The sequence below is a fragment of the Hemiscyllium ocellatum genome, chromosome 13, assembly GCF_020745735.1.
Source record: "Hemiscyllium ocellatum isolate sHemOce1 chromosome 13, sHemOce1.pat.X.cur, whole genome shotgun sequence".
NCBI classification, from domain to species: domain Eukaryota; kingdom Metazoa; phylum Chordata; class Chondrichthyes; order Orectolobiformes; family Hemiscylliidae; genus Hemiscyllium; species Hemiscyllium ocellatum.
Genome location: NC_083413.1, coordinates 52,771,225 through 52,843,313, shown reverse-complemented (window position 1 = coordinate 52,843,313; position 72,089 = coordinate 52,771,225).

Below are 72,089 nucleotides of genomic sequence, written 5' to 3'. Positions count from 1 at the left end.
TGCCTGTATAATCAAATTGCCTTCAAATGAAGGTTCCATGCTCTGTCACTTTCCTTGCAGATTTTTATTGCCCCCTTTTCTTAGGGCAGTTCAATAAGACAATGAACTGTAGTGTTGTGAGTTTTCTTGTCATTGTTGACTGTTTCTAAGCCATCATGTATGATGTACAGTACATATTTGTTTTAACTTTTCATTAATATACCCTATGACACAAGAACAAGTGCATGATTGTGTTTCACTATCAATGTTCATTTTTGTGTCTTTTGAATTTATTTATTCTTCACATTCCTATTATAAATTTCAGCATGAGAAGTTACCTTGCATCAGCAAAACTAACAACACAACTTTTCCACAGTCACCTCTCAATTCAAATCAGTCAGCATGCCTTGCCTGCAGCTGTTGATCTCATTTTGAACTCATTTAAATCCTATTAACATATCATTATAATATGCTCCTCTCAATTAATGAGGGGCAGAAATGCATTTGGTTGGTTATAAAAACCCTTGTCAATTATAGAACTAGGGGCCAATTAAACATCTATACCACCTGCAGATAATTTACTTAAGCGCTTTGCAGACTGTTATAGCAAATGCATTATTCTGGTATAGAAGATATGCACTCTGTCCTATCTCTGAAAAGAATACAATATGGCTGCCACATTTCAGGGTCACCCATGAAAGTGAATTCATACATAATCATAACAAATGACAGCTGAAATTAAATGAGTTGTAGATTCTAATCTGTCAAGAAACAAATCAAACAACATTACAAATATATGTAGGGTCTGATTAGAAGATAAACTTAATGTCTTCTGTAAAACACCTAAAAATGTAACAGAAATAGCGCTGATAATGGAAACCCATGATATTCCCAGTGTTACTTGTATTCAAGATAGATTGCATAGCACGAGTATAGGTTAGACAAATAGCAATTATTAAATAGTGAATGTTGCTGATTTGTCATTTAGACTTTTCAATTTAGCCATACGTGATATTCCATTAAATAAGAGAAAATTAACTGAGATAACTGAACACATGGACTCATTTATTGTGCAATGCATATTGTACAATGAAGAATGATGGTCAGAACTGGCATTCCTCAATGCTAAACCTCTGTAAACCTCACCAGGACAAGTATTTGATCCTTGATGCTGCAAATGGAATATTGACTATGATTTCTTTTATCCATGTTGCTGTTTTCGTTTGAGGAAAGAAATAGTGACTGACATTGATTCTTTCCCACTTTTGTTCTCTTTGCTATCAAGTACTTTTGTTGCATTTCACTTAATCGTTCATATAAACATCTTTACAATATTGACAAATATATACTACCAAATTTGAGCTTTAATCATCCCATTGTTACACCTTTCATGGACTGTCCTTGTAGAAAATGAAAAGATGCTGAGCTAAAATAGCTGTCATGATCATTTGACCACAGAAGGGAAAAATCCAGGATATCAACTGGAATAAATGAAACCGCACTGAAATTCCCATTTCAATTAAAAGCATTGAAATCAGGCAATTGAGTCAGTGTAAAAAAAAATTGAACTTCCTATTTTAATTCACATTGTTTGACAAGTCGTGTTGTTAGGTGCCAAAATATATTAAGAAGATAGCCTAGACTCCAAGATTTCTTATTTTTAAAGGTAAGTGTACGGTGATTTGTTCTGGGTGTAATTTGATTGGTCAAACAGCTAGGCTTGAAACAAAACACACTTTATTCACACAATAGTTAAAATACAAACAAAAGAAAGAAGCATTGGAATAACTTAACTCTATTGGAAAACTTAACAGAATAATTGATTACTTAACAGCAATTGTTCCAATATATCCCATTGACACGCCCTTGGCAACGTCAAATTTAGTAAAATAGATTGACTCACATACAATTATCCAGTCTAGGAAGAAAGAGCATCAAGAGAAATTTCAGAGTGAGAAAACTCAAGTATATAGTAACTTCCAAACCCCAACTGCTACTGATAGCTAAATTAAAATCCTGGTTCTGTGGAAGCTTAGCCCCACCCCTTCCTGCTGCTTCTATTGTTCCAAGTTTAAAACAAAAACTGCTGGGCTCAGAGCAGACTGCTTGGCTCCAAGTTTGCAACACTTACTTTCAAAAGAAACGTAACAGAACAAAGGCACATCTTGTAAAAGTGCATGTTGGAAATAGTAGAGCCAAACTTGACAATACACAAACGAACCATACTTTACTAGCAGAGCAGAGAGAAGGAAAAAATAATTTGTAAAAAAAGCTGGAAGTCTCTCTCTCTCTCTCTCTCTCTCTCCCCTATTTCTCTTAGAGTCTCCAAAGGCATCATCCAGTGGAAAAGTAAACTGTGGGAAACAGCCATTCACTGAGAGCTCAGATACCTATGAATCTCAATACTGTTAAGTATACAAATCAACAAATAAATAACTGTATTCTGAGGTTAAAAATCTAACACCTCAAGGACACTAAAGACTTTTAAATTGCAAAATTGTTTTTATTTCTACCAGCATTAGATACTTCATTGAAAAGACCACATCATTTTATTTTTCTTTATTTTTAGTCCTGGACTAAAATGGAAAAAAATCCTATTTTAAAACCAAGGACCGTGGAACAAATTGGTGCACCTTTAAGGATATGTTACTGTTGCTTTACAAACAGTGGGGGAAGAGAGATGCATTAGATTGTTGACTGGTTGTTCAACTGTGACCAGTTATGGATAACTTAAGTCATCAGCCTGATGACAACTCACTAACTTGTTTCTTTGTCGATGTTCCGTTTGAATGTTTACAATAAATAGAAACCAGACAGAGCAGAATTCTAAACTGCTGAAAGAGCAGATGCTACGTCTCTATCTCTGAGGTGAAGTAACTAAAACACAAATAAAACTGATTATGTTCTCCTAACAGTTGCTGCAAGCTATTCCCTTGAACCAGAAATCTAAAAGACTTAATGATCAGGGCACCAATTGTACTGTACCTCCCGAGAAGCATTCAAAAAACTTGGAAAAAGGAGTTTATTTAAACAGACAGTCTTGAGAAGCAAAGGCACATCTCAACAAATCCTGTGCACCAGTGTCATCGAACAATAATCTTCTAGTTGTTTTACCTTCACCCATAATGCCAATGTTTTTTATTTGTCTGTGCGGGTATGTGTGGTTAGGGGGTTGGAGTTTCAACAAGTAGATTAAATGTTGATAATCCATAGTCTTGCTTTGCCTGTTGATAGTATTTATTGATTTAGAATAAATAGTTTGTGTTAAGTACGCATTGATTTCTGCGAATCTGATTGACCCAACAGGGAAGTTGGGGACTTTGCATACTTTGATTAAATCATTATCTTTAATGACTACCCCGAAAAGTGGGGCTGAAGAATCACTGATTTTTTCCAAGTGGGTCGTGCCACTATCTATTTTTACATTATTGCTTGTTTTTGTGTTTTATTATTGTTTGGGAATGACTAGTAAATTGAATTCCTCATTCTTTCACTCAACAAAGCCTTGTAATTGAGGTTTTAATTTTGATCTAGTTAACTACATCTTTAATAGAAGTGAAGACTAAGTCAACACAAATAACTGCAGTTGCAGAAGGTTTGAAATGAAAACAGAAATTTCTGGAGAAACTCAGCAGGTCTGGCAGCATCTGTGGAGAAGAAGAATTAATGTTTTGAGTCCAGTAACTCTTCTTCAGAAGTGTAAGTCCAAAATGTTAAGTCTGCTTTCTCTCCACAGATGCTGCTTGACCTGCTGACTTTCTCCAGCAATTTCTGTTTTTATTTAATTGAATGAGTATTAAAAATAAATAAAAAATATTTCTTGTGACTGACCAAGAGGGGGTTAAAAAGCCAGGAACTGATTTCTTTGCACAACTGGTCATAACGCAATTTTGGGGAGTTAAATGAGCAGCCCCTGAAAGTGATTACAATTTAAGATTGACTCATCATTCTTGAAGAGCTAAGTCTCAATACATTGACTCTCCTGCTCCTCAGATGCAGTCTGACTGGCTGCACTTTTCCAGCACCACACTTTTTGACTCTGGTCTCAAGCATCTGCAAGCAGCATAAAACTCTCACCACTTTACATTTGGCTGCAGTTTTCAGCAAAGGGTCTTATATTGGCAGTGATTAAATTTAACAAACACTGTTTACAAGGGACACATATAATGGCTGGTGTAGTAATAGGGCATCATTATAGAATTAGATCTTATCTGGGGAAAAAGTGAAAAATGGTTGACCAGAAGTGAGAAAGAGTGTCCAAGCTTCAGGATGCAGCACTGGAGCTCTCAGTTAAATAGATAGAAGCAAGGAGAAGTGTCCTGAAACCCAGGAAGGTGGCAGCAATCCAAGTAGCTACTAAGAAGTGTAGCAGTAGGAGATAATAGAGGAAGTCAATACCAGAAAGGAAGCTCTCAAAACACACATTCAAGGCAGGGAATGTTTACTTAAATCTTATGGACTGAGTTCATTGAATGAATCTTCAATTTCCATATTTTAGAAATGGCAAAACAAGCCTCAAATACTACCAATTATCAGAACCCCATAAATTTACCTTCTAGCAATATTAATCTGTCAGGACTGAGCCTTAACATTCAAATCATCTACCTTTGTACATTTAGCTCAGTTGAAAGCTTCACATCTCTTTGTATGCACAAACTTGCAGCTCTCAAATCATGAAGGCTACATCTCCAGATTGCATAAGGTTTACTGATACACAATTTCTAGCAGGAGAAGGTGGCCTACAATTGACATAGTGAAAAGGAACCAGAATGGTAGCAGTATGTCTGCATGCTTTAATCCCCATGGAAAAGGTGCTGGCCAATTTTGGAAGGACGTTTGTTGACTCCACTAAGGATGAAGGTATGTGCATTTCTGATTCTTCAATTTCCATTCCATTTCTCAACTCCTAATCCCTTTCAATTGAGGAGCTGCTGATTCTGTAGGCATGCACTTCTTACTTTCCTCTTCTCACCACAACCCACCTTTGAGCCTTTTCCCTTCCAGATATCCAAGATTTTCAACTTCCTCAAGTCATGGGAGAGAGCAAGCAGACACGTAAGGTGATGATATATTGTTGGATCCATCAGTTCAGATGCTAAAACTAAACATAATTAAAAGGATGACATAGAAGTGGAATCTGCAAGTGGTGAGGTACTGGGCATAACTACACCATTGCCAGAGTGAAGAAATGGAAAGTGCAGGTGCCAGATTGCCAGGGACTATGAGTGCAGATACTTCTTACTGCAGAGTGTCTGAAGAATTCTGAAGGAGACAGCTAAGGAGTTTGATAGACAAATTGTTGATGATCTTTCAGGAATCTCTGGAGTCAGGAAGGGTGCCAGAGGACTGGAAAATGGATAATGTAGCACTCCTGTTTAAGAAGAGAGGGGGTGCAGAAGACAGGAAACTATAGCCTAGTTAGCCTGACCTCCGTCATTGATAATATTTTAGAGTTAATTATTAAAAGTTGAGATTGCAGAGTACTTGTAGGTGCATGTTAAAATAGGGTTGAGTCTGCATGGCTTCATCAAGGAGAGATCATGTCTGAAAAATCTGTTAGAATTCTTTGAGGAGGTACACAAGTAAGTTAGAAAAAGGAGAGAATGTGGATGTGATCTATTTGTTTTCCAGACTGCCTTTGACAAGGTGCTGCACAAGAGCTGCTTAATAAGATATATGTCCATGAAATTAGGGGCAAGGCATTGCCATGGATAGAGGATTGGCTGACTGGCAGAAGTTAGATAGTGGGGATAAAGGCAGCCAGTGACTAGTGAAGTTCTGCAGGATTCAGTAATGGGACCACATTAATGATCTGCATGAAAGAACTGAGGGTTTTGTTGCCACATTTGCAGATGAGACAATGATAGATGGAGGGGTATTTAATGTTGAGGAAGCAGAGAGGCTGCAGCACAACTTGGACAGACTATGAAAGAGGGTAAACATTTTGGGAAAGCATGCAGTTATGCTCTCGGTAGGAAGAATAGAGGCATAGACAATTTTCAAAATGGAAAATGGCTGAGGAAATCTGAAGCACAAAGACACTTTGAAATTTTTGTACAGGGTACTTTTAAGGTTAACATGGGGGTCCAGTTGGTAGTTAGGAAGACAAATGCAATGATAGCATTCAATTCAAAGAAATTAGAATATAAGAGATACACTGCTAAGGCTGTGTAAGGCTCTGGTCAGACTGCAATTGGAATATTGAGAGCAGTTTTGGGCCCTTTATCTAAAAAAAGATGTGCTGGCCTTGGAGAAGGCCCATAGGATGTTTACATGAATGATCCTGGGATGAAGAGCTTGTCATATGAGGAGCAGTTGTGAACTCTGAATCTGTACTCGATGGAGTTTAGGAGGGGAATTGCAACGAAACTTACAGAATACTTAGGCGCCTGGATAGAATAGATGTGGAGAAGATATTTCAATGAGTAGGAGACACTAGGGTTCAAGGTCAAAGTGTCAGAGTGAAGTAACGACTCATCAGAACTGAAATAAGGAGCAATTTCTTCAGTGTGAGGTAGGTTAGCCTGTGGAACTTATTGCTACTGAGGCTGTAGAGGCATGTCATTGAGTGTATTTAAGATAGTGATGGTTGGTAAGAGGCTCAAGGGTTATGGGGAGAAAATAGGAGAATGGGGTTGAGAGACATATCAGCCATGGTCCAATTGTAGAGCACACTCAGTGGGCTGAATGGCCTAAGTCTGCTCCTACATCTTATGGTTTTACACATTAATGTCTAGACACCAAATGAGCTGCTTCCACCAAATACTTGGTGCACTGAAAAACCTGCCCAATAGGTGAATTTTCCCCCTGGCTCCAACCTGGGGGAAAAAAAATTGCACAGAACTTGTAGTCCATTCTTTATAACAGGAATGGATAGCTACTCCAATAGCCTGCAGAATCAGCCATTGTGTCCGATGAAAGATGTCTGCTGTCATTGTAACAAAAGTAGCATTCACCCAATGTCAGTGTGTGCCAGTGATAGTTGGGACTGGTGTCATGTAAACTCACTGTACTGTCTTTTATGTTCACATTGCTGTCATCATAGCTGTGTAAGTGGTTGACCAAATAGCTCCTAGGGCAGGTTTACAGTGCAGGTATCTGTGTCCAACAGCATGGCAGGTTGCCTAGCTGACATCCTAGATGAGTGACAGTGGTTCAATGATGTTCAAACATGCTTTTCACCCCAAGGCATAACATTCATGATCCCATCACTACCAACAGCCAGTGCTCCTTTTGTTGTCTGTCAGTCAGTTGATATGGACAATTACAGCCCAGGCCAAGATATTGCCAGTTGCAACTAGGCTTTTGGAGACTACGATAGAGCTCAAATTTTAAATCATCATTGGTGGTTGGTTATGTGCACCTGACATCTGGTTTCTGTTTATGTCGCTAGTTAAGCCTGGGTGTGGTTATTTAGAAAGAAAGACTGAACTGAGGTAATGTGCCCAGAAGCCTTTTAGACAGCAAAAGTTGAAATAACTCTATAGTGGCTGGAATCCCATCACCAAGTCACCCTTTATTTACACATGAATAGTCCTTGACTATCGTACTGCCTTATACAGAGTCAAGCACCGGAGTGTCAGTATGTCTGACACTGAATCATTTTATCTGTCAGCCAGGACTTCCTAATTAACAGCCCCAATTAGAGAACTCATATTCTATGAGGGCCAGCAGGCTAACTTATTTACAATCAGACAAAAGTACTTCAGCACATGCCATATCAATCTGTATACATTGTTTAAATTTTAACTACAGAAAGCAACTCTTACACATTTTTAATCAGCCTTTCAGGCAGTGTGTGACATAGCTTTGGAGCAGGTGTGACTTGAACCCAGACTTTCTAGTTCAGAGATACAGACACTACCACTGCACCACAAAAGCCCTCTTTTTCCAAGATTCCTAGAATTGTTCCAACAGCAGGAGGAAATGACTCAGCAACTAATCTGTAAATTGTTGATGATCCCTTTAAATAGTGTTAATCAGGACTCCTTAATACTGTTTACCATCATGCACAGCTGTGCAAGGTTAAAAAACTACTTAACTGGAGATTGGAACTTCAAAGTAACAGTGGTGTTGGTATGAAATCACTTGCATGCTAATTAATGGTATCCTCTGCAAGCTGGTATGTATATGCTCACACCTTCACAAATATGGAATTTTGTGTGATTTCCTTTGGAAATGTGCAATGCACTGCACATGCCATTTTGAACTCTTAAGAGATTGCATTGCATTCAAAACCAGGTGCTCAATTTTGCCCCCACAATGTTGAACATAAAGAATAGAGGTTTAATGCTTTTGGTTTTGTCGTTGCCAACATTATATTAGAACTATCTGTATTAAGCCCAATCCTCTACTCTTCTACTGCTCTTCAGAATCCTGTTATACGAGGCTGTAATTCCCTCATAACTGTAGCCTTCAATAACCATTCCTATGAACAAAAATCAAATGACTCATATGTATCCTAGGTTTATCCTAACTGATTACTGGTATGCTCCTAGCAGGTGTGATCTTTCATTAGCTGGTCTAAATCCTTCTTTCCCTCACACTATAGGTTGTAGGTGCTTGTTCAGTAATATTTTTTCAAGACTGAGAGTGGTATAATTTTTATACGTAAAACAATCAATGCATATAGGGAAAAGAGCAGGGAAGTGGCATGGAAATGGGGGGCCAGCCATGATCATATTGAATGGACAGTATGCACTTTCTCAGGCATTTGTAACTTTAGTTTTCATCTCAAACCTGATACCATTTTAATAAATACTCACTTCATGATTTACTTCATGATTCTCAGATATTTCTTGTGAAAATTTGCCCAAAAGTATACAATATGTCTTCGAAAAGATCCATGTTTAATACTAACTCAATAAGAACTCATTTTGCAATTGTATTCCATATTTGTATAAATAACCTCGAGTATTACTTGATCTATTTCTTTAATTTGAAACCTTTTTTGAAACTTCACATACCTACATTTCCACATTTCTTTTATCCTCTCAATCTATTTTAGAACTTAGCCTTACAGACCCTCCTGCCTGTAAGTCCTGCAGTCCACATAATTTTTGAAATATTGCCCACCCTTTGCAACCATTTTGCAGCTATAGGTGAAGGTTCAATTACAACTCTAGCTGAGTTAAGACATGAAGTCTTGCTCTTGAAAGTGGATGGCAATAGCAAACCAAGGCTGACAAAAGCTTCCAAGGACAGTAGCTCAGGACAAAGCATCAGCAGACAGTGAGTCAAGAGACCCTTCCTTTATACAGAGTGCTTACACCTTTTCAATCATAGGGCAAAAGAATGAATTTCTGGAGTTGAAAATCAATGTTCTCTCTCTTTTAACAATAGTTGCAGGAGCAGCAGACAAAATATATGGTATTCTGTGAGTTCCAGTTCAAGGACAAATCCTCCTGCATAATACCTCAGGATTCAAAGAATGCACACAGATTTGTCAATAGTTAAGGAATTTTTTAAAATGTACTATTAATAAAATTGATATTACACTAAATGAAATACTGGTAATATGTTTGCTATAAAAAATGTCACATTCTTTCCGAAGGAACTCTTATTTACCTTGTGGAACAAAATATCTGCAAATGCATTTCTGCAAATGCAAATTTCCCATAAACCTATATGAGCATGGTGCCTCAGAGGGCAGCACAGTGGCTCACTGCTGCCTCACAGCACCAGGGACTCAGGTTCAATTCCAGCCTTCAGTGGCTGTCTGTTTGGAGTTTGCACATAATCCCTGTGTCTCCGGGTGCTCCAGTTTAGTCCCACAGTCCAAAGATGCGCAAGTTAGATGAACTGGCCATGCAAAATTGTTCTATAGTGTTCAGGGCTGTGTAGGTCAGGTACATCATTCAGGGGGAATGAGTCTGGGTGGGTTACTCTTTGGACGGTCAGTGTGGACTTATTGGGCTGAAGGGTCTGTTTTCACACTGTAGAAAATCTCATTCTAAAACCTTATTATCACATCATCTTCACATCTGGCAGCCAGTCAAATTGCCAGAAGGGTGGAAAACCAATGGCAGACTTTTGCAGGTGGCAACACTTAGGGACAGTCCCTGGTAACAGGGAAGATTGGTAATCAGAGGTGGAATGGTTGGAGCATGTGAGGTAATCAGAGGATGGTGGAGGACTAGGTGATGGAGACTGGGAGAGTGAAAAGAGAGGCTGGTGGTTGTATCATTAAGGAGCAAGAATCACTCAAGAGTATGAGGCAGTTCAACTGTGGCCTTGAGGTGGGAGTAGAGAGCAACAACTGAGAGCAACTATGTGGTTGGAGGATTCCTTGAAGAGTCGGAGTACTACTCTTGTTCCTCCTATCCCACAGGATGTGTAAACATGTCTCAGAGACTCATAGAAGCTAGGAGCAGAAATAGGCCAATTGACCCATTGAGCCTGTTTTGCCATTCAATATGGTTATGGGTGATATTAAGCTCAATACCATAATCTCACTTACCACCCATTTTCTATTTTTCCCTGAACTGCACAAGCTAAATGTACCTCTTTCCTGAAAACATAACAATTTGCCTTCAGCCACTTTCCATGGTTGTGAATCCCACAGATTCACCACTCTCTGGATGACGAGATTTCTCCTCAACTTACTCTGAAAAGTTCTACCCCTTATCCTTAAACTATGCCCCCTGGATCTGGGCTCCCCAACCATTAGAAACCTGTCTGATCCTGTTAGAGTTTCATAGGTTTCTATGAGATTACTAGCTCCTTCTTCTAAACTACAGTGAATACAATCATAACTAGCCCACTGTCTCCACATACCTCAATCCTGTCATCCCAGCAAACAATTTAGTAAACTTTCATTCCACTCTCTCAATAGAAAGGACATCCTTCCTCAGATAAGGAGACCAAAACTGTGCACAATATTTCATATTACAGGAATTGCCTCACCAATATCCTTATAATTATAGCAAGACTTCTTTGTTCCTATCCTTAAATCCTCTTTTTATGATGGCCAATATACAGTATGCCTTCTTTACTACCTGCTGCACTCACATACATATTCAGTGACTGATATGTGAGGACACTCAGGTGTTGTTGAACAACTCCTCTCTACAGCCATTCAGATCGTAATCTGCCTTCCTGTTTTCACTGGCGAAGTGGATAACCTTACATTACGCTATATCTGCCATGCATTTGTCCACTCACTCAGCCTGTCCAAATCATACAGAACAACTCTGCATTCTCCTCACAGCATACCTCTTCCATCCAGCAAATTTCCCTAAAGAACCTGCAAAAGTATAAAAGTTAATTTTGCACCTCAATGGTGAGTCAATTGTCACCTCGATATGAATTGTCTTTTTGTAGCAGCATGTATGTGTGTGGGATATTTGATACATTCTGTATTTTCAAATCTGTACTTTTCTAAACTGTTCAGAGCAAGTGTGGGGATTTGATATTGAGGCAGTTTCATTGTTGAATTCAAGAATGTTTTGTTTGTTTTATCATGTAGTTTACTCCTTAAAATGTAAATTAGGTGTCATGAGAATTTAAGTGATGTCTGTCAAAAAAAAGTTATAACTCACATTAAATATCACCTGTACAAAGTAACAATACAAACATATATTTATTATAACTCCTGTGTTAGTTTTCAATTCCTATAAAAACATAGAATGTAAAAAATATCAACATTTGCTTGATCTGAATGAGTTGAATCTTTCTCTCCATCATACTTACACTAAGAATGTTACGGAAAACAGACAGTAACAATTTAAAGCTTATGCAAATGTTGTGGAAGACTCAAACTCTCAAAATACCCACCAGAAAGTTGCCAGCCACTTGTGACTCGCTCCAGCTGTGTTTTTGAACTGATAGTTAGCTCATGCTAGTGAGCCATACATAGCTCGAAAACATTGTTCCTCTCCTGTCCCTAGTGGTGAATTCGGAGATGGGAGGTGCATTTATATAAATGAGATAATAGCATATCTGAACCACTCAGCCTCCTCACTTCTGCCAAATTAACTAATGGAAGACGCATGGTTGACCTGCTCACCCCATCACCAATTTAGGGCAATTAATGACCTCCTAAGGGCCTCACCTGCCATTGCTGGTAATAGTCTAGCTGCAGGTGGATCTGTCACCATACACTTGCAGAGCAGCTAAAACCTTGATTATCAGGAGGAAGGGAGTGTGTAGGGAGGTGTGGCATCAGTCACCTTGCTGCTGACCCAGCAATGTAGCTTTTCTTATAAGTCCTATCCATACATTGCTTACCTGTGGCCTGGGTCACCATGATCCAGGAATTAATGTCCTTCTGACAGTTACCTATGGCTCCAAAGAGCACAATTACTTCTGCTTTTTAGAAGTTTTTGCTTGCATGGTCTAGATTCCAGGAGAAGGTCCACTATAGGCTGTACTGCTGCCTGCTTGGCTCAGCACGCCTTTTAGAAGTGAGTCAATCCAGGTCCCTCACCATTCTCCAACTGACAGGCAAGTCCCTCAAAACATCAATAAGAATGGGCAGAGTATGGCATCAGTAGACTCTAAAAGCTGCTCGGGGGTAGGTATATCTTCACTGCTATTAGGAAGTGACATCCATGATTTTGATCCTTTGCCAATGAAGAAACAGTGATAGAATTCCAACTCAGGACAATGAGTAAATGGGAGGGGAACCAGTGCTAATGCTTTCATGCATCTGTTGTCATTGTGCCGGCTCATAGAGCTCATTGGTCTGGAAAGTGAGTTGTTGCGATGTAGTTTATCAGTGGTACACAATGTTGCCTGTTGTGTATTGGTGCTGCAGGGAGTGAACGTTTAAGGTGGAAAATTAAGAGCCAATTAAATAATCTGCTTTTTCCTGGACCATGTTATGCTTTTTGAGTATTGTTGGAGCTGTTTTTATCTAGGCAAGTTGCGAGTACTTCATCACACTTCTGCCTTGCACTGTGTAGGTGGTGGGCAGACTTTGAGGAGTCAGGTGGTGAACTATTCACCATTTGTAGTAACAGTATTAATATGGTTGAGATAAATCCTGATCAACGGTAATCCCACAGGGTATTGAGAGTGGAGGATTCAGCAATAGTCATAACATTGAATGTCAAGGGGAGATGCTTGGATTTCTTTTGCTGGAAATGATCATTGCCTGGCGCTTGTGTGATGCAAAGGCTTCTTGCAACATATCAGTCAAAGCCGGAATGCTGTCCAGCTCTTGCAGCTTATGACCATGGACTACTTCAGTGTCTATAGAGTCATAAATGGTGCTGAATATTGTGAAATCATCAGCAAACATCCCCACTTCTACCTTGTAATGGAGAGGTGGTCATTAATGTAGCAATTGAAGATGGATGGCAATGATCCAGTTAATGCCCACTCTTAAGCAGTCCCAGTATGAGAGGTACCCCTTTTTCTCATTGAGTGGTGGAACAGGACAAATTGGGTTGAATGGCCTATGTTCCTGTGTAAAGTGCCAACCCTTCAGCTTCCAGATGAGATGATACTGATTTTTTTTTTCAAATTACATTCGTACAAGTTTAGTTACAGTGCAGTATTTATTATTGGAGGTTATTTGCAAATATTTTGGATTTTCAATAAAACGGAGCCGATTATTGGCAAGGAAGTCAGAGGGGTTGGAACTCCTGCCATGTCTGCTTCAGTAACATGCTGATAATTGCACTGCTTCTTCATCTGCAGTGAGATTTGGACAAAGAGCAAAAGAAGAAGAAATGGGAAACATTGCTTAGAAAGATGAGCAAGAGAAACTGGTTTGGAAAAAGGGAAGCAAGAGACAGGAGACATTGACAACACTGCTTCTCCAGGCAAGCAGAAAATCTGACTGTTTCCTTTAAGATATCATCCCCCAAAGCATAGGTGCCCTTCATTCTCCACTTTACAATCCATCTACTTTGGACAATCATAATGGTCATCTTGGCAGGTTCTGAATAGCAAGTGAATAGACAACATGATGTTTGTGTGCTGCCTCTGTCAAGAGAACCTTGCATGCATGGTCTGACTGTTCCTTGCCAGGCCCTACTTATAAAGGGACCTGATGGAACTTTACCAAATTTGGAAAGTAAACATAATTTCATGATTCACAAAGACATTAAAATCATTTTTGTAATATTTAATGGTTTTATAACAATTTCTGTGAAATTTTGGTTTCATTATATTAAATAAGACTCTTCAATAGATTCAGCAACAGGTTTTGATGCAGTTTTGGTTTCATCCTTGCCTTTTTGAGTGAACAATGTTGTAATAATATTCTCTGCTTATATCAGACACTTCTTTGATATCCACTACCTCTTTTGATCAGTAGTTTTCAAAGTCTGTAGGGAAATTCAAATTGTCCAATTCCTTTAAGATCTTATCTTCGTTTGGAACAGACCTCTGAAGTTCTGTACACTTTTGCATCTAAATTGACTTATTATGCCTTTGAAGGTCCATGTTATTGGTAGATTTTGCCAATCTCCACCAGGTTTACGATTTTCGAGTTGAATTGTGAGTGTGAATAGCTCCAATGGTGAAAAGTATCAACAATGTGTTTATTCTTGCTGTTCTTTTCACTCTTCAACATTCTTAAAGGTAATGCGTTTCAATTCTCTAACCAAACTAAATAGAATTAAATATTTCAGCTTTCTATTTTAGATGGCATAAATCACAAACAGCAATCATGTTTTTGTCAATGCATTCAATTGCCACTAAAAGCAACTCAAAAATCAATGAGGCTTAAAGTGCACCCTAACATGACTGTTGTAATTGTACATGGTTACTGTTGCAAACTTGATTAATGTCAGATTGACTATTGATATGAAAGTAGTGCTGTGGGAGTGTAATCATAAATGATTGATTGTTATTACAGCTTTATTTTGAATATTTATTCATTTGAAGTTTTTACATTGGGTTTTTATGAATTTATATCCTTATCAAATCAAAGAACATAACATTAAGGCATAAAACATTTTCTCATATCAGGCACTCAAAGACCTTTGTGTCAGTCATAATATAGACAGCTACTAAATAATGTGAACTCTAGTTCTGCCAACAATGCCAACAGCCTCTGTGTTGGAAGAATTTCTCTTGATCCATTTGTATGTTTGCTAATTTCCCATAACATAAATCTCTATGAGTGCCGACCACTGTTCTCAGTTGACTACATAGCTCTGTGTGATTCAGGTTGACATCAACAGTGCAGGCGGGATTTCCCATCTAGCTGAGGGAGACTTGGGATCTGTTATCTCGTGCTGCCGCGAGAGTGGAAGGCAATGACAAACCACCAATGGCAAACGTAATCAAGAAAACAGCTGAGGATGAAGCAGAAAATGAAGGAAAGACAATGTACATAACAATTGGTACATTGGCAATGTACATGTTAGCAAATATCACAGTGGGCTAAAATTTCCCAATTCCGAATGAGAGAACTAACTAGGGAACTCAGTTGCAATCTTTTTCACCATTACGCAGACACAAGAAATATTCCTTTTTTTCTTGGTTTAGTTGAAACCCACTCAAGTTCATTTTCTCATCATGTGCTGATCCCTACTTTATACCAACAGTTAAATTTACATTCTGCCACTATCTGAGATGATGGCTGTGAGATTCTGGTCAAGTGATGGTGCTCCTTGATCTGAAGTCAATTATGGCTCACATCCTTCATTATAAGAGTGAATTGGTTAGCAGAGAGTGAATTTCTGGAATCTAAAGACATAAATGTGGAAGAAGGATGAGAAGAGATTGGAGAGTGGTGGTACACTCATATTGTCATCCTGAAGTTCTCAATGAGACTCGCCCCATGATGAGGGACACTGGCTCTTCCTCTGAGTCTTGGTAATTGCACATGTCTTGTGAGTGCAATACTGGAAGCATTCATACGTATGTGAAAGTGAGGTGGGCACTCTAAATGTCAGGCATGAATCCTTGTAGCTAATGTTTTAATGATGGGGACGTGGTGTATTGAGCAGTTGGTGTTTGATAGAAGATGGCACATGAAGATCCATTCACTGACCCTTTTACCCAAGTGAATTCTTCTTCAAGCACTGTCATCAGTTCCTCATGGCCAGACTTCCTGGCAACCTACTTCAATTCAACCTTCAAGATGTGCCTTCTGAGTCTCTCTGTGAAAACAGAGTGTCTTCCTTCTTTTCTATATCTCTTTCTAAGGTGTCCAGAAACATATCTGGAAATCTGATACCAATGTCTGCGCCTACGTTTCAATCATTTTCTGCCACTCCTGATGCATGAGTGCACCTCCCTTTTTAAGAGGACATGCTTTTATGAAGTGGTGCAGACAAGCTGTCCATAGTACACATATTGCTGTGGCCTGTCATGAACGGTCTCTGAAAGCTAAACAGCAGCATCTCATTTTGGATTGCATGTGACTAATTACTGAACTGGTCAGAAAATTCAAAGCTTGCCTCCATCAGGATGATCCCCACACACAAAAAATGGACCTTATCAAATATGGATATCAAAATGGAGGTAAAAATATTGTGACCATGCATTCATTGTAGTAGTTTCAATGTTGCTCACTGTTTCCATTATACAAAGGGCAACTAAATTAATATCTTCATATTTAATATTTAAACATTTTTTGAGCTTTTCCATTTCATAGCAGCTTGAAGCTGACAAAGCAATAGAATGCACTAAGATTTTTCTGTCATTCTGCATCAATTGATCAGTTGTGTATGAATACAAAAGAAGATGCTTCCTTTTGGAAAAGTGTTACATTCTTTGTTGTAACTGATATAATCTGAAGTGTTTATTATTTGTTTACTGGCACCTCTTTTATTAACCATGGAACGGCCAAATGAAAATAAATTAACATAATGAAAATAAATTATTTTGTATATTAGAATTAGAGAACACATTCAACGGTTCAGTATGTTGCACTGTTAGATTACACATTGTTAAGTCAGTTGTGTTAGAATTTTTTAAAAATTCTTTCCTGAGAGATGAGTAGGTCACTGATAAAATCAGCATTTGTTTTCCATCATTAGTTGTCCTTGAGAAGATGTAGGTGAGCTGCTTTCTTGAAGTCTGTATGATGCCGGTACACTCACAATGTTGTTAGTAAAGGTGATCCAGGTTTTTGACACAGCCACGGTGAAGGAAGGGTGATATAGCTCCAAATCAGGATAATGTGGCCTGAAGACAAGCTTCCAGGTGACAATTGTGCAATTGTCAAAGGTGTTGACACTTGTGCAATCATCAATCAACATTTGCTCTTCTGAACTAATAATGGCAGAAGCTCACTAATGCAGCAACTGAAAATATTTTATCTGATGACACCTCCCTGAAGAAGTCCTGCAGTGTTGTCCTACAGCTGAGATGATTGGCTTTCAACAACCACACCATCTTCCTTTGTGCTTGGGATGATGACAAATAATTGAGAGAGTTCCATCTAATACCTGTTAGCAATTTTGCAAGGGTTTTTAGACACCACACCCAGTCAAATGCTACCGTACTGTCACTCTCATGTCACCTTTGGAATTCAATTATCTTATCATGTTTGGAGTAATGCTTTAAATGAGGTTGTAAATTTGACTGCCCCCAGCAGAACTGATCATCTGTCGGGAGACTATTGGTAGGTAAATGCCAATTTACAGCAGGTCAATGATATCCTCTGTCAACTTGCTGTTGATCGAGAGTCAATTGATGGATAGTAATTAGCCAAGTAAGATTTGTCCAGCTTTTTATGAACAAGACATGCCGAGACAATTTTCCATATTGTTAGATAGATGTCAGTATTGCAGCTGTACTGTAATAGCTTGATGAGGAGTACAGCTGATTCTGGGATACAGGTGGGGGCGGCACGGTGGATCAGTGGTTAGCACTGCTGCCTCACAGCACCAGGGACCTGGGTTCAATTCCAGCCTTGGACAACTGTCTGTGTGGAATTTGCACATTCTCCTCGTGTCTGTGTGGGTTTCGTCTGGGTGCTCCAGTTTCTTCCCACAGTCCAAAGTTGTGCAGGTAAGGTGAATTGACCATGCTAAATTGTCCATATTACTAGGTGCAGGGGGAACTGTAGGAGAATAGATCTGGGTGGGTTGCTCTTCGCAGGGTCGGTGTGGACGTGTTGGGCCAAAGGGCCTGTTTCCACACTGTAGGGAATCGAATCTAATCTAATGATGTCGTTTGTACTACTGCCAGGGTGTTGTTAGGGCTTATCGTCTTTTCTGTTTTCATTACATTGTCTTCCTTCTCCATATGCAAATATCCATTTTTAAAAAAATTGCTTATTACTATCAATCAGATAGTTGTGAACATTTACAACACTTCAGATTTCAAGGTTAGTGTTTTCCTAATTACTGAAGTGTCAGATTGCTCCTGGAAAATGATGTCTTGATTGTAAAACTACTTAACAGCTAATGAGCCAACCTTTAATAAATGCATACCGTAGTGTGTTATTACATAAACCAATTCTTCATTCTACAATCACCAAGGTTCATCATGAGCTAATTTGTTTCTAAACACGTTTAAACATCAAACACAACTATCATTGATTTGGTTAGTTCTCAGTTCTATTCATAAATAAGATATCACACATCCCCTGTTATGAGCCATTACTATTAATAATGCCAGTTTAATATTCCAGCCATCTTTCAGACATTGGTGCAGCATGACAAATCATTTTAATTAATTTTATATATTGGTCCAGCTTTTCCAGTCTATGTGACTCCTCAAGGATCAGATATATGACAGAGGATGTGTGTCAGGATCCAATGGAAGTCCCATGTCTGGAATCACATATGAGGGTTCAATGATTTTTCTGTTTTGATATGGTAGGGTTCCATTCGATTGTCTGATGACTTTGAATTCTACACCTCCTTGCATTTTTCTGTGAAATCAAAGAGAGCAGTTTTCAAATCACAGTTCAGTTTTGGAAAGCACCAAGACTGTTGTACCTGTGTCTAACTTAAAGCATCTTTTGTTTATCTTCATCAGCAATCCACATAAATGATATCCTCTACTTCATGCAAGTTTCTTACCACAATGCATAGCTTGGATGTAAGTCTTTCCTTATAAGTATAGCATTCAATCTCTTTGGAGGGACAATTTGTGCATCTGTGTTTTTTCCTACCATACCATAACAGCAATGGTTAATGCACATTGTTCCTACCTTTGATGTTTCTGTGGGGTCACCTCTCTGCTTTTACAATTACCAAGCTCCACTGAATCAATAATTATAGGGGTATAATTTCCCCTTATCACTCTGAATCATAAATCAAATGTATTTCCTGAACTCAGTCTGTTTCCTCAGTTGAATTGCTTTTGAATGTGTCCTGTCATCCCTGACTGCAAGCGCTGAGGCAATGCTCACCTAAGACTTCAACAACAATTTTCTTCCTGATTAAATCTTTTAAGCTGCTGTATTCACTGCTCTCTACAAATCTGTACTGAAAATCAATAAAAGCATCAATATTTCCCCTTTTAACAGTGAATGTTCAATAAATTTAGCTCACCTGGTAGAAATACACAGTAGCAGCAGGTCGTGAGAATCTTTGCCTGCAGTGTCTCAGCATCCAGCATTGCTGCTGCACACGCATTCAGGCCATCATGTCTATCAATTGATTACTAATAATTTAGTTCTTCAGTTAATCCTGTTATAAAAATGTTTATAAACAGTTATTTTCACAATGCCATTTGGGGCAAGAAATTACACCAAGTAACTGAAAATATTGATTTTGCAGAAGTACAAGTATCAGTCATTCACTTATACCCTGTGTAAAAGATTGTACAGAGCAACCTTGATTATCCGAATATCAATTATCCGAATATCGGATTATCCAAAGGGGATCTCAAGGTCCTGATAGAATCATTACGTCAAAGAGTGTTTCAACCCTGATTGTGTGTTTTGTTTACAGGTATAATGATTAGAAACAAATTTGGCTCACTGAAATGCTGCTGAGAACAATCCTGGACAGTCCAGGCACGGTCTGTAAATGACTGACCTCCCACCCTTTCTCTCCCCACACACTTTCCCTGGAGTTCTACACAGGGTTGTACCCTAAACCTCCTGGGGGTGGACAGAGGGTGGGGGGGAGGGTGGGGTGGGAGTGGGCGGGGGCGCAGGGTAGAAACAGGTGGGGTTGGGGTGTGCAGGCAGGGGACGGGTTGGGTGAGGACAAGGTTGGGGGGGCGGGCAGGGGTGTAGGGTGCGGTTGAATGAGATTGGGGGCAGGTGGGGGGGGAGTGGGAGTGGATGGAGTTGGGAAGGCAGGGTCTCATGTGCAATGTGCTTTTGCTTTGTCTCTTGAGCAGGGAGCAGACATCACAGAAAACTCTGAGCCCCAGAGGAAATCAATTAACCGAATAATCAATTATCTGAACGAAATAGTGCCTGCCCATCTCGTTCGGATAATCGAGGTTCCTCTGTATTCAAATGCTACATTCTCTCAATTACTTGAAATGGAATTAGTTTGAATGATGGTGATCCTGCTCAGCGATTGGAAAACTTGGGGAAGCCTATGTTGTTTCTCTGTGGAGGCCTAATGTTATTTCATTTCAACAACTTGCCTAAACAGCATTGGGCCTACACTGCAATCACAGTCCCTGTCAGAAGGAAATCCTTCAGATGGTGACAGAAACAGTCTGGCCACTTTTCTTCACCTTCAACTGTCCATCACTTTTATGTGGCAGAGATTGAATTAGAATCATAGAATCAGTTACCCAATGAATCAAACCTGGGATCTTGGTACTGTGAGGCAGCAGTGCTAATCTCAATTAGATCCCTTTATGGATCAGAATTGAGCACCTCAACAAACATACCTTCAACCACTGACACCGACACAACTCAACACAGTGCAACCTGATTTTTTTTCACTGTCATCACCCTAACACAACTAATCTTTGACCTGAATAACCTGTGATCTCTCCACCACTTCAACATTAGCCAACTAGTCTCTGGTCAGGTCACTCTATTAACCAAATAACTGCCTCAACTCAACCTAAGTTTTTGTCCTGACCCAACTATCCACATCCACGAGCTAATAAAATTTCCACCAATCTATTTCCACATCACTTAATGTGCCATGCTCCCATCATCCACTCATCCATCCAATCACTCACCCACTCACCCATTCACCCATTCAGTGAAAGAGTTGGTTTTGAAATCTTTAAAACCAGCTTGAATGTTGCAACTAATGTCGTAAAAGGGGTATGTATCCTCTCTTCACTTGTCTTCTCCAGCTCTCACCAATCTTGCCTTGGAGAGACTATCCTCACCAATTACTGCTGCAGGCAGTAGCAGAGATCCCAATTGAAATAATACACCATGGTGAGGGTGCAGAAATCTTTGGGGGAAAGGTCTGTACGATCTGGGCAAAGGTCATTTGACAGATGGCTTAAGAGGATAGATCAGCATTGGGACATCTGCATTTATTAATTCCGGACTTGAGACAAATTCCCATCACATTTATTGTATCTTTAAAATTAAATTTATAATTTAAAATTAAACTCTTTCTCTCCTAATTTATTTCTGACAATAACATCAACTATCCTTAGGACTACAATCTATGAGCCTGATCAGATTAAGTGGTTAAATTAAACCCTTTTCATAAGTAATTATCTACTATACACGCACCATATATCAGTGCATCCAGAGAGAGGGCCCATACATGATCTGCAATTGTAGAAAAACCTTCGTCATTACTGTTTGTATTAGGTGTTATGATCTATTCTATTTTCTGTTGATTGCTTTTAATCTATATTCAATATCAACAAAAATACACATAACATGATAATTTGTGATTTACCATCATTCATTTACATTTGTAATTACATAACAGACACTAATGATTCCAATGTACTATAGATACTACTGTGCAACTGACATCTGGGCAGTGTACACCCACTAATCTCCTTCAGGAAAGGAAATTGCCATCCTTATTTGGTCTGGCCTACATGTGACTCTAGATTCACAACAATGTGGTTGACCCTTAACTGTCCTCTGAGCAATTAAGGATGGGCAATGAATGCCGGTTGAGCCAGCAGCACCCTCATCCAATGAATGAATAAAAAAGGGTAACTGAGAAATTTAAGTTAGGTGACCCAGCTTTTTCTGCTTCACAAAGCATTCTACTAATAAAGCATGCACATGCTGTGCTCACCAACTGATTAAATTTTTATAGTACAAATGAGCTGGTAGAGGAGTGTGAATGTTCCTCACATTAAAAGCATTCAGAAATAATGTAATACACATTACCCCCCACCAACCATCAGCACAACCTCACATGGAGTAGTCTTCTCACCTTTGTAAGAAGTCTTTGCATGAGGTTGAAATGATGGTATATCTAACATGAAACTCAAACTTACTGATACAACCTTCTCAACATGGTATGACACCTATTGGTTTTGGTACATTCATGTTGTTGACCTGACTTCTGTTAGTCACTGTTGCTTTTGTATTGAAGTGTATCAGGAAGTGCTTTGCATCAATACCAGAACAAAATTTAGAAAAGAGTACAGGTAGAAGAAATATTTAATTCAGATCTTGCACTTGGTGTTGGAGGAATATACACATCATTGTTGAACTGAATGGAGGGTAGTTGAAAATTAGTGTATCATAACAGTTTTATAAAACTGAAAACAAATATTACACTTTAAACTGTGCAAGTGAAACTTCCACTGCTAAAGGCAAAATGTAAGGAATTTATTGATTACTTTTTATTGCAGTTTTCTATAAATAACCGCTGGCAAGATTGTGTCCAGTAGCTTCCTACACAAATTTCCTATAATATTATCTTAACTTAATCACTGCTCTTCTGGCATAGTGGATTCCTGAACAACGTTTCAGTGAATTTCATTTTCACATATTCCCTTCTGGAAAGATATTGGGTAAATGGCTTAAATCTGTTTCATAAAATAACATGTAAAAAGGGATGCAGTGATGAGAAGATTTAAGGAGAAATCTTGTAGGGGTCTGAACAATGTGAGATGTGGTGTGATTCGTGACAGAATCAAATGAGAAATCCAGCGAGGCCTATCGCGATGTCAAGAATATCTTGCTCAAACTTTTATGAGCAGTGTGGTGCGTTGCCCATTAAGGGGGATTATAGCTTGTTGAACAACTTATGCATAACTCACCTCATTAATAATATGAAACAAGGAATTTTGGATCTGAAACAAAAACATAAATTGCGAGAGAAACTTAGGTCTGGCTGCGTCTATGGGCAGCATGGTGGTTCAGTGGTTAGCACTGCTGCCTCTCAGTGCCAGGGACCTGTGTTTGATTCCACTCTCAGGCTGTGTGGGTTTCCTCTGGGTGCTCGGGTTTCCTCCCACTGTCCAATTATGTGCAGGTTAGGTGAATTGGCTATCCAAAATTGCCCGTAGTGAGGTGCGTTAGTCAGGGGAAATGTAGCGTGATAAGGTAATGGTTCTGGGTGGGATACTCATCAGAGGATAGGTGTGGACTTGTTGTGGTAAATGACCTGTCTCCACACTGCAAGGCTTCCTAAACAGAGTAAATGTTTCAAGCCCTTCTCCAGAAGATTCTGTTTTTCATTTTACATCATTAATATTCAGCTTTCCAATGTACCAAACATGCCAACCATGTTGAATTTTGAGAAATCTCAACCACTATATTGAATTCATGCTGGGCACCAGGCACCACCATCATGGGACATGATCCATGTGCATTGACAACATGCATTCCTTATCCACAGGCATTGGCATCCAACATATGCAATACTCTAAACCCTGAGGCAGGTATGAAGGTAATTCCTGAGGATGAAGACACACTGTAAACAAATACTGGTGAGTTTTAATTTTAAAGACATGAATAAGTGAGGAGAGAGTTGCGACCAGTGGAGCCAAATCCCAAATGAAAAGTAACTGCCTTTCAAAGGATGAGTATGGTTGAAAGCCTATCAGAATGAAAATTACAGTTGAAAAAAGATTAAGTTGGGTTTAGTCCGTTGGATTCAGTATCAGATAGAAGCATTTTTTTTAAGCTTTAATTCTACTGTTCAGTTTACTTACGTTGTCATTATTGCTTGTGATCATTTGGTTCAAGTCAATATGGTAGAGATTGTTTTTGTGTTATAATTTTAAAAATTGGAGCCCTGTCATTTATTTTCATACCCTTGGCTCTTCCTTGTAATATATTCTTTAAATTATTATGTTCTATAGGCCTGGTAGTAATAAGTATCGGACCAGTATTTTCATAGCTGGAATAATGCAAAGCATACTCCACTGCACTTCCAGTCTGCCTCATAATTCATGGGAAAGTTTGTACCTTAACTGTTCAATGTGCCCTTTTTTCCCTTTTGTGTCTCTTTTCTTTTGCTCTTTCTCTCTCTCTCTCTCTCTCTCTCTCTCTCACTCTCTTTCTCTCTCAGTCCCCAAATATATTACCAAACTAGAAAGGATCTGCTTCCAGGCTCTATTGGATGATGATTTTCATCTACTCATAAGAAACAAAGCATAATGTCATAATGATGCTGAACCATGTTTCTTCAATCATAGCTTTCCATACATTCAACATAAAAGAATCCTAACATCATATTCATGGTCGGCTGTGATTATGATCTTAGCAATTGGTTCTTTTCTGATTGCATGTGTAATAACAGAGAAAACATCCACAGGAGGATGACCACTGAACTGTTGAACTCCTTGTGAGGAAGAAGATCTCAATCAAAATCAGGATTGAGGAATACTAGTCATAACTCATCATTTGCTGCTCTTTTTCCTCATTCTGTTGTCTTAATTACTTACAGGCAACAAAGCATATATTGAGACATTTCACTTGCATTTTACTGAAAATTATATCTACTTCTACTCAAAATATTCCTCTAGAATCTATCTTTTCCTTCTCCTCAAGGGAGACACGACTCCTGGAACGTTAAGTCACTCTCGCATTTCATAGAAAACTTTATTTTATATCTGCTTAGATGTTTCCACCATAAGGAATCTTAGAATGTGAGCCAGAGAGATTGGAATAAATGGCATTCATAGAAAGAAGGAGTAGTATCAATTGATGATAGGAGAAGAGGAGGAGGGTATGGTTCTTAGAAGCTACTTTTGAATAAAATGTGTCTTCTGAATGTTACACAGTGTGCAGATATTGGGGTCTCTCTGAAACATTAGGTAACAAATGATGGTTCAGTTGAACAAATATAGCAACTACATACTTACAGTGTTCCATGATGGTTTTAAGCAGAATTGAGAAATATCGTAGAGCATGTGACAACTCCAGATGCATCAACATTGCAACCTGAATGCAACTGATGTTATGAGCTCCCAGACTCCTCTGCTGTATGAGCCTGCAGTTTCAGAACACCATATAACATCATCTAACTCAGCAGATACGAAACATGCATTTCGGTGTCAGGTTTTCTGCAACACATAATTAAAAACTTGTGCCTGTTTTTGTTTGCACCCAGTAACAGGCTTGAAATGATAGTTCCATAGTACTCCTGATACTGAGCCTTTCCTCATTATGATTGAACTGGTGAACTGCAAACATCTAAAGGGTGTCTGCAGGTAGTTTGCCAGAGATGAAGGGTTGAACATTGTGTGACAGCAATGCCGGCCCTGAGGTTCATTTTTAAACTGGGTGTAGAGGGATAATTTAAGGCTAAGAGAGGGATTTTAAGGAAGGAACGTAATGATAGTGTGTAGAGTACAGCCAATATTATCGTTATGAAGGGGAACAATATTGTTGGGAAGAATGGAATATGGGCATTGGCCGATGTAAGATTATTATTTTAATTTTATCTGTGTATAAGTAAGTATCTTGGTGATGACCTGTAGGTGTCCACATAGTAGCCTGCATGTAAATATGATTTTCTTGAATGTAATTGGTGGAGGTGCACTGCCTCTGTAATGAAATCATTAAACAGTCACAATTTCCCCTTAATTGGATATGAAGAGGTCCTAATATTTGTGTCAGTTATAATCACTGAGGAATATCCCTCTCCCTAGAAGTGGCAGTAAAGGTGCAGCAAGAGCAAATAATTGAGTGAGTCAGCACCCAGAAGATGACTTCCTTTTGCCATCCCAACAATTAGGTTCTGAGTGAAAATGCCATGGTTGGTTTTCAAAACCCAGTACCAAGTCCTGAACTCATCTATTAACTACCACTTCAAGGCCTCAACACACCACTGGCCCATATAACAGTGTTTCCAGCAGAAAAACATGGTAGCCTTTCTGATTGGTAAAATGGGCTTGCCTGCCCACGACATTCGTAATGACCCTCTTCTGCTTCTCCCAGACCTGTGCATCCTCTCTCTAGAGGGTTTCTCATCCAGATCATTGCATATCACATCTGTCTGACTCATCCTTGTTCTTCTTGTCCTCTTTCTTGTATGACCTGCTCCAATATCCTGCTTACTATGTGACCTTCAGCTTTCATTGGACTTGTCTGTAAAGTGGTTTTCATGGATACAAGAATGATGTCACCACTCCTCTTCCCTTGAAGAGATCTTAGGGCCTATTTCATTTACAATGATAGAGGAATAGCCATTAGTGAGACTTAACACAATGTATTTTATGGCATGATAGCTGTTATGTACCAGTGACATCAGTTATTTAGATTTTGTTAGTACAACTGTTGGTAGACAGATGACAAATCATCCTCTTCATAATACAGAGGTTTTTTCCTGATTTCCCCACTGTTGGACATCATCAGATTGGATGGAGATTGATGCAATCTCTAACATTAACCCTTTCATAATCATTAGCTTATACAATAAATGCCACCCCAAATCTCCTCTCAAATCTTCTTGAATATTTCAGTTACCAGGACTTTCTGCTGGTTGGTATCATCCTGGGTCTGGTTCTTTCTCAAGACTCGACAGAAAAATCCACTTCAACATCCTCATCTCTGTTACATATACTTTCTTCCTCTTTCTTTAAAGGCCAGGTATCATACCTGAGTGATCATAGATTTCTGTACCTGAATTCTTGAATGACAATGTAAAGTTCTTTACTTCTAAAATTAAAATGCTGTTTGCACTTCATCATTCTGCTTGGATTGACAACAGTTTTAACAATTTAGAACTAATATACATTGGGTTTACTATTTGTTTATCTTCTGACTTATTTTGAACACCCGAATAGCTCTTTCCCAATTTCTTTCCCCCAGAACAAATAATCTCAAAACTTTAAACTTCTTATACCTCAGTTGCTTCAAACTTGTTATCAATTTAGTTCACTATATTCTGTACTGTCTCTAATGCTTGGTTATTCTTACTGAAGTACAGACTTATTACTACCTCCTGGGATTTATGTTCCATCCTTCTGGCTATACTTCATAGATTCTTCTTCTTCCTGCTGTGCACTGCACAGTGAGCTATTCATGAATACCTTCACATTCCTTTTCTCTGCTGTGTCCTGTAGCTTAGAGTCATTTAATTTATATTCCTACTGTTTGTTTTCTTTTTCTCATTATCTTACATTTGTCCATATTAATTTTTTTTCTTCAGAATCTGTTCAACATCACAGTAAATAATATCTGCCTGGAGATTGTTAGAAGTCAAAAACAACACAAGAAATAACATTTTAATATGGTAATATTGAATGTCAAACCTTCAGTAGAAACTGTTCCTAACGGTATGACATTAAATAAAGAATTTAAAGAAATCATGATTAAAGTCAGTACGACACATGGACTCAATTCCATATTGAACAGTCCAATGCTTAGAATTTGTTTTGTGGTCTTGTAGTTAAGCATTTAATGTCTGCATAAGTTTTCGTTGCCTTAATTAGAAAAATAATCAAGAAGTTCATTCCTGGCCTTTAGCAATGCAATCTCTCTCTCTCTTTCTCTCGCTCTCTCGCTCTCTCTCTTGCACTCTTTGTCTCTCTCTCTCTCTCTCTCTTCCACATCCCATCCCACCTCACCTATATTTGTTTGTATATTTATAGGAGGTTGTTTGATAGTGTGACTGGAATATATTTGAAATATGGGAACAATATGGCATTCACAGTGCCATTGCTCACAAATGGAGATAATTCATACTGTTTGATCAGAATAAACTAATTTTCGATGTTGATAAAATATATTAAATTTTACAGTGGTGTTGCTGATGAAAAAGCTGATGAGCTGAGCTAAATAAAGATAATGCTTACTTTGTACTCATGTCTCATAATGAACAGAAAAATTCAACGGTGAGCCCATTTATGAATTGCTACTGCTAAGATTAGAGACCATGCTTAAAGGTTAAAAAGAATGTTAATCAAGTTTAAATCAATTTAAAACCCTACAATATTGCTGAACTAGTTAGATGACTAAAACACTAAAGAAGCCCAAAGTGCACAAATTGGAACATATGATTATAAATTGCCAAAAGGAAACAAAACCTGTGTCTTACATTATTAACTGAAAACTTAAGGCAAAGATAGTATGGAACAAGATGACATGTAATAGATGGCCCTAATAAAGTAGTCAAGTAGAATTCCAAGGTACCATGATAAATTACTCTTTTAGCCAAATTGGTTAGTAAGTATTAAAAAATGCAGCATAAGAACAAAATGATACTGCATTTCAGCTGACAAAAGATGCTCAACAAGTTAACACAATTACCTAATCATAATGTATTTCAATTATCCTTTGTTATCGTATTTACCAAATTACCCTGCCTCAGAGAAGGAACACTAACTCATTATTATCATTCAATACACCTGCAACCCTTCATGCTATTCTTAGAAGCATGCATTCTATATTTCCCAGTTAGGAACACGATAATGAATTTTTTTATCCTAATACACATTTTTCATAATTAGAACCTTTGGAAAAAGAAGTGTCAGTATGTACAACAAACTTTGGTGTTTAATGATGCAATGTACCAATACTTATTCGTAGTTCAGCATTTGCAACATTGGTTAAAACTTACATTTTACTTTCAATGGGGTTTTGACTTGAAATCTGTCCCAATAACAGCAAGATCATATGGGCTTCTCTCTAGGCAGATTTCACAGGAGGTTAAACCCCCCTGTACAAATTACATTTTAGTTTGAATTAAAAGTGACAGTTTAAAGCATATCCATCCTATAAAGTCCAATGTTGATAATAAAAGCCTATTTGTAAGATTACTAGCACATGCATAGAAAAGTGTGCTTTGAAGGGCACACATCTTTAACAATTAGAACAAATTTCTCTCTCTGATTCAGTGGCACTCAGACATATTTGAGGTACTCAGGCAGACTCAACATGGTTTTGTGAAAGGGTCGTCATATTTGACTAAACTAGTTGAGTTCTTTGAGGAGATAATACGTACTCTGGATAAAGCAGAATAAGTGGATATAATGTACATAGATTTCTAGAAAGCATTGAACAAGGCACCATATCAAAATTTATTGCTGAAAATAAAAGCTCATTGTATAATGGGCTAACATACTGAAATGGATAGAAGACTAGCCAACTAAGAGGAAGTGGAGAGTGGCTGTAAATGGGTCTTTTTCACATTACTCCACTATTTATAATTTATGTAAGTGACCTAGGTAAAGTGCCTGAAAGAATCGTCAACTTTGTGGATGACGCAAAGGTAGCTCTGAAAGTAAGTTTTGAAGAGGACAATGGTAGTTACTGAAAGATATAGACAGGTTAAGTCAGTGGGCAAAGGTTTGGCAATTCAAGCATAATGGGAGAAAATGTGCAGGTGTTTTTTTTGGCACAAAGAAGGAAAAAGGAAACGTATTATTTCAGTGGTGAGAGATTTCAGAACTCGAGATATAGAAGGATCTGGGTGTTGTTGTGCATGAACCTCCAAATTTATTATGTAAGTACAGCAAGTAATTAGTAAAGCAAATAGAATGTTATCATTTATTGTGAAATAAATTGAAAGGAGGCTTTAGTTCAAATATGCAGAGTTCTGGAGGAACGACATCTTGAGTACCATGTACAACATTGATCACCTTATTTAAGGCAGAATGTGAATGCATTGGAAGCAGTTCAGCGAAGGTTTGCTGGACTAATATCTGCAATGAATGGACTATCTTATGAGGAAAGGTGGGCTTGTATACATTGGATTAAGAATAGTATACTTCCAGAAGTATAAGAAGCAATTTGATTGAAAAATAAAGTCATGAAGTATTTTGATCGGATAGAAGGGGAGAGAATGTCACCTATTATGAATGAATATAGAACTAAGAAATACTATTTAAAAATCAGGGGTCACTCAATTAAAGCAGAGATGAGGCTTTTTTGTTCTCTCAGAGGACCTTTGGGACTTCCTTCCTGAAAATGTTTTGGAAGCAGTGTCCTTGAATATTGTTAAAGCAAAGCTAGATGGATTTTTGTTGACTAAGGGATCAAATAGTTACCTGGGATAATTAAGGTCATGAGTTTGATGATGCAGTCAGATCAGCCCACCCCTTATTGAAAGGAAGAACAGGCTCAAGGGGCTGAATGGTCTGATCCTGATTTCAATTTGTTCATGAATGTACAAACAAGGAACAAGAGTAAAACATTCGGCTCTTGCAGACTGCTCCACCATTCAATAAAATCATGCTGATTTGATTGTAACCACATCTCTACATTGCTGCATACCCCAATAATCTTTTATCCTCTTGGCAATCAAAATTCTATTTATCCCTGCCTTAAACATGCTTAAAGGTTCTGCAACCACTGTCTTTTGAGGAAGGGAATTCCAATGTCTCTCAACTGTCTGAGAGGAAAAAGAACTTCCTTCGTGTTCATGAATGAATATGCTGATCAGGGCTTTCTACTTGTATGATCTCAAACTTGTTTCTTTCTGTCAATTACCTTTAAGGGGTGGTAATTACAGCAGGTATGCCTAAAGTAAGTTTTAATCATTTTCAATGTGTTGCACTTCAATATCATAACTTATTATTTTTACCTTTCTTATGTAAAAAATTTCTTGTAGATTGATTGAAATTAATTTTATATTTTCAAAATTGTAACCACGTAGATATGTATTTTCAGTAACTGGATGGCTACTTCCAGTGAGGCTCTGCAACAACCAATGCTCTTTATTTTTCATGATGTATTTGAATGGATTAGATTTAAACTAAGGTAGCGTAATTAAGAAGTTTGTTGATGATAAAAAAAACTGATTTGGTGGATAGTGTGGGTAAAAGATATAGATATTCAACATTACGCCTGAGGAACAATTGCACTACAGCCACTGTTTCTGTGCATAGTTCTGGTTTCTTCCCATCACCCACACATGCCACCTGGTTTGCTATTCCACATGGTGCTCCGGTTACTGCTTCACTCACTGTCCCAGTGTTTTTCCAGTCGCCTCTCTGTTACCTTCCCCCCTCCGCCATTTAGTATGAACATGGGTGATCTCTGCACATCCTCAACTCCACTCTCTTGCCCGCTCTCCATAGCCCTTTAACTCATTACTAATTAACAATCTGTCAATCTCCTCCTTAAATTTATTCAGTGGCCTGGTGTCCACCACACTCTCATGTAGTGAATGCCATAGGTTTACAACCCTTTGATAAAAGTACTTTCTCCCCATCTCTGATTTACAACTTCTACTCCTTATCCTAAAACTGACTTCTCATTCTAGATTGTCCCACAAGGTGAAATGTCCACTCTACACCTATCTTGTCAATCCCATTTAGCATCTTATAAACCTTAAGTATCTACTCACATCCTTCTGAACTATAGTAAGTATAGATCTAAAATATTCAATCTTTCCTCATAAGACAAGGCTGTTATGTCCGTAATTATTCTTGTGAACTTTCTCTGAACTGCTTCCAACATAATTACACCTTTCCTCAAGTAAGGGGGCCAAACTATTCACTGTACTCAAGACCAGATTTGGTCTCACCAAAGCCTTATACAATTGCAACAACACCTCTCTGTTTTTATACTCCATTCCTTCAGCAAAAGATGCCAAAATTCCATTTGCCCTCCTTATTACCTTCTGTACCTGCGTACTCATTTTCTGCGACTCATGCACAAGGATACTCAGATCCGTCTGGAATGAAACATTTTGAAGTTTCTCTCCATTTTGATAAATTCCCTTCTTATTCTTCCGAGCAAAATTGAGAATCTCACACTTATTCACGTTGAATTGTATTTAGCAAATTTTGTCCCATTCACCTAACATATCCACATCCATCTGTCAATTTCTTCTTTGCAACTAATTTCCCACTTTCTTTTACTGTAACTTGCTAAGTTGGCTCTAGTACATTCTCGGAGAAAGTGAGGACTGCAAATGCTGGAGATCAGAGCTGAAAATGTGTTGCTGGAAAAGCGTAGCAGGTCAGGTAACATCCAAGAAGCAGGAGAATTGTCATTTTGGGGATGAGCCCGAAGAAGGGCTCATGCCCGAAACGTCGATTCTCCTGCTCCTTGGATGCTACCTGACCTGCTGCGCTTTTCCAGCAACACATTTTCAGCTCTAGCACATTCTATCCCTGCATCCAAATCATTAATATAGCTTGTAAATAGTTGGGGGATAAGGACAAAACTCTGTGGCATTCAACTAGTTAAAACTTGCCAATTCTCTGCTCAGAGCCTTGGTTAGCCAATCCCTACTCCAAGCAAATATATTATCCCTAAACCCATGTGATATTACCTTGAATATTAACCTTTCGTGCAATGCCTTATCAAATGTTTTCAGGAAGTCCAGATATATTTCATCAATAGGACCCTTGTTATCTACTTTGTTCATTACAAAATAAATCATCGTATTGGTCCTATTCTTTAATGCAAGTAGCTACCTCGTTTGTACTATGAGATATTTCACAGGCACTGTAATGTCATTGGTGGTGAGTTCATCTCTGTAAAAAGATTTCTGTTTGTCCCTTGGAAGTGTAATAACAGGCTGTGATGCCAAATTGAGAATGCTGAAACTGAGATGCTTCAGTTTCTGACCCACAGTTGTTAACAAGTGTCATTATGAGTGCATCTCAGGTTCTTAATGGCTCCACCAAGGCTTTTCAACTATGTAAGTTGCATAAGCCACTCTGGAAATCCGCGAAATTGTCTTAAAGAGCATTTCTGAAAATTGAATCCTTTGCTTCAGAGGGAAATCTCTCACTTTGCAGTTGTTGGTTCTGTCTTATTAATTCTGCAATTTCGGGCAGTAGAACACTCTGTCAGAAACAGTTGTGATGCAGCTGCTGGGACAACGATCTACAGAATTTCAATGCTCTTATTTATTTTGTCCATGAGTAATGACCCAGAAGACAACTACATTGTAAAAGCTGTACGTTATATAGCAATGGTGATATCACTATAAAGTGCTTAATCTTTCAAGTCACTTTCCAGCATTGCCCTGGCAATTGATCAATATGAACTTGTTAGGTTGGATAGAATAAATTCCTTTCCATATTAAACTTCCAGAGTGGCCCCTAATGCAATATGAATTTACAATGTTGCTCACAGAAACAAAACAAACACTTTGTGGAGAAAAAAGAAATGACACACTTGTCTAACATCAGCTTCTCTTCTGATGGTTATGTCAAGGTACATTATTGTGCTGTGCAACAAACATTTTGCATTCAGTCGAACCAGTACTATACCTAGTCAAGAGAATATTTTGCACGGAGATTGAGAAAAAATATTCCATTTCTTTCCTTGACATGCTACATGAGCAATGATGTAATTTTCTTTTGATACACATACACAGCAGGAAGTCTTGTGGTGCTGTGACAGCATTTCACATTTGAGTCCCAACTTGATGGACTTCATGGACAAGTAATGTGCGTTTACAATGTGCATCTGCAAATCTTTCCAACATATGCTGCAATCAGTAGGACTAGGAGTGGGATAAAAAGAAAGTTGGAATCTCTACTAGCATTATTCAAAGCTCTGGGGTGCAACATATATGTAAAAGCATAGTTTGCCACAACAACTTAGGCTCTCTGAGTGACCTAAAACAACCTATTGTACTACCTAATGAACATGTATACACTAACAAGAATGTTACTCCAATTATTGTTTAGTTCAACTTTGAATGGTGCCAATTTAACATACTAATCCTCATTGCTATTTCCAATATTAAGGAATATCAAAAATGCCTTGTAATAATGGAAACATTTTTATTATGATTTTGGATTAGCATTTTTCATATTAACTCACAGTCTCTTGCATGCACTTTGCTAATGGGGTGAGATAAAAAGATAGAACAATGAACAATGCTTCCAAATGACAAACAGAACTACTGTCTTTTTATACAACATTTCATTCCTTGCTCAGCACTTCTTTCATTGCAACCCACTATCTCCATCACCTCCAGACTAACTTACTACATTGTTTTCCTTACCAATCTCCTGCTGTGCTTTTTCAGTGTCACACTCTTTGCCTAAGATAGAGCATCTCAAAGTTCCCTTTTCTTTTCTTATCTTCTTCCTCTATCCACAATATTGATGGCCATATCTTTACATTTTGCACTCTCTAGAATTATTTCTATAAAATTCTCCTTGCCATTTCCTTTTATTATATAAGACCATATTTAAAGTCAAACTTCTTGTAAATTATTAGCATAATTTTGTAGTGTAATGACATATATAAATTACAATGATGTAATTATGACATCAATGAAAGAGTTTGTGCGGACACATTAAACTTTTGCTTGCCATTCATATAAATGTTTTGGATGAGAGTATAGGAGGCATGGTTAGTAAGTTTACGGATGACACCAAAATTGGTAGTATAATAGGTAATGAAGAAGATTATCTAAGATTACAGAGATCTTGATCAATTGGATCAATGGATTGAGGAGTGACAGATCATGTTTAAATTGGTTAAATGTGAAGGATTGCACTTTGGGAATACAAGGGCAAGACTTATACAGTTAATGGTAGGGCCCTGGGTAGAGTTGTAGAACAGAGAGACCTAGGGGCTCAGGTACATAATTCTTTGAAACTTGCTTCGCAGGTAGAAAGAGTGGTTATGAAGCTGTTAGCATGCTTCTCTTCAGTGGTTGAGAGTATAGGAGGCATGGTTAGTAAGTTTACGGATGACACCAAAATTGGTAGTATAATGTTGGGGTTGTACAGGACATTGGTGAGTCCTTTTCTGAAATACTGTGGGTGGTTCTGGTCAGGATATTGCTAAACTGGAGAAGGTTCGGAGCAGATTTAACAGGATGTTGCCAGGAATGGACAGTTTGATATATAAAAATAGACTGGAAAGACTGGGACTTCTTTCACTGGAGTGTAAGAGGTTGAGAGGTGATCCTATTGAGGTTTATAAAATCATGAAGGGCATAGATAAAGTGAATGACATAGGTTTTTTTCCCTAGGATGTAGGAGTTCAAAAGTTGTGGGCGTATTTTTAATGTGAGAGGAGAAAGATTTAAAAAAAGACACAAAGGGCTACCTTTTTACACAAAGAGTGATTCGTGTGTGGTATGAACTGCAGAGAAAGTGGGGGGTGCAGGTGCAGTTATGACATTTAAAAGACATTTGGATACATTCATGAATACAAAAGTTTTGGAGGGATATGGGCCAAGTGTAGGCAAGTGGGGCTAAATTAGTTTGGGAACATGGTTGGCATGGACTGGTTGGACCGAATGTCTGTTTCCATGCTGTGTGAATGTACTACTCCAGATAAAGCATGTAATGAGCAAAGTCTTACACACTTGAGGGCAGTATTAGTAATCTACAATTTACAGATTTAAGTGAAGTGAAAAAAAGAGTGTTTCAGTACTTCTGGAGTTGAAGAGACTAATATTAGGATAAGGAGCTAACAGCTTCTAAGAACTTGTGTGTAGCTATCCTCAGCCCAAGGATATTCAGAAGAAGTATCTAACTATGCATGCAGCAGTGTTGACATAATGTATAGAATAAAGAGCTTTTTTGCAATGCAATGGTGTCTGCCTGTGATTTATCTTGTTCATTTAGCTAACCCTACCACCTGCATGTTGACTAGTGTAGAGTTTTTCAGGTTCTGAGTGTCTGCAAATACACTATCCTTGAGGCTGTGTGCTTTTTATCACTAAGTGAGGCTCTTCAACTTCTGCAACGTTAACAATCCTTCATTTACAGGTTACCAAATACAGCTCTCTACTATCATGTATATGAGCCCTGTCTTCACATTCACACTCTCATTCTAGATTGTTGTTTATAATCTCACTGATTTCAGTGTCATGTGATCAGTTATTTCACCATTGTACACATGAATCTCGTTATTCCACACTTGCCCCGGTTTATTTTTACTTGGAGTATATTATTCCAGTAACTTAATTTAGTTACTTAGATAGCCTCTATAATTATTGATATGACTATTAGTATCAGTTATCTCAATTAGCTGGATGGCTGGAATTGCAGTGCAGAATAATGATAACAGCGTGACTCAATTGCTGTACCAGCTGAGGTACCATGAAACATTCTGCTTCTCATTCTCTCCCCTCACCTGAGATATGGTGATCCTCAGATTTAACCACACTAGTCATAGAGTCATAGAGATGTACAGCATGGAAACAGACCCTTCGGTCCAACACATCCATGCTGACCAGATATCCCAACCCAATTTCGTCCCACCTGCCAGCACCCGGCCATAATCCCTCCAAACCCTTCCTATTCATATACCCATCCAAATGCCTCTTAAATCTTGCAATTGTACCAGCCTCCATCACTTTCTCTGGCAGCTCATTCCACACTTGTACCACCCTCTGTGTGAAAAAGTTGTCCCGTAGGTCTCTTTTATATCTTTCCCCTCTCACCCTAAACCTATGCCCTCTAGTTCTGGACCCCCCACCCCAGGGTAAAGACTTTGACTATTTACCCTCTCCATGTCCCTCATAATTTTGTAAGCCTCTATAAAGTCACCCCTCAGCTTCCGATGCTGCAGGGAAAACAGCCCTAGCCTGTTCAGCCTCTCCCTATAGCTCAAATCCTCTAACCCTGGCAACATTCTTGTAAATCTTTTCTGAACCCTTTCAAGTTTCACAGCATCTTTCCAATAGGAAGGAGACCAGAATTGCACACAATATTCCAACAGTGGCCTAACCAATGTCCTGTACAGCCGCAACATGACCTCCCAACTCCTGTACTCAATACTCTGATCAATAATATAAAGCATACCAAACGCCTTCTTCACTATCCTATCTACCTGCAACTCCACTTTCAAGGAGCTATGAAACTACACTCCAAGGTTCAGCAACATTCCCTAAGACCTTACCATTAAGTGTATAAGTCCTGCTAAGATTTGCTTTGCCAAAATGCAGCACCTCACATTTATCATGTCTCAGAAATTTGATTGAGTTTTTTGAAGAAGTAACAAAGAGGATGGATGAGGGCAGAGCAGTAGATGTGATCTATATGGACTTCAGTAAAGCTTTCGACAAAGTTCCCCATGGGAGACTGATTAGCAATATTAGATCTCATGGAATACAGAGAGAACTAGCCATTTGGATACAGAACTGGCTCAAAGGTAGAAGGCAGAGGGTGGTGGTGGAGGGTTGTTTTTCAGACTGGAGGCCTGTGACCAGTGGAGTGCCACAAGGATCGGTGCTGGGTCCTCTACTTTTTGTCATTTACATAAATGATTTGGATGCGAGCCCAAGAGATACAGTTAGTAAATTTGCAGATGACACCAAAATTAAGTCTTCTCTGTCTAATGAGAGATGGTTATATGGTAACTTTATTTTGCCCAGTTTTACCAACATCATTGACACAATTATTGTTGTTACTGTTATCACAATCTCTGCTTCGCTAAACTCTAAATCAGTTGGAGTATATCTGAAATTCTCACAGGACATTCCAATCTGGTTCCCTTGAGTTTAATGACAGGATAATAGTCTTATACTGTCTGGAGTTGTATCATTCTATACACAATCAAATGTTGTCTTGGTAATGCTATCCCTAATGTTTTCTCTCATAAAAGCAAACTTTTCATATTCCCATATAAATGCTAATTCTTCCTTCTCCATAGTTGCGTACCTCTGATCAATCTCCCTCAAAGTTCCCAAAGTAAAATAGATTGCTTTTCATGTGCTGTCAATTTGCACTTGAATGAGGACTGCTCCAAGTCCTGTGGATGGCAGCTAGAATAGTTATGTTGAAGGTTCCACAGCATCAGTTGGAAATAACGTCTCTTTAATCATTTGAAAAGTTGCATGTGTTCTTTACACAAAAAAATTGCTGGCCTTCTTTTTAAGTGCTCTCTTATGAATTGAATAAGTTGGGAATACACTTTCTAATTTGATTCAATATGTCTAAGAAGCATTTCATACCATTTATGAAAATTGGTGCTGGAAATTTATTGATAACTGTTGTCTGCCTTGATCCTCAGCTTAATTTGTGAAAGGAAAATCATATTAAACCAATGTATTGTTGTTCCTTGAAGGGGTAATCTAAGCTGTAGACAAATGGCAGCCATTAACCATACTTGGGTTTTCACCAGATACATAAACAGTTGGTTCAGGAAGTAAAACAATGTGGTGTAAGGGGTAACTTACTGGTATATTAGAGAGAAAAATGCCATGCTTGCAGGAAATAGAGAGTATTTATAAATTAGGTGTTTGCTGGGGTCTCAACATTTTACAATTCAAATACATTACTCAGATGAGGGAAGTGAAGATATTGTAGCTACATTAGCAGATCATACAAAGAAACTATGTTGTGAAGATGATATGAGGATGCAGACCAACATAGATAGATTGAATGAATGGGGAAACATTCGGTGGTGTATAATGTTGGGAAATGTGAAGTTATTTAGTTTGGTAGGAAGAATAATAAAAAGAATATAATGTTAATAGAAAACAACTCTAGAGAGACCTCAGTATTGTTGAAAAAGACACATTTTGTCTGAGTTTTCGATCTTGCACTTTTTGAGACAATTCACATGAACACCAGCAAATGAGAGAACCAACATTTATAATGACTAGGAGAGTGATGATTGGTCGAGAAGTGAACTCTGTTTTGTGGAGCTGTTGCCATGGTGATTGCATTAGTTAATGATGATTGACAGTTTAGATTTGAATCCAGTCAGGTTGACTCTAATTGTTCGGGACATTGTGCTGAGAAAGGTACCAATGAATAGCTGTCACCTGTTTGGTTGAGTTTAACTAAGTGCAGTGCATAACAATTTTAACTCTGTCCACAAAGAGGAGGGTGCTGTGTATTAATATATATCTATATATATAGCTTCCAAGTACATGTGAGTGCAACACACTGCAAGCCTGGCTGTCAATTTTAAATTGGTTATCAGCATACTTTGAATCTTCATTCAGTGTATCATACAGCAGATAAAAAGATACTAAATTGATAGGTATGTTTCATGACTGTGAAAGCCTAATTCTGTTCTGTAGCAATAAAACTGCCACTACCAGACCACTCAATTCCAACCTCACTGAAAACCTTGTATGTTGTCAAATGATGTGGAGGTCCACTGGGATGGACAAAGTTAGAAGTCACACAACACTAGGTTATAGTCCAACAGGTTTATTTGAAATCACAAGCTTTCAGTGCATCTGATGAAGAAGCAGCACTTCGAAAGCTTGTGATTTCAAATAAATCTGTTGGAGTATGAAGCGGTGTCATGTGACTTCTGGCATTGTCATATAGTTTGGGCAATGGCAAGGTCTGTACCTGGATTGCTATCCTAATGAATTATTCTGGCTGAGTGAGAGTATTCTTACTCAATATATTTTGATCCTGTGATTTGATACTCCAGATATTGCTGATTCATGACTTCTAGGTTATTTTTCATGCTTTTTTGAGCCTAACAGCTTTCTAGATGAATAATTGATGTGTTTTGAGGTATTTTCCTTGCCTTTAGAATCTTCTTATTTCAACTATGTTCTTTGTATCCTGCCTTAGCTTCACACTTTGGCTCGGGAGCTTTTTTTCCCCAATAGATTCAACTATAATTTAATGTATGCTGTTAGCTAATTTTCTACATCGGGACAATGATCTGGGATATCTCAGACTGTGATTGCCTGCACATAAAGTGTCCTTCAGGCTGCTTGCTCCTTATCACAAAATGATGCTTTTCAACTTCTTATATACTTTGACACTGCTTTATTCACATGTACACAAATTATCAAATACAGCTTTCTAGTATAGTGTCTAAGCCCTCTCTTTTCAAATCTTCATTCTTTACTGGTATCTTCTCTGGAGTTGCATAATCATTTAATTTTTCATGTTTTGCATGAACCTCATTATCTGACATCTGGGAATATTTATTTTAGTATGTTGCTGTGTTCTTTGTCAATAAATTGAAACTGTTCTTCTGTGACCTTCTCTTGTGCTTGGGAAAGCTGTCCTGATTGACACAAATGGTTTTGTTTCCCCTCTGTAATTGATTGAAACCTACGTTGTGCATTATTATGAAGTATTTTCATAATTCATAAATTGTTTTACTGGAATTATCCATCACTGTGTCTTGTCAGTTTAGTTTTCACCAGTCCATGGTGCATGTTGTAACGTTTATTATAATATAGCAGAAGGCATAACATGCCTCATTCTCCCTTGCTGAGATAGTAGATGTTCATAATTCCAACAAATGCCTGGCTGAGTATTTCACAGACTCTAGAGCTTCAGAATTGATTGCTGTCCTTGCACTGGCAGTCATAAAATGCTCTTCTCACTATTTAACTGCATAAAGTGCGTCACTGCATCAGTAATAGGTACTAATGAAATTCATTGTTCTTTTTATATAAATAATTTTTTCTGCACTACATCTTTTATAGATTTGGCAAGCCTAGAGAAATAGAATTGCTATTTTCTGAGCAGAAATATCTGAGAGTTTGTGAAGGCCCTTGGGCCAGACTGTGCTAATTACAAGATATTTTAGTAGAACATTTGCAGTTGATTGTTTTGTTTTGAGATTATGCTAAAAATCACCTGTATGTCACCAAATGCAAAATCTTCCATGTGGCAATGCAATTGGTCAATGTATTATGAAGTAATATTAAACAAAATAAATATATCATTTGTTATATGTTAAGAATATTTGGTTAATACAACTGAAAATAGATTAAGCATTAAAATAAACATTTTAATCATAGTGTTAATCTGTCACAAGCAACCTGATTTGTTACTGAAAACTGCTTGAAAGCATTTGCTCGTGACATTGAAGCACAGTGGATCAGTTTTTTAGTATGTTTTTTTTAAAAGTTGCATTCAAAAGTTTTTATTAGATTTGTATTAGTGTCCTTCCACACAAAAGGACAAGAGTATCTTTTTGAAGACTTATCAAAAATATGCAAATGAGCACAAATAATGATTAATTCAATCTAAGGCCTAAGTCAGATTTGGGGTAGAGTTGACTTCTCGTGCAGTGAATCTTTTGTACTTATACCTATGATGTAGCTGTTGCTAGCTAGTCAAATGTCAATTGAGAAGGTGACATTGAGCTGCAGTTTATGGACTGTAGAGATACTCACAGAAATGCTAAGAGAACAAAATCGAGGATTTTAGTAGCAATGAAGAGATAATGATATAGTTCTTGGTTAGGATATTGTGCAGCATGGAGGGGAATTTGTAGTTTGTGGTGTTTTCATGCACTTGCTCTTGTCCTTCTAGCTTGTAGAGATTGCAAGTTTGAAATAGGCTGTTGAGGGAGAGTTACTGTAGCGCATATTGTCAATGGTGCACACTGCTGTCTCTGTACATCAGTGATTAAGTGAGTAAATGATGAATGTGAATGATATAGCACATTCAAGTAGATTGTTTTGTCCTTAGTAGTTATGAACTTTGTGGAGGTTGTTGAAGCTGCTTTTATCCAGACAATTGTGGAGTATTTCCTTCTGTGAATCTTGGTACTGTTTCAATCGTACTGAAACCTGAAAATATTTAGCAAAGACAAAAATGGACAAAACTTTCTCCTTCCACCTTCAATGTCTATTATTGCTCAAATCCAGATGAATCAAGTATCTCTGTCAGATCTTGATGGGACACTTAGTTTAAGTTCTCCATGTACTAAAGAAATAATTATTTTGCTACTGACCCCATTGGCTTACCAAGATGGAAAATAAATTGAATCTGTCATGAAGAGAAATGAATTTGGATGATTGCCTCTTAAATGCAAAGATGAACTGCCAACCAAATACTATTCATTCCTGACTGAATTATTGTCTATTTTGTAAGTAGAGATGGACAGTGACATGAAGTGTTACCCTTAATATTGTGCTCAAATCTATACTGTGAGAGAAATCCACAACCTTCTGACTAAAAAACAGGACTAAGACCTTTGATTCCGGGCTGACACCACACACATAAAGTAGAGCAGACTGTAGGCATTCCCAAGTCTAAATTTAGCTGCCTGCATAAATCTAGTGGCATCTAATAAGAATCTCAAGACTTATGAGGTAGCTATTGATGTTGTGCAATTGTACAAGATGGGATTTATAGATCCAACAGCCTTTGTTTATATTGCTATTTGCATTTTATTAAATTCATTCCTAACAATTCAAAACCAATGTAAAAGAATAATAAACTGAAATATTTCATGGTTTGTTTCATGAGAGGCACCAACAAAAACAGTGGAATATAAACCACAGAGTGGTGGGGGGGGGGTGCAATATGAAGACACGACTAATGATACCATATTTTCTCAAAAGAAATAAGTCATGATGTCATGGTGCAGCAGACAGGTAGTTTCTGTTTCTAATTCTGAACAGTGGTTTCCATGTGATATGTGGGTAAGAAGTGTGCTTCAAAAATTTCAAGGTGTAGCATCATTTATCTGAGTTGAAAGTGTGACGCTGGAAATACAAAGCAGGTCAGGCAGCATCCAAGGAGCAAGAGAATCGATGTTTTGGGCATAAGGTCTGCTTATGTCCAGCATCTGCAGTCCTCACTTTCTCCCCATTTATCTGAGTGTCAAGGCATTGTCTACGCTTTTGACCTTCTCTGGAGTCTCAGGGCATATTAATGAAGGCAGTACCTGCTGACATTTATTATTGTACATGTGCAGGTGAGGGGAGATCTGTTTGCAATTCCACTGTATGCCACGGAATTGTTTGTCACATTGAAGTGCATCTTGATACTAAAATGCTTGAGAACCACTGGTTTAAATTAAGGTTGGGAAGTTATAGGTGCTATGTTTATCTTATGTCTGAATTAGTTTTAAAAAAAGTTAACATCACAATGCATAATTATTCAGACCTGACTCGTTGCACAAACCATTGCGGAAATCATTGTCTTTTGTGTCAAACCCTCCTTCAGGCAGAGAACTGACAAAGTTGTCATGTGAAAGATATAACAGTATGCAATAATGAGTTAAGTGTATTTAACTCAAAAGGTATTTATTAAGTACATGAATCAAACTCAACCAGGATTAGATCCATGGTCCAGACATCATCCATGAGCTATGAAAGCAACTGCAGAGGTAAAATTGCACATATGTAATCATTTGTTCAAAAAAAAGTGTAATGTCAGATTTTTGATGGATAGCTAATCTAATACCAATATTTAAGCCATATTTAAGGAATTACAGACCAGTCATTTTAAGGTCTGCACTAGAAGAAATAATATAATATTTACTAAGCTAGAGAATAGAAGAACGTGCTGAAGCCAAAATCATAAATTGATCAGTTACCATGGATTTCAAAGAAAAAAAAATCTTGCTTGACTAGTGTTAAGACGGATCTCGAGGGCCCCGTCTTTGCGTATTCATTTAGAAGGAGAGACAGAGACTTTACCATTCGGCTCAGGCAAACGTTTATTACAGAATTTTGACTGGTAGATGATACAACGAATTGTACAGCATGAATTCGTTGGAGAAGGCGTTCTGTCTTTCTCTTCGGATCTGGTGCAGTTATACTTCGCGCTTCCTCGAGTTCCCGGTCAGGTTCCCCTCGTTCGGTTCTCCCATTGGTCTGTTCACCTATCTGTGAAGGGATCAGTGTCTCTATTGGTTGCACCGAGATACCTGTCCAGCTCCTGCTGTGCTGGACAATGGGCAGGCATCCTGGGCTCGGCAGTTTCCGATCTTACAATTCAATAGTCCATTGTTTGGAAGAGTCTCCTCATTGCTATGCGTCTGACAGTCTAGGCGTTTTCAATAGTTCTCCATAGTTGAATCAACAGGTATTATCATTTAACATAAGTTCCAATGGAGTTTTACGTCAGCAAAAGACATTAACAAGTACTTTATCGATTAAGTGTTGTATTGGAGCAATTTACACTATCCGATAGTTACTGGTTTCCTTTATTAGCAATGAGTTCTTAATCAGGATGGTCTGAAACTGACTGACATGATCTAATCACTGAGGAATGTGGCCTCAGGCAGGCAGTCTTGCAGTTGCTGGGTTTATCCCACATGGCTGTGGTTTAGCTGTTACCTGACAATGTCTGTTCTAGTAATGATGCTCCCCTCACTAGCCCCAGTGTGGGTACCCCGATAACAGATTATCCCCAACATTCCCTCCCTTGGCCTCGAAAGAGGCCACACACCCCCCTATTCCGTAAGGAACGCAACACCACAAGGCGACCGGTGTCCGGTGTTGTCTCGACCAGACTCACCGGTTCTAGGGAGACAGTAATGTGGTGATGAAGGGTGCCCTGGAAAACGCGCCGCTACACAATTAACAAACAGATAGTCAACACTGCATGCTAATCGAAGGCAATAGATGAAGCAATTCAGGCAGTTTCTGCAGAAATGACGAAAACACAGAATTAATCAAGCATTGCAACAAGACATTCAGAGCTGGCGAAATGTACGCGAGTACGTAACGGACGCGAGAGATTCGGAGTGGAGGAATTAGAATGAGTAAGCTGTTCGCTGAACGCAAGTCTGTAGTCCAAAGAGCAGCCAAGTGTAAATATGTGTTGTAAATTGGGAAAGGGAATAGGAATAGGCCGGTACCAGCAGTTAGGTACCTGCTAGTGATCAGAAACCTAGTGAGAACCTGTACTGTGCCCCGGTGGTCCTGTAGATCAGTATGCTCCAGAGAGCAGCAGTGCTGTCCAATCGTCCGACAGGGATGCAAGCGGCCAGAGATCTCATTGAATGGTCACGAACGTAGGCCACCTGTTCCGATGTCAATGCGCGACTGTGCCTGTCTTAGGTTGTCCCTCGCTCGAGGGATCTTACCCGTCATTGGCTAACCAGTCGTGCTGCATTGAGTAATAGATACCGCCATCCATTTCACCGCCCCAAGGACAGACGTGGGCAGCTCAGTAGCATGGTCAGTGGCCTCCGAGAGTGGCTGAGGCCAGTCAGGAATACTGGACAGTCCGCAAAGGCCGCTTGCGAGAACAGCAGTGTCTCGATTCCCAGGGCACACAGTACATCTCACCCACCCGCTGTTATGAAAGGATCAATTCACATATCCCCAATTTAAACTGGCAAAATGGATAAGTAGGGGCTCTTTGGACAGGCAGGCTACATTCAGTGTACATGAAGATGAAAAGTTAGTCATGAGTACAACAGGATCAGATGAATTCGAAAGAAAACCATTGAGAGAGCTGACACGCACCGGAGAGATAGCATCTACTACGCCCGAACCCTGAGCTCATGCAAAGGCGGTAGTAGACTAATGGAGAGACTAACTGGCAGGTCCCCCGTCGCCCGCCCTTAATGCAACCGGCCGCAAGCAAACCCCCCCCCCCGACGGCTCATGAATGGGAGCGAGCTTACAGCATGTATTCCACATGCCCTTTTCTGTTCGTAGGAGATCACACACAGGCTGTCGTGTACGCAGAGTTGGTGGCGGCGCCGGCTTCTGGTGAAGCTCAGCGTATGGGGGGTTCGGTTGAAAAGTAATGATACCATATTACCTTTAAGCCAGCGAGATTGGGCTGTATGAATGCAGTGAAAAGGAGTCCCCGCATCACCAGGGTGATATCTGGCGGGGACAGTCAGGAACCATCTGACTACTATGGGAAATAAAGTATTGTGTTGAATAACATAATATAAGGAGAGGTGATAGGGGTCTTTGGGGGCGGTAAGTCTGGGAGGCCGGAATGGACGGGAGTCAGTCCTCAAATTCTCCAGTCAATACTTCTGGACATGAGGTCTGTGCTCATGTGGAATGTCAAATGCAACCAGTAAGAGTGCACTCAACCATTTGTGTGAGAGGAATGGAGAGAGCAGATATAAAAAAGACAATGGTGAAAATAATGAAGGTAGTCTGAGACCCTTAACCTTTCTTATGAGTTGCGGACCTGTACATGGCAGTATTTCAATGAAAAATATCCACCAAAAGGAGTCACATAAAAATAGAGTGAACTCTGTGTGAGTTAGAAGGAGTGGTTTCATGTAAGGGAAAAGGTACAACCTTGCACAAAGGAAGCCAGAGGAATTTGTGATCTCCAATCAGAGAAAAAGGCCCCCGCCCACGGGCTGCCACAAAAGGCAATCGAGGTACGGGTAAACAGATTATACTGTAGGTGTTTCGTGTTTGTCGAATTACGAAGAGTCAGAAGAAAAAATGTAAAAACGCAACCACGCCACTGGTTCAGTGTCGGAGAGGTAATTGCGGGGGAGCAGTCACACAAAAGATACCAAGTAGCAGTATTCCTTAATCTGAAAAAGTTAAAATCAAACGTGCGCAGACTGCCAAAGACACTTAGCAGGATAACCCGCGCCCAATTGAGCATCAGCACTATACGGGGCAGATTAAAGTCGGGATAATGATAAAAATGCAAGATAGTACGAGTTGCAGTTATGACTCAGTACGAATGTGAACTAGCAGCTGCAGGAGTACAAACGTCTGCATGCATGTTAAATACGCAATGTTGAAGAGTAAAAATATTCGGCCAAGAGTTTTGTCGAAAAAATAGGGTAACTCCCTCGAGAGGGAAGTGGGATTGGTAATAGTGAGAAGGGAACCACAGTAGACTGCATAGGGGAAGGCCTACGGTACGCTTTGATACTGCGTGGTAAGGGGCGCAAGTAATTTCGATTTGCACCCTGGGGAACTGCCCGTGCTCGGGGCGCGCAACCAATGGGGTTGTCATAGGACAATCGTTTGATGAGTCACCCATGGAGACCGTTTAGGATAAGGGTCATTAATGTGGAAATGATGAGGATCCCCATCAACTCTGTGGCAACAGGACAGTAGAGCAGGTTAATTTTCACCGTGTGGTTAGGGAAGACACAGCGCAGGAGATCCCCCTAACCTCTCAGGGCGCGCAGCGTAAGCCTCAAGGCGGTCAGGACCCTGTCTAGCAGGCGGGGGGGGGGGGGGGGGATTGTTGCCCCCAGACACTTGGGTATGATATTGGAGCGAACCACGACTGTGATTCAGAAAGTATGGGTAACATCAGAAAAAGGCGCCTACACAAGGGATAAAGACAAATGTAGACAAAAAGGAGGTTGAATCACCAACTAAAGGGCACAATCCTATCCTGATGGCTATTTGCCCGCTCGCAGCGGAGTCCATGATAAACAAGGTGGATCTCTTAAGATAAGGCTGAATGAAGAGATTAGACAGCGAAATAAAGTACAAGAAGAGCAAAGATATCAGTGAAATGGACCCATGTCGGGCCGTGTCAAGGTGGGGCTGCATGTTCCCATCTCAGTCTGCACCTCCCCGCGAGGTCCCGTCTCATCGAGTGATTTTAGGGATATATTAGGTTGTGCTGACCTGGAGCAATGAGAGAAGTGGTGCGTGTAGTGGCCTATGTGTTTCCAGCCAGCTCAGTATAAGATATGATGATGATGATTATGGAGAGGGGGCCTTTCTCACCGGGACCCTGATGAATAAAGCAAAACTCTGGGCAATTAGGAGATTTGCGGTGGAACGAAGTTGGACTGTTTGCCTGAGGGGGCTTGTTTCCCTGAATGAGGTACAGAACGAGAGGTGCAAGTACAATCCTTGTATATGCAAGAACCTGCTTGTGTGAGGGGCCGTGTGCCCTAGCCGAAAGAGTGTGCGCAGGTGCTGCAGGCATGTTGGAAAGGAGAGAGAGAGAGAGAATTACAAAAGGCTGGTCAGACAGGTCAGGACAGAAATTGTCTGTGTAGCACTTTCCTCCGTTTAATACTTGAGGATTTGATCAGTTTGAGGGAAGTAACAGCCTTTAAAAGATACCCCGGGAAAAGGATCATAAAGGAACCTGGTGACCCTGCTGTTCTCAGCGCGAACGTGCGCCTTGCAAAAGATATGAACAGATGAAGTGGAGAGGACTACTCGCAGTTGAAGAGACTGAAGGATCTGGGCAGGAGCTGGGCAGCGATCCCTGTGGGAGGCGATTGTATGTGTAATGCCTTCAAGCAAAAAGCGACGGCAAAGTGCTGTCGACACTGTAGGTGCGGTGGAGGGCAAAAGAGCGTATTGGCCAGGAGTGTAACAGAGGAAAATGTTAGGCCGGCGTGAGCGCCCACAGTGCAACAGAGGGGTCGGGAACCTGCAAGTTTGCAGTGGCAGTGGCCCCATTTATTATTTGGAGATGGCGTGACGAATCCTGGTAGCAAACCTCAGGGAGCATGAGAGTGGGGAAAGTCCTGGTAGCAAACCTCAGGGAGCATGAGACTGGGGAAAGTCCTGGTAGCAAACCTCAGGGAGCATGAGACTTTGGAAAGAAGATGGGGCGCAGAGCACGGCAGTAGAAGCATAGTGAGTGAAATGCCCTAATGGAGAGATGAGGCCAGAAGATGAGTTACTGTGTCCTGGTAGAAAACCTCAGGGAGCTTAAAACCTTAAAAAGAGATGGAGCGTAGGGATCAGCGGATCCTCAATTCAGTGAGAACCAGGTGAATTCAATGCAGGCTGAGTGAAAGACAGAACTAAGACGACCTCAGATCCGGCGGTGAACATAAAGTATGTGGGTTTGGGAGAAACGATGAAGGGGCGTGCCTATGGCTTGATGAATGGGGAGCGGGGGTGTAGGATAGGGCAGTACATACGGTAAGAGGAGTCTGTATGAGATTTCAATGGGAAGATTTGATACTGACTGGCAGTTACAGGCTGCATGTTCAAATCATTAGAGAATGTAGCTTCAGACAGGTAGACTGGCTGGCAGCTTCACCCCGCATGGCTGCCAATACTCATTCAGGGACTGGAAATGGCAGTGTCTGTTGCAGCAATAGCTCAACCCTCCCTAGCCTCAAACTTTAGGAGGAGGACAAGTAATAGTACAAAATGAGTGCGCATATACTCGTAAAAAATGAAAGGCTGCGCATGTGATTGTAATGAAAGTACATTTTCTAGTCGTTGTGTCACACGATCAGCGGCTAAGGCCTCGCAGGTGATATTCCCTTCTATGACCTTGACCACAGGGGCTTGTAGGGTCGGCCCTTCGTAAGATGGTGTAATTTGGGCAATTGGTGCAGTGTGTGTCGTGGCCGGGGCCGTGGGGGATACAGGGGGACCAGGTGGCCCTGATTGGGGACAACTGCAAGGGGCGGCGGACTGAGTTTGTGCCCCTCTGTGTGGGCTGTTCGTAGAACAGAGGGTGTGTGGTGGGGAAGGGGGCAAAATGGGGTCTGGTTGAGAACCCACTCCGCCTTATACTCCAGGAGGGGGTCGTGCGTGCTCTTAGTAGGTGTTTCGGCGGGCGGGGCTGGCAAATGGGCCAGAAACCTTACTAAGAGCTCCCGTAGGTAGACAGAGTCGTCATCTGCTTTAGCAGAAGGCTTTGATAAATTAAATAAGCGCCCATAATACTTTAGCGGAAGAAAAATCTGTGGGCTTGGGAGAAAAGATAAGAATGGGTGCGTGAAAAGGGGCATTAAAAATTGGAGGGCATAGACGGAAAAATGAACAAGTGGACCCCTCTCGTGTTGTACAATCTGTGAACATGAGGGGAAAAAGATGGCCTAAGCACCCATGTCGGCGGACAAAAAGATGAGTGAGTGGTCGCGAGGAAGAGAGATGAATGAGCTGGGCGAAGCACTCGACTGTGTGCTGAGTTGCAGGTCCTGGTCGGAGGCCTGAGACCTGTGACCAGCGGGAGAAAAAGAGAGAGAGGCAAAAATAAGTGAGCTGGGGGATATTTGGGCATTAAGACGGCCAAACACTGGTTATACAAAACATTGTAAAAAGGGCGAGTAGTGGTGGCCAGTGTGCCACAGTATGGCAATACGGCAATGCGCATGTTGTTGTTCGGTATATTGTATTTAAAAGTAAAAAGGTACAACCTGTCAAACAAGATGTAGTTAGAGGCATGATTCATATCAACATCACAATAATTGAAGAAGACCTTTCCATCGGGCAATCCCATGGACCAGGGCAATGACGCTTGAGAGACCCATCGGTGTAGTGGTGGCGCGGCAGTTGACCTGTTAGGGTCGTAGAACCCCCGAAGGCGAGCAGCCCCTCCCAGACTGAGCAATCCTGCCACGAGTGAGCCTTCGCACCAAAAGTGAACGGGCCCCGCCCAAACTGAGCCTTCGCGCCAAAAGTAAGAAAACCCGCCAAAACCAAGCAGACTCGCCAAAAACTAAGGTGACCCCGGGACACCCCGGGATTCACCGTCTTAGGACGGCACAACCGTAGTGGTCTGAAAATTAAAAGCTCCACCATCCCTTCCTGCGTCCCCTCCCTATATCTAGCTATTCTTTTTCCAAGTGAAAGAGTAATTAAAAGTGAAAATGGGGTAGTACACAACGTTGGGGAGGACAGAAGTCATTAACCCTAAGACCAAGACAAGACTATGGAGAAAAATCCCAGACCGTTAAGTTAACAATCCCAAACCGCTGAGTGCAGAGAACAAAACTCACGTACTCAGACACCAGTAAAACTGCTTTTTGGCTGCTGGGCGGCTTCCCACGGTCCCTCTCTGTCGCTCAGGCTGTCGGTGCCGGTCCGCTGTATACCGAGGTCTCGCTGTCGAAGCGGTCCAGCAGGACCAGACCTGGGATGAAACGTTTGCTGCGACACCTCCGTTCGCCACGTCCGTTAAAAATCACTGCACTCACTCACTCACTCCCTCTCTCACTGGGCCGGCCCCACACTGGTTTTCACCCACATACATGCCAAGCCACGCATACTGTCGGTGTGTCCGTACCCTCGTTTTAGTCTGTCGCAATCCGTCATCCCCAGTTTTAGTTACATGTTTCGAGGCATTACATCCTCGGCGGTCCGAAATCAAGTCCCCCATGTCGGATCCCCCTGATGGGTACCGCTTTAAAAAACAGAGCATCTTTCAAAGCCTGACCTTCGCGTGGCAGACCTCTGCTCTTAACAACCAGTCTAAGGCAGACGCCTGTGCGGATAACCCTGTTCAGAAGATGAGATCCGACCTCTGTCACCTCTAGGTTTGATGAATGCTAGCAGCAAGTGTGTCTATCGATAGTCGTCAGTGTGAAAGTGCTTCGTAAAATGGATCCAAATAGTCAAGTGCGGTCAGCGCTGTAAAAGGCAATTTCAAGGGCGCGTCCAGGCTCCGAAAGCCACGCGAAAACTCAATTCAAAAAGCGCGTCCAGGCTCCGAAAGCCACGCGAAAACTTAACTCAAAAAACCGCGTCCAGGATCCGAAATCCACGCGAAAACTCAATTCAAAAAGCGCGTCCAGGCTCCGAAAGCCACGCGAAAACTTAACTCAAAAAACCGCGTCCAGGATCCGAAATCCACGCGAAAACTCAATTCAAAAAGCGCGTCCAGGCTCCGAAAGCCACGCGAAAACTTAACTCAAAAAACCCGCATCCAGGATCCGAAATCCACGTGAAACGTTTAACTCAAAAAAAACACAGGCCGTCGGAGCACCTTGTTACCTCCGAAAGTTAAGCCGTCGGAGCACCTTGTTACCTCCGAAAGTTGCGCGTCGGAGCACCCTGTTACCTCCAAAAACTGCCCGCCGGAGCACCCTGTTACCCCCGGGAAAAACACACTTCAAAAACACCACGTGGAAAAAGAAAAAGTTGAAACACTCTTACCAGCCAAAACTCTGCAATGCTGACGCTGAATTGAATGAATTTTGGGTTGGTGAGGGTCAGAGAGCCGACAAGAACTAACTGTAAGGTTTAACTACTGGAAGCCTTCGATGTAACAGGCGCTTCCTCACCTTAGAAGATTTCGGCCGAAGGTTGTCTGCTCCCTGATCCGCCAACGTTGCCAACTTGCTGCTGTCTCTTTCCCTTCCCACGTTCAGGCTCACCAGCTGTTAAGACGGATCTCGAGGGTCCCGTCTTTGCATATTCGTTTAGAAGGAGAGACAGAGACTTTACCATTCGGCTCAGGCAAACGTTTATTACAGAATTTTGACTGGTAGATGATACAACGAATTGTACAGCATGAATTCGTTGGAGAAGGCGTTCTGTCTTTCTCTTCGGATCTGGTGCAGTTATACTTCGCGCTTCCTCGATTCCCGGTCAGGTTCCCCTCGTTCGGTTCTCCCATTGGTCTGTTCACCTGTCTGTGAAGGGATCAGTGTCTCTATTGGTTGCACCGAGATACCTGTCCAGCTCCTGCTGTGCTGGACAATGGGCAGGCATCCTGGGCTCGGCAGTTTCCGATCTTACAATTCAATAGTCCATTGTTTGGAAGAGTCTCCTCATTGCTATGCGTCTGACAGTCTAGGCGTTTTCAATAGTTCTCCATAGTTGAATCAACAGGTATTATCATTTAACATAAGTTCCGATGGAGTTTTACGTCAGCAAAAGACATTAACAAGTACTTTATCGATTAAGTGTTGTATTGGAGCAATTTACACTATCCGATAGTTACCGGTTTCCTTTATTAGCAATGAGTTCTTAATCAGGATGGTCTGAAACTGACTGACATGATCTAATCACTGAGGAATGTGGCCTCAGGCAGGCAATCCTGCAGTTGCTGGGTTTATCCCACATGGCTGTGGTTTAGCTGTTACCTGACAATGTCTGTTCTAGTAATGATGCTCCCCTCCCTAGCCCCAGTGTGGGTACCCCGATAACAGATTATCCCCAACACTAGTCTCTGAATTTTCTGAAGTGACAGAAAGAGTTGAATTTGGACTTGCAGTATTTGAGGTTTTTTTTTGAAAAGCCTTCAAAAACAGACACCATAATAGACAAATAAATAAAGTCAGAGAATATCTTGTCGTGGGACGAGGTGGCAGAATAATTTTCAAGGTAAGTTCTGATGAAGAATCATCAAAATGTTAATTTTGCTTTCTTCACACAGATGTTGCCAAACCTGCTGAGCATCACCAGCAAATTCTGTTTTGAGTTCAAGTCTCTAGCATGCAGTTTTTGTTTTATTCAAGATGTGGTGCTGAGAGTGGAAGTAAAGTAAATATTCAAAATGGTATGTAATGTTCCACTGGAATCTTCTGAGCCCGTCATGGGTTGCCTAATCACAGAACCAGTGAACTTTCCATTTTCTCAACTCACCCAAATCGTCTTCTTGAATCTTGACTCAAATGCTTAGTTGTTTACTAATTTCTAGAACCTTCTCTGAGTTTGTTCTAACAGTATAGAGCCATCTAACTGTTATTTTCTCCTTACTAAATCTTTTATACAGAATTTTAGGTGATTCAGCTGTATTCCCATTAGTACAGCTGACTATTACCCTCCTAACTTGGAGTTATCTGTCTCCTTCTCCAACTCACTCAGCTGAATCACACATTCTTTTGGCTAATTATAGTTGCATCCAGGTTTTTGGAAGGTTTCTTGCCAGGAGGAATAACGAATTATCTCATCCTATTTCAACAAACTGGCCTTATTAATTGCCTTCCATGTCTTATGCTGTCTGTAACAAATGATTTCCAACTTATGTGTCATTCCCGGAGCAACTCACCACTCAGCAAATATCTGCTGAAATGCTGACATCCATTGTACCTGCTCCATCTTTGAAATGCCACTTGTCAAACACTGTCAGTCTGGAGCTGTCCTGCATGGTTTCTGACATTTATCCTACGTGTAACAGATAGGGAGAATTCAACACCCTGTCTCTGTGGGCAGAATCTATGCTCTGGTGACATAGATTCCCCTAGGAATCAGCACTAGAGGAAATGACACCAGACTATGAAATCCTGAGCCAAGATTACCACTCAAGTTAGAGCAGGAACAGGTTATTGACAGGCAATAAATGCTAGCCAGCCAGCAAGACTTATGTCTCAGCAGTGAAACAACAAGTCAGCAGCTGGAAACTAGATCCTCATCTCTTGATATTTTTAATGTCATTAATTTTGGAAATATCAAATGTAGCAAACCCCAAGAATTCTCTTGAATATTAAAACATTGCCATTACATGAAACCAAACCAAAAAAAAAGAAAATTGGATTCTTCATAATTCAATTAATATATAGGATTTGGGATGGCCCTCCTAAAAGATAAATGGAAACCAATTTATTAGCACTTGTTATAAGGGAATTTACTTGTAGAAAAATAATATAAAGATTCTGGGGACTTTTCTGCCCACTCCACCAACCCATCCATTATATTTTGGAGCTCTCACAGATGTCTTCTTCATTTTTGTGTCAGCTGCAAATTTCTCTGTTGTGCCTCCCATGTTCAAGTCCAAATTGTTAATGTATTTAACAAACAACAGTGGTCCCAACACTGAGCCCTGTGGAGCACCACTTAATAAAGCTTCTTCTGGGTCAATGAAAATGAAGACTTGCATTTATATAGCTCTTTTCACAATCACCTGACAGTGATGATATTTTGCATAACTTTGCAGCTAATTGCATACTTTTTGAGGTGCAGTTATTTGTGTACTGTAGGAAATGCAATAGCCAGCATATGCACGGATAACAGGGTTGTAATAATCAGGCACTAATAATCTGTCTTTGAGATGGTTATTGAGAAATAAACATTGACCAGTACACTGGAGATTACTCAACTGCTCATCTTCAAAATGATGTCATAGTATCTTTTATATCAACTTCAATGCTTTTGCTTAAAGACGGTACACCAGTCAACCAGTACAACACTGAGGAGGCAGCTTTGATATTTTAGTATTGAAATCCTAGAGTAAAGCTTCAAAGCACATCCTTCCGACACAACTGAGCCACAAATGAGCTATTAACTGGCAGTGATGCACTTCTTAAATTGAGGACTGAGTGAAGGAGCCCAAGTAATAAAAAAAAGTACAGGTATGAAAGTCATAGACCTGAGTAACACAATCACAGATTTGTACAGCACAGCAACAGACCCTTTGCCCACCATATTTATGACCAGCAACAAACATCAAACTACACAAATCCCAGCTTTTTTCTCACCATTTATTTTCTTCTTGTCATTATATAATTTTATCCACATTGTAAATGCCTTTGTATACCGTTACTTCATTATGTAGAGTATGGCACCATGACATTATCTTTAAATTTATTTTTCTATAAGTTAATAGGCATGAAATCCTATTTGGTTGCATCTGAACAACAGAATTTACTGGTGTTGAAACTATTATAAATGACCCCCCACCCCCCAGATTTTTTTCCTTGGTGATTAATTGGATATTCAATCCTAACTTTCATGAAAATAGATTTTGCAAAATAATTGTTCAGGAATGTATTCAGTTTAAATGCATCTCATATATCAAATGTTACCACTGTTTAATATGAATGCCAACAGCAAATATTTATTAGCAATGCTTATGTTCATTAGATAAAGCTCAAGGCGACATGGTACTTTGCATTTGTTTTCAAAAAAAGGGTGTGTTTTTTTAAATTTATGTATTCACAAGAATTTCTGGTTAATTTCAGGATGTTTCATTATCCTATTGAATAGTTCAAATTCTTTTGAATAATTTAATTTTGGAAGACAGCAGATCAATTCTGGTTTAGTGAAGAATGCAGGAGGGAAATGCAGGAGGAGCACCACATATACCTAAAAATGAGGAGCCAACCTGGTGAAGCTACAGACAGGACTACTTGCATGTCAAACAGCATAAGCTGCAAGTGATAGACACAGCTAAGTGACCCCACACCAATGGATCAGATCTAAGTTCTGCAGTACCACAATACTCAATTGTGAATAGTAGTGGACAATCAAAAACTCATTCGGGGAGGCAACTGTACAAATATCTCCATCCTCAATGATGAAAGAGCTCAACATGACAGTGAAAAAAGATAAGGCTGAAGCATTCACAACAGTCTTCAGTCAAAAGTGCTGAGTGGATGATTCACCTTGGCCTCCTCCAGTGGTACACAACATTACAGAAAGCAATTTTCAGCCAACTCATGTGGTATCACAGCACAGTTGGAGGCACTGGATACTGTAAACATTATGGGCCCTGGCAACATTTTTGCAATAGTACTGACGAGTTCTGCTTAAGAATCTGCAGAATCCTGGCCAAGCTGTTTCAGTGCAGTTACAACATTAGCATCTACCCGATAATGTGGAAAACTGCCCAGGTATGTTCTGTACATAAGAAGCAGTACATACGATCTGGCCAGTTATTGCTGCATTGATCCACTCTCGATTTATCTGTAAAATGATGGAAGGTGTCATCAACAGTGCTATCAAGTATCATCTGTTCAGCAATAACCTGCTCAGTCACGCCCAGTTTGGGTTCCACCAGGGCCACTTAACTCCTGACCTCATGACAGATTTGGTTAAAATCTTGCCTGAAGAGCTGAATTCCCGCTGTTAGGTGAGAGTGAACGCCCTTAACATCAAGGGAATACTCCAACAAATATGGCACCAAGGTCCCTAGCAAAATTGATGTCAATGGAAATCAGTAGGCAAATTCTCCGTTGGTGGAGTCATACCTGGCACATAAGGAAATGGTAGGAAAACATTTGTGGTTGTTATAGGTCAGTCATCTCAACTCCGGGACATCTCTGCAGGAGCTCCTCAGGGTAGGGTCCCAGGCCCAACCATCTTTAGCTGCTTCATCAATGACCTTCCTTCCATCATAAGGTCAGAAGTGGGGATGTTCACTAATAATTTCATGATGCTCAGCACCATTTGCAACCCCTCAGACACTGAAGCAGTCCATGTTCAAAGACAACAAGACCAGGCTTGGGCTGACAAGTGGCAGTTAACATGTATGCCACACAGTTGACCATCTCAAATAAGAGACAATTTTGCTATTGACCCTTGACATTCAATGACATTACCATCACTGAATCTGCAACTATCAATATCCTGTGAGTTATGGTTTCGAGGAGAAACTCAACTGGATTTACAACATAAACACAGGTGCTGAAGGGCTTTTGCCTGAAACGTCGAGCTTCATGTTACTCGGATGTTGCCTGACCTGCTGTTCTTTTTTAGCAACACTCTAATCTTGACTCTGATCTCCAGCATCTGCAGTCCTCACTTTTGCCACAGGTGTGACAAAGGGAGGTCAAAGGCTAACCATACTGTAGTGAATAACTCACCTCCTGACTGTCCAAAGCCTGTCCTCCATTTACAAGGTGCAAGTCAGGAATGTGATGGAATGCTTCCCACTTCCTGGATGGGTGCCAGCAACAGCCAAGAATCTTGACACCATTCAGCATAAAATAGCCTCTTAATTGGCACCACTTCCACAAAAATACACTTCATCTAACACCAATGCTCAGTAGCAGCTGTATGTACTGCAAAATATGCTTCAGAAATTCAGCAAGGCTCCTAAGAGAGCACCTTCTAATCCAACAACCACTTCCATCTAGAAGCACAAGGGCAGTAGATACAATGAAACACCACCACCACCTGTATGTTCCTCTCCAAACCACTCACCATCTTGACTTGGAAATACAATGCCATTCCTTCACCGATTTTGCGCCCAAACCCTGGAATTTTCTATTAATGACATTGTGGGTAACCTCTGTCACATGGAATGCAGCAGAACAAGAAGGTCACCATCGTCTCATGGGTAACTTGGATTGGGCAATAAATGCTGGCCAGCCAGCAATGCCCTTGCTTTTTTATGTTTTGGGTCCTGACTGATCTTGTTTAATCAGAGCAAATGCTGAGGAGACACCTTAGAGAAGATTTTGATCTTTGTCAGTTATCCCAGTGTGCATCTGGAATAGCAAGTAATGAAACAAAATTGAAATGGAAACTTTACCTTTATGTCTAACTTTCGTCTGGATCTGGAACTATGCAACATGAGGCTCCCACTGGAAACTATTCATTACAATACTATTACAATAAATACTAGTTTGTAATGCAGAGTGATACCAACAGTGTGGGTTAAATTTGTGCAAACTCTGAGGTTACCATGAAGGATTCTTCTTCTCAGCCTTTCTTTTCACTTGAGGCATGGTGAGGCATGGTAGCAGTTGTCTCTCTCCAATGAGAGATCAGTCCCATAGTCTGGTCGGACTATGGTGATTTTACCATATCTTTATTACAATTTATTAAATAGAGTTCTATGCCATTGTCTATCTGGCTCTCTCCGTCTCTCTCTCTCTCTCTCTCTCTCTCTGTCTCTCTTTCTCTCACCCTCTCAAATACAGTCTCCCTTTCTCTCATTAAAAATTAAATCTAATCACACTTAAAATATTCAACATACAGTAGGAGAATAAAATTCTCTTGATGCTGGAAATCTGAAATATAAACAGCAAATGCTGCTAATTCTCACCAATCCAGATGGCATACCAAGGCATCCTCCCAGACCAGTGATAGTGACTCATAGATCAATGGCACTCCACAAATTGGATACTATTCCACTGAATGTAGCAACCTTTATGAAGCTACTAAGCAATCTACATACTTACAAAGATACTGGTTACTTAGAAGTCCTGCAAGTGAGGGTCTGTCTCAGGTGGGCAATCAGTCAAAAGATCTTCAACTTTGGAACAGTTGATCAAACCATTCCAGTGTTTGTGGCAACAAACTGTTTCTGAGGACTTCTTTCCACTTACTGCTTGCTTTGGCTGTGTGCCATATTAAATAATATATGTCTTTGGCCCCATTTTAATTGGTTATTAATGTCATTATTGCAAGGAGTATGCTAGGTCAGGAGGTTACAGACTATGATGGAATATAATTCTGCAACTGCACATGACCACAATAACTCATAAATGTCCAGTATTGATCTGCTTGAACTGTTCTGAATCTATCCCATTTAATAATAGTCATGCACAAACAGTAAGGCATGCTCAGTGTGAAGATTGATTTTGAATACATAAGTACTGTAGGCTGGTTACTCTTTTCTATACTACCGTGGAAAAAATATATCCTTGTCAGGTAAGTTAGTGAAAATTATGTTTTGTGGTTTATCATTTATATTGATTCCTCTCCCTCCTTAAGGATCATTCTTGTAGTTACTTTCTTCTGGACTTGACCAGTACAGTCAATAATGGTGCTACTGGCCCATAATTGGTAGTCTATTTGAATTTGGAATTCAGCACCCAGAGTATGCTCCATATCCTTGTTACCCTCAGTATTTCTTCCAAGAGTTGCATAACACAGAAAAGTATTGATTCATCAACTGAGAGAGGGTGATAGTTAGTAAGCAGCAGGAAGCTTCCTTGGCACTTATTGACCTGATTCTTTGATATTTTCCCAGTACTTGAATGAAAATTGATGAATCTCAGACACATTCTTCCAAGTGTATACCACTGTGCTGAACTTGACTCCTAAATGTGCTGAACTTGACTCGTAACAGTACTGTGGTATGTAACTACATGGACTGCAATTGTTCAAGAAGGCTGTGAAAAATAATCTGCAGTTAGAATCCCACTCTCGGACTGGATGGCTGCAGAAGTTGCATTCACAATGTAGCCAAAGAGTTTGATTATTCACCTGAAAATCCTTCCAGTAAGCCCTGGGCAGGTGGTAAGACCAGTTAGGTTTCCTGGTCAGTCAGAATGCTGCAGAGAAACAGCACTCCACACTTTTAAAAAAAAACTTGCACAGGTTATTACCAGAGGCTGTATTTTATAACAACCATTCTTCTTGTTAGAGAAACTGCCAATCATCTCACCCTCCCCAAAAATCTGCTAGCCCTCCAACTTTCTGAAAACAGTTGTATATTGTTAATATGTTTTGCAATTCATAAACATGTTAACAATGTTTTCTAAAGTAGAAATCATCATAATCACTAAATGTATTCCCTTACAGACACCCTTCAATTGTGCGGTGAAGAGCTGGTCTAGAGATCTGCTGCAATTAATACAAACAGATGTAGGTTATTCTGAGGTCAGCTGTGTGTTAAATCTTCACAACAGGAATATTGGCTCTGAAATTCCAATCAGGGTCAGGTTGGGTGTTGGGATTGGGATTATTGGTTCTGGGGGTTGTTGGGTATTGGGGGAAAGGGTGTAGCTGGGGGTGTTAGGGACCATAGTGATAAATTGAGGGTTCAGTTTAATAATTATCCAGGAATTGGAATAGGTTTTTAACCAGGTAAAAACAAGGGCTGCAGATGCTGGAAACCAGAGTCTAGATTAGAGTGGTGCTGGAAAAGCACAGCAGGTCAGGCAGCATCTGAGGAACAGGAAAATCGACACTTCGGGCAAAAGCCCTTCATCAAGAATGAGGCGTTGGGGTCTGGGGAAACAGAAATCTTGGAGGACGTGGAGGGCGTGGGTGGTGTCTTGAATGTATGTGGGGACTTCCTGGACTGGGGGGGATAGGACAGTGTCGAAGTAGGTAGAGATGAGTTTGGTGGGGCAGGAGCATGCTGAGACAATGGGTCGGCCAGGGTGGTCAGGCTTGTGGATCTTGGGAAGGAGGTACAATCGGGTGGTGCAGGGTTCCCGTACTATGAGGTTGGAAGCTGTGGGTGGGAGTTCTCCTGAGGTGAAGAGGTTCTTTATGGTCTAGGAGATGATGGTTTGGTGATGAGACGTGGAGTCGTGGTCTGGCTTCAGCGGTGTAGAGGTCAGTACGCCAAACTACTACTGCACCCCCTTTATCTGCTGGTTTGATGGTGAGGTTGGGATTGGAGCAGAAGGAGTGGAGGGCTGCACGTTGTGAGGGTGAGAGGTTGGAGTGGGAGGGAGGTAGACAGGTTAATATCTCGGTGGCCGTTGGAAATGAAGAGATCGAGGGTGGGTAATAAGCCAACACGGGGTGTCCAGATGGATGGAGTGTGCTGGAGGCTGGCAACAGGGTCTTCGGAAGGTGGGCGGGAGTCCTGATTGTAAAAGTAAGATCAGAGGCGGCAGAAGAAGTGTTCGATGTCACAGTGTGTATTAATTCATTGAGGTGTGGGTGGAGGGGGATAAAGGTGAGGCCTTTGCTGAGGACTCTTAAGAGGGAGGTCGGGGGGAATGGTGAAAACTCGACAGGGCTGGGAGCTAGGACCTGGGACCTGGTGTAGGTGTGGAGCTAGGAGTGGGGGCGGAGCCTGTACCTGGAATGGGTGTGGTGGTAGGGGGAATGAAGGTGGATTCATGAGCAGGGACGGTGTTCCTCTCATGCTTCTGGGGGGCGGGGATGGTGATAGTGGGATCTGTGAGGGGTGTATCAGCAGAATGCAGGTGAGTAGTGTTGGTCGCGTGGAAGTGGTGGCGAACATGGCAGTGGGGGGGGGGGCGGAAGTCGCTGAGCGTGTGACATCAGCGATGATGTGAGGGGCGGAAGTGATGTCACGTGTGGTGCATGAGGAATTGTGAGGGGTGGAAGTCTGTTCCGAACTCTGCTGGTTTAAAGGTAGTCCGGAGTCCATGTGGGATGAGTTGGTTATGGAGGCAGGCACTGAGGAAGCAAATGTGGTTGCGGTAGCGAGTCTGTTTCAGGACATGGTTGAAGAGCTTCAGGGTGGAGGAGATGACTCCTCTGAGGAGAGGTTGCAATGAGAGAGAGAATCACTGAGATTCTTGTAGAGAGAGGAGGAAAACTTCTTCAAGACAAGCATCCTTGCAAGGGGATTCACAGTAGGGCTAAAATCAACTAGGTAAAAACAAGGGCTGCAGATGCTGTAAACCAGGGTCTAGATTAGAGTGGTGCTGGAAAAGCACAGCAGGTCAGGTTAGCCTTCAGCAGGCTTTTGCCTGAAACGTCGATTTTTCTGCTCCTCGGATGTTGCCTGACCTGCTGTGCTTTTCCAGCACCACTCTAATCTAGACATAGGTTTTTAACAGTCCAGCTTTTCCTGGGTAGCTGGGGTAGCTTAAGCAAGTTGGAACCATCCAAAATCTTAATTCCAAGGGCTTTAACAGTGTGTTCCAGGGTAATTGTCATAAGGAAGTTAAAATTTTTGAACAATCTCATGGAGTCAGCTGCATTAGCTTTTCTGAATGGTCAACTCCAGTCATTGCTGCAGAAATAGCTTTCTGATCATAAGCATTTCAGGGCCATTGACATCTAAATGAAGCCAGTAGCTCTTGACAGATATGCTGTGGAAATTTTCTGGAAGCATGAAATAATTTAGTAAAGTAAGACATTTACTTCAAAGTGTATAGTGCACTTAAGCTTTCTCACTAAAATAATTTCCCACACCATTCCAGAACTGCTAAGGCATTAAAAATGGCCAAAAGTAATTTTCATCAATACAAAGATTGTGTGTGTCTTGATAAATTGTGTTTATGTTCTTTTGGTGCTGGAGGAGGAGCTCCAATAAATAGAAGCATTCTAAATTGAAACATAACAATTTCAGGAGTGCTACTAAAGAATGCTATTTCAAATCCAGTCATTTATAGCATCATAATTAAAATATCAAATGATGAAATTTCAAACAGTTTTCCAATTAAGTCAAAAATGTCAAAGAAATATGCGTTTCACCATGAGTTTTATTGAAAATTTAGAAGGTTAGAGTACTGTAGGTCAGACACAATAGCATTTGCACAGTATAATAGACTAACATTATGAACCCGAGGCAAGATTTAAAATTCATGTAGAACTACCTGGAAATCGTGAGCAATTATTTATTTTAAAAATAGTTTTGATCTCAATATATCAAGTAAATTGATACTGGATATATATATATATATATATATAACTTTGGTAACAAAATTTATATTTTACTGTAAATGTTCATTCAAAATATCCCAACATTTTGTTTTGGTAAGGTTGCTAAAAGAGAGGAAAAAATTTGAACATACATTCATAAATATAGGCCACCTGGTCTGAATGGTAAGCAGCCCCGTACTGCTATTTGAGAACAACAGCTTTAGTTTTGGCCTCAGGTAAAAATTAAACTTGTAATCATTATCTGGTTTAATTCTGCCTGATTCTGATGCCAACAGTTTCAACAACATGTGCAATTCTGTTGACTGCAAACACATGTTTGATGTTATATGTGTTTTTTTCATTCTCTCATGGGATGAGTCATTCCCAACTAGGCCAGTATTTGTTATCCAACCCTAATTTCCCAAGAGTAGGTGGTTGTTAGCAGCCTTCTTGACCCATTGCAATCTCTATAGTTGCATCTCACAATGCTAGGAGAAAGTGAGGACTGCAGATGCTGGAGATCAGAGTCTAGAGTGTGGTGCTGGAAAAGCACAGCAGGTCAGAGCATCCGAGGAGCAGGAGATTTGAGGTTTCAGGCATTAGTCCTTCACCTCACAATGCTGGTCAGAATCAAGTTCCAGAAATTTTACCTACTGACAGTGAAGAAACAGTGACAGGTTTCTAAGTTAAGATGGTTTGTGGCTTGCAAGGGAAGTGGCAGGCAATAATGCTGTCATGCATTTACTGCTTTATCCTTCTAATGCTTTGAAAGAGGTTTGGCAAACTGCAGTGTTGTATCTTGTGTTTGGAACGCATTGCTGTCACTGTGCATCAGTGGTAGAGTAAATGAATGTATAAGGTGGTGAATGGGATTGGTGTCATGAATCAATTATATATCTGTAAAACCTACTGGAAGTTGAATATGTCCTCTTAGAAAAATATACATATAGAATATGGACACAGTATCTTAACAATATGGAGTTCAGAGGGGTCAGGTGATTTATTTTGTGGTTTTGTGTAAGCAGGGTGAAAGTTCTTGTCTGTATATGCTCTTGTGAAGTCTTTAGTTTGTAAATAGACTTCCCAGGTATTGCTTAGAATACTTACAGTGTGGAAACAGGCCCTTCGGGGCAACAAGTCCACACCGACCCGCCCCCACCCAGACCCATTCCCCTACCTCTAACACTATAGGCAATTTAGCACATTTTTTGGACTGTAGGAGGAAACCGGAGCACCCGAAGGAAGCTCATGCAGACATGGGGAGAACTTGCAAACTCCTGAGATGGGAATTGAACCCGGGCCTCTGGCGGTGTGAGGCAGCAGTGCTAACCACTGTGCCACTGTGCTGATCTTTACTTTTCAGTTAGAGTCTTAGTAAACTTGGACATGCTGGCCCCATGAAGATGGGAATTCTGATTAAGACTTTGAAGAGGATAAAAATTGCAAAACCGCTGATGGGATATCAAACATTCCTCAATCATATGCCAATTACACCTGCCTTCAACCAATTATGTGAACAATGGGTGCAGCTATACAATCTGTATGTGACTGAAATTGGCTGCAAACAGCCAATATCTCATTAAGCCACAAAGACAACCACTAGATAGCTGTGGAATAGAAAGATTAGAAGGGAACAATATCTTGTCCAACACATGAGGAAATCTGTCTCAAAAAGCCACCTTATACAGAGAAGAAGAGTTTATTAATTTTGCCTGCAAATATATTTCCTCGCTTCAGAAGCTCAACCAGAACTTCAATGAAAATAACAGAAGCCTGCTATTCTTTGCAGGATTATTATGAGTTTATGACTAGAAATCTCTGACCTTTACTCTTCTTTCTTCAGTGAGTTAGAAGAGAATTTTCAGGTCTGCAACACCTTTTCATAACTTTCTTGGAGAAACAAAGTAATATTATTTTTTTGAACTTTAGCCAATTGTAGTGCATGATCGTTTCATGCATCTGTTAGTGTGTTTATCTGTACGAATGAGGGGAGGGTACTTTTTTGTGTACATTTCAGGTGATAAACATTTGTATGGAAATTTGTAAGACCCAAAGTGATGTGGGTTTTGGTGAGAAATTTAGCAAAGTCATGTGAAAGGTCGAGTGAAACTTTCTTGATGGCAACAGCAACACTTCACATTTTCCACACATTCTCAGTCAGCAATGAAAGGCCTATTCATAGTCTGAGCCCTAACCTTAATCATAAACCTAATTTATGACAAACCTAATTACTACCAAATCTTATTAATATGCAGGTTGCTGTTCCACTATCCGCTGAATAGAAATTATGCCCTAGAGAATTCCTGACATGGAAGTCAGAGAGGATACCTGGCAACTCCAACTTGCTGTTCCTCTGTATAGCATCAATTCCAGACCCTTGATTGACCATTGCTCAGTCATTTTGAAACCCAATACCGATGTCTCAGAGAAAGACTGACAGACAATGGCTACCTGCACTCGACATCACAGTTGCTGGCATTTGACATTCACCAGCCTCTCCACGCCCTCATGCACATCCCTGATCCACTTACATAACACTTCAACACTGCCATGTTGTATTTCACAGTGCACTGTTAGTGCATTATTAGTGGAATACTGTTGCAAGGATACTGCATGCTTGGACAGGGACCCACCTCTCAGAATGGATAGTCAGGGCTGCTCACTTGCCCTCTTAGCACTCACTCATTTTCAGCCCATCTCAATGTTCTCAGCATCCACATTTTGTCTTGCTTTCTCTTTTTGTGTTTTCCTTCCTCAGCCAGAGCTACCAGGCTCACAGTATTTCTGAAAATGTGTTGCTGGAAAAGCACAGCAGGTCAGGCAGCATCCAAGGAGCAGAAGAGTCGATGTTTCGGGGGCATGAGCCCTTCTTCAGGGATGACCTGCCTGACCTGCTGCGCTTTTCCAGCAACACATTTTCAGCTCTGATCTCCAGCATCCGCAGTCCTCACTTTCTCCTCATAGTATTTCTGTCTTGCCTTGGCTTTTAGTCCAGACCCAAAACCAAGTAATTTATTATGGTTGTCAGTGGTGAGAGGCTCACGTAAGGGGGTTGACATGATGTTATACAGTACCATACTATGCCAATCTCACACCTGCAACATGTTTACACAGCAAACATGCAGCATGTGCTTCAACCAAATTGCCATGTTCTCAGTAAGACCAACGAAGACATTCTTCAGTCAGGTGGTCCTGGTACAGTACACAAAGACACCCTCCCACATTAGTCCAGGAGCTTGTTCATGGTCAGTTAGCTGCTCAGGGTGGTTAGAGTTAGATTCCTCTCCTTATGAAGGCTGAGGAGTTGAATGTTGGACACCTTACTGTATATCATGGCTCTTTCTGCTCTATTATAGGTCATTTTTTATTGGAATGAGACAGATAGAGGGATTGAATGAGATGAAAGTAGCCAGCACAGCTATTAATGTTGATGCAGACTGGATGTAAAGTGGCAGGGTATCTCAAGTAAATGAATAGGCAACATTCAGGCCATGTGGGTTTACTGATGTGGAAGACTTAGCGTGGTGAGTAAAAGTGAATAAGAAAAATAAGGAAATATGTTGCATAAAATAGTGACAAGGATGGAGCATGAACCTTGATGGGAGAATGGTGCAGTAGCAGAGTTGGACTGAGTGTGAAGTATTGGAAAGAAGACGATGACATTTACCCTGGTGAGCTGAGAAAGTCATTGATCTTCTTTCTATACTACTGGGCATTTCTTCAGGCAACTGAAACTGCACTGACCTGGGTGGCAATCTGTGATCAAGGTGGCATGGTCCAGTGTCACGGCATCCTTGCTCAGTTTTATGCGTGGATGACTTCCTTCTTCTGTGCCAACCCACCCACCATGATCTCCACATCTCCATTGGTGGAGATTAGCACCAGTTCTGCCTCATCTGCCATGTACAAGGAAAATCTCATAAACTGGCAGTTCTAGATTGAGAGTGTTTGACAAAGTGGAACATGGCCCTTTAAAGATGCACCAGGTGTCAGGTATCCTGGGATACGCAGGCATGAGAAATACTTTCAGCTCAGCGAGTGGGACAATTGGGCTAGCATTGCATGAGATAGGTACCATAGGTAGTTAATGAGGCTTGCTTGAGACAACCATGTTTAGAAAGCTCATTTGACCTCAGAAGGGAAAAGAGCTGAAAATGTGTTGCTGGAAAAGCGCAGCAGGTCAGGCAGCATCCAAGGAGCAGGAAAATCAACGTTTCAGGCATGAGCCCTTCTTCAGGATTCTTCAGGATTCCTGAAGAAGGGTTCATGCCTGAAACATCGATTCTCCTGCTCCTTGGATGCTGCCTGACCTGCTGTGGTTTTCCAGCAACACATTTTCAGCTCTGATCTCCAGCATCTGCAGTCCTCATTTTCTCTTCAGAGGAAAAAAGACAAGAAAGACTTAGCAAAAATGACACAACCAAAATATCATTCAATATCAACCCTAAATTTATAAGATAGCCCATTACCATTTCTCTTCTTTAAACTCTCAAAACCCAAGGGGTTAAAATATTCCTTCACAAAAATACATCTCCTTGGGGTCAGTTGAGAGATGAAAAAAGGAGAAATTATCCCATATCTCCATGTTTGTAACAATGTTGTTCGTGCAGCACTCATCTAGATAAGTGGGGATTAATCTATCACACTCTTGACTTCTATTTTGTTATTGATGATAAGTATGAAGAAAGGATCAAAATAGAAAGTAAACTGGGTGACATAATTTAGAAAGCCTATAAATTTCTCATTGCAATCATTAAAATTATTAGGCAATACAAAAAGTCAACAATCCTTTCTATGTACACAATACAAAAACACAGAAAAGGCGAATGGTTTCCTGCCAGTACTCAGAGCTAATTATCTGTGGTAAAACTGTTGACATCCTCAACGCAGTTCATTGATTGATTGCATTTCATACAACATAATACTCTCTGATATTAAAATTGAAGTAACAGCCAGTAAAATTTGTTGTCATTACTCCTAATTACAACCTCCAAAGCAAAACCATTAGGTGAATGGGATAGAATCCTGATTTGCAGAAATTGGAAAAGAATAGATCCACCCAAAATATTATGCTTTAAGTAAGCCATAATATACCAAATGAATTAAATTATCTATATTGAAGTTATATTATTACTTTTTTGCTCCTATATTTTCAAACACATGATCTCTACCACCTTGAAGGACATGGACAGCAGATACATAAGAACATCAACACCTGCAAGTTTCTAGCCAAACCAAGCATGATTGTAATTTGGAACTATATCGCCATTCCTTCATTGTCTCTGGAGCCAAATTCTGGAACACTCTCCTTAATAGTACTGTGAGTGTACTCGAACCTTGAGGACTGAGGCAATTCAAGGAGACAGCTCATTACCACATTTTCAAGTGCAATTAAGAATGGGCAATAAATATTGTTCTGTTCAGGGACTCCAGCATACCTTGCACAAATTTGAAAAAATACAGAAGTACATGTATTTATCCACTGAGATATAGATATGTCTGATGTATTGTACTTCAATATTAGACCTGAGATTACTGAAATCTGTACCTCCAAATGTTCAAACCAAAGAAGATATATGATATTATAATCATCTCAGGCTATTTGAAAAGAAATATTTGATTTGGTACTAATTCAGGAAATTCAGCATCAGGTATTTGTTTATTCGAGCAATATGACAAAGAAGTGTCATTCTTGTAATAATTGCTTCAACTCTGACATCAGACAGAAAATAGATTGCCTTTGTTCAAGTCCATTAATATAGCCCAGCAGGATCTCTGGTTCAGCTACATTTGGATGACAGATTCAGCTCCAGTAGGAAGAGCCTGAATTGTACATTGACTCACATGGACAGGAAGTTCTGGTTTCTTATGAGCATCAGTAATAAGAAGATTGTGGTTTGCTCTAAATAGCATAATGAGATTAGATTAGATTCCCTACAGTGTAGAAACAGGCCCTTCAGCCTAACCAATCCACACTGAACTTATGAAGAGTAACCTACCTAATGCACCTAACGCTATGGGCAATTTACCATGGTCAATTCACCAGTTTGTTAAGATGTTCCATCAAAGATTATAGCAGAAAGTAAAATACAGCATAGAGGGATTTGGAAGTTCGAGTGTACGATGCACCAAAAGCTTGCTTAGATGTTCAGCAGGTAATGGGAAATGCATGTGGAATGTTGATCATTATTTTTAAGGAAATGGAGTATAAAATTAGGGAGACCTTGATCAAACCATAGAAGGCACTTTTCAAAACACTGCTGGAATGTTTTGACCAGTTCTGGTTCCTTTATCGAAGAAAAGATATACTGCTATTGGAAACTTTTCGGGGAAGGTTTGCTAGATTGACCCTGGATACGGAGGGATCTTCTTATGAGGAGAGTTTGAATAGGTTGGGTTTGTACTCATTGGAGTTGAGCAGAATGAGAGGAAGTCTTATACTTAGGGGCTTGATAGGGTAGATGCAGAGAGTTTGTTCCCCCTTGTGGGAGAATCTGCGATTGGAGGGCACATTTCAGAATAAAAGCTACCAATTTAAAACAGAAATGAGGAGGAAATTTTCTCTCAAGAGGAGGGTGAACATGTGGAATTTTTCACAGCAGAGGGTTTTTGAGGATGGGTCATTTAAATATATTCAAAAGATGAGAGACAGATTTTTAATCAACAAACCTATGAAGAGTTATGAGAGAGGAATAGAAGAATAGGATTGAGGATTATCAGATCAGCCATGGTTTAATTTAATGTAAAGCACACTCAAAGGGATGAATTTCATTCTACTCTTACTTTTTGTAGTCATATGATCTGAAAGCTCTTGGTGTAGTTAGTAATATAATGATATGGATAGAAGATTGGTTGGCAGATAGAGCCATCTGTGCAAAATAATTCTGTGTCTGGTTGGTAGGGCGATGACCAGTATCCCATGAGCTCGGCGCTGGGGCCTTAACCCTTCAATATGCATCAATGACACAGAAGAAAGAAACAAATGCATGGCTATTAAAGTTTTGAAGAAGGCATTAGGAAGTTGTAGATGTTTATAGATGGGCTGAATCAGTGGGACAAAATTTGGCAGATTGAGTATAATGTGGGAAAATGAAATTGTTCTCTTTAGCAGGAAGAATGGAAAAACAGTGTATTAGTTAAACAGGGAATGATCACAATATTCTGAGGTGATAGAATTAAATGTTCAAGTGCATGAGTTTCACAAGGGTACTACACAGTTCCAGCATGTAATAAAGAAAACTAATGAAATTATATCCTTTATTATGAGAAAAAATGAACATAAAAGTAAGGATGTTATTCTTTGTTTATACAGAGCACATCTTGAATGCTATGTAAGTCATTCGAGGCAATTTCAGGATGTTTATGGGATTGATACCTGGGATTAATGGCTTATTTTGTAAGGATAAATTTGGACAGGTTGGACTTATTTTCACTGGACTTTAGAAGCAAAAGGGATAACCTAATTAAATTATGTAAGATTCAGAATGTCCTTGTCAAGTTGGACATGGAAAGGATGTTTTTCTTATGGGTCAGCACAGAACTAGGGGACAATGTATTAATTTATTTTTCTCTCTGAGGGTTATTCAACTTTGGAACTCACTGCATCAGAAGGTGACAGTGCTGGGGAAAAGAAGTGGTATTTTTAAGGATGTGAAAGATAGCCTTTTCTTAAGCTGGGGAATACAGGATTAGTGAAGTTCAGAAAACAAATAGATCAACAATGATCTTATGAAAGTCGGAGCAGGCTGGACAGGACTGAATGGTCTACGGTAGCTGCTTTTTTATTTGTTCATAGATTTGATGCCCTCTGAATGACACCCTTGCCACCCTCCCATTACAATTTCTATTGCATCGAATCCATAATAATGCTCTTCTGCAAATCATTTACTGCCTCACATTCAAATTTCCAATGATCTATCTTTTGGCCTTCTAATTTCTTCAGCTACTGTTCACTCAAATCACACACTCTTTTCCACCTCGGATGCCTTTGTTCTAAATAATTACAATTATAATTCTCGCTCATCCTATTTGTTGTCCTTTGTAATACCCCAAATCACTGGTCTGTTAAATCTGAGATTTGAACATCCATGGTTTAACTGTACATTATTAGATCATGTAATGCACTATGAAGTTCCACTCCCCTTTCTGAAAGAGCATTCTACTCAAAGGTTGAGCTACATTGCAAAGATAATCCTTTTTTCCCTCCCTAAACCAACTTATTAAATAACCTAATGAGGCCACTTCCAACCTTATCTCCATAATTGCAAGGAGCTCACAGATTTATTTTGCAAAAACATTGAATATTCAGTATTCTCCATCATTTCATTCTCCTCTCCTAGCCCATCGGATCAAACTTACCAGTAAGTTGTCCAACACTGACTATGCTGCTTTGGAAAATCTATGATGTGACTAGTTTATCTTTCTTTCCCCTGTGTAAAAACAAAAGGTGAAATAATTATTTCATCATCATACTTTCTCCGGCTGTTTCAAGCTACCCCTTGTCAGTTTTAGACTTCCATCTTCTAATTAACACACACTTATTGGAAAACTGTTTGTTGTTTACTTAATGAAAGATTACTGAAATTATTTAGTTAATATTTTGATAGCTTTTATTTTTAACACATTTTTATTTATCTTTTTAAGTTATGTAGTTCAATTGCCTGTTGGATTCTTTATCGATGCTGCAGGTTTGAATAGCAAACTTTTCTCCGTGGCAGCAAGCTTGTTTCTAAGTTAGGCAATTGTTGATTTATGCCCTACTTCAGGACTTGAACATGTTCTCTCAGCTGACCCTATAGTGCAGTAAAGAATAGTTAATGTTGAAAAAAAATGTCTCGTCATTTATTCATTGCTATCTTTGGAACATTGTGCATGAATTGACTGTCATGTTTTTCAGTGTAGCAATACGTGCATTAGAAGACTACTTTATTCACTGTTAAGTATTTTGGGATATTCTGAAGCCATGTGTAAGTGCTAAATAAATCGTAATTATTTGTCTTTCAGCTAAATCCCGATGCTCTTCCATTCCAACTAAACTATATTGGTCTTACTTGTCCTTTGGTCTAAAGTGATTTGACTTGAATCAATTTAAATTGTAGCCCCTCTGAAACATTTTAAACTACAGTTTTCTCCAACATTACTGTATTCCAATTAATTTTTAGTTTTATTTCATGTTCTGCAAAGTTTGCTGTTGCAAAATCAAATAATTTAACAATACTGTTTTTAAATATGGACATGAATAGATACCAAGTGATTCCCTACTTACAGCTATGCACTCTACCTGGATTGATTTGATTTGATTTTGATTTTGTTGTCATGTGTGGTCAAGTAGAAAAGTACAGGTGGACAGAGAGCAGTGGCAAGGTGCAGTGGAGAGGCACAGTGGCTCAGTGGCTAGCACTGCTGCCTCACAGCACCAGGGTCCCAGGTTCAATTCCAGCCTTGGGTGCCTGTCTGTGTGGAATTTGCACATTCCCCCTGTGTCTGTGTGGGTTTCCTCCCACAATCGCAAAGATGTGCTTCTAAATTTTAAGCAGAAAATAAAGCTGTAAGTTCACGCATGTACATTCTTTCTTAAGTGCTTAGCCACAGTGGGACCACACTTTTGAGTAATCACCTCGAGACTGGAGGACCATATGTGCCACTGAGAGATCGCTGTTCCAGGCCAAAAGGCTGCCTCAGTGGCCAGGAAGTCAC